Raw genomic sequence first — 69,241 nt, forward strand, 5'->3', positions numbered from 1 at the left:
GTGACCATTGAGATGAATCTAGAACTATGCAAGGGGCCATCCACTGGTGAGTGGAAGTCTACATAACATCTCAGATCCCCCAAGACTGAGTGCCCAGGGACCCCACACTCACATGATATCCATGGCTTATGGGATCAGACCACCCTGTGTCTACCCTGAGAGCACTGGCTGTAGGTGGGGGCTGGAGGCTGGAAAACCCCAAGGCCAGGGGAGACACATGTGGGGCTGCATCTCCGCTAAGCCCCTTGGTACCCTAAGGCTCTGGTTCTTGCTCCCCGACCCCAGGTGGGTGGGGCTTGCTTCTCAGCCTCCATCTCAGCTGGGGCTTATCCCCTCAGCCTCTCTGGGTGACCCTGTGCAGTTACCTCTTCTGCACCCAAGCGGTGCTGTCATTACTAGAGGGAGGGAAGGAGAAAGGGGCTCCTCTCCACAGTAAGAAACTCCTTCCAAGTGCTCACTCTGGGTTGACCCCATCTTGGCCCTCTGGTCTCCTGACCTCCACTCCAGCTCCAGGAGGGCTGAACCCACCCTTCTCTCACTCCACAGGGCCTCAAAAACAGTGACATCACTGAGCAACTGGGCTGGGACTTCCTCCTTCACTCGGCAAGCATCCAATAGGTGCCTACTAAATGCCAGGCACCAAGACTGAACAGTGAATCTCAGGGATAATGTGCCCTGAGTTCATCATACAGGAGAAACCAAGGTCCAGAGAAGGCAGTGATGCTGGGCAACACTGGGTGGACAGGAAGAAGGGGCACCCCAAGACTGCATCCCCCCAGACAGCTGAAGAAGCTGTGGCTCTTCATCCACATGCCAGAGGCAGAGAACCTGTCTGCTCCGTGGGGAGCGTTTGGGAGAGAAGGGATACCTTATACCTTCCCTTCTCCGACTTTAGGCTGACATTCAAGTTAATACTCTCTTGGGGGCTGGGGTCCAGAAGCTGTGTGGGTCCAAAAGACGCCACGTTTAGAAAACGGCGATCCTGGGTATGGATGGCCAATTCTGCCCATCTGGAGAAGCAAAAGGACACCAGCCCTCACACACTGCCACGCCCGAAGCGAGCGGGTGCGCCTCCCAGACACCAGTGCCCAGCGAATCCTAGCCCAGGGCGCCGGCGCCTGTAGAGTTAAGGCGCAGGCGTGGTCCCTTTGGGGTGGTTGTGGGGCCCACAACCGAGTTCTGGCGTCTCCTCCGCATTTGGTCCAAATACCGCGCTGCTCCAGTACTGTCCCGCGGCAGCCCCACCGCCCCTTCCGCTCCCCCTAGCGAGCCGGGCCCGGCCGAGGCGGGTGCGTGGGGCACAAGGTCGCCGCCCCGCGGGGAACTCCTCGGGCGGCGCAGACGCCCAGCGGTTCCGGGGAGGGACTTGGCCTAGGTCTGGCCCTCGCTCATCTGGGAGGAGCCGGGAGGCTGCAGCTGGCGGCGGCCAGCAGGGCGGGCGGAGGTTCTGGGAGCGGCGTCTTGCCCGGAGCGACCCTCGCAGAATCTCCCGCGGAGCCGCGCCGCCCTCTCTCGCGGGGGACCCGCGCCCTCCGGCCCTCCTCGCTGGGTCTGTCCGTCTTCTCTCGGCAAACAACGGGAAGAAGGCGCCCTTTCCTTCGCGGGCCCGGAGCTGCAGAGGCATCGTGGGGCGCGGCCGAGGGGAGGAGAAAGGAGTGGAGTCGGCGGGGCCGGCAGTGACTCGCGGGGCTGCGGCTCCGCCAATCTGTGGGCGCTAACGCGGGGGGCGGCTCCGCGGCGCTCGGATATCTGCCGGCCCGGGGCGCGGAGGCCGGGAGGCTCGGCGCTGCCTGTGCAGTGCTCCGGGGAAGGCCGCTGCACCTGCCCGGGAGCCTCGCCGGCCGCCCCGTGTGCGCCCCCTCCTCAGTTCCCGCAGCCCCGCGCCCAAGTCCCTCCACGTCCCCAGCTCCGGGCCGCAGCGTGAGAGAGCCGAGACCTGCCCCAAGGACGCGCCCCTCCTCCGCCCGGCCCGTCCGGCGCCTAGAGCGGCCCACGGAGCCGAGGAGGGGACTGCGCCTTGCCGCGGGTAGGACTGCGCCGCTCCGTCACCTCCACTACCCCCAGGCCGCCGCGCCCGGCCGGGATGGGCCGCAGCCTAGAGTCCCTGCGCGCCTGATGAGCGCAGCCGCGGCCCCGTTGACCCCAGCAGGCCGCTGCGTGCGCGGAGCTTCATTCAGCAGCGTCCCCAGCTCCACGGACGAGGGCCGCTGGGCTGGGCGGCTCCGGAGAGACGAGAGGGCACGGGCCCGAGATGGCCCGGCGAGCGGGGGCTTTGGCGGTAGGCACCCTACACGTGGTGCAGGCCCGGGGACAGTCCCGGAGCTTGTAGCTGCCCTACGCCGGACGGACCTTGACCCGCGCCAAGGCACCGCGTTCGTACCAAGCTACGACTAGCGGGCCACGCACGGAGCGCGCCCCGGGAGGAGCCCGGAGTCGCAGACCGCCCCGCCCGCGCGGCCATGAAGGCGATCCCGGTGCGCAGGTTCCGCGTGCTCATTCTGATGGCGTTCCTGCTGGCCTGCGCGCTGCACGTTGTGCTGGACCTGCTGCCCAAGCTGGAGAGGAGCGCCGCGCGGCCCGCGGGGGAGCCGGGTTGCTCGTGCGCCCAGCCCGCAACCGGGGCGGCGGCACCCGGCTGGCCCAACAAACACACGCTACGCATCCTACAGGACTTCAGCTCAGACCCTTCCTCCAACCTTACATCCCACTCGCTGGAGAAACTGCCGCCCGCAGCTGAACTGGCCGAGCGTGCCGTGCGGGGGCAGGATCCCCGCGCGCCGCGACTTCGCGACCCAGCGCACCGGCCGCTTCTCCGAGACCCCGGCTCCTGGCGGTCGGTGCCGCCCTCTGGCCCAAGCCGGGATGGCTCCCTCCTGGCCAGGCTGTTTGAACACCCACTCTACCAGCTTCCCACCCCGCCGCTAACGGAGGACGACGTCCTCTTCAATGTGAACAGCGACATCAGGTTCAACCCCAAGGCCGCTGCGGAGAACCCAGACTGGTGAGTGGGTGGGAAGGCCCCCAGGCTGGGTGCTGGCGATTCCTGGCCCCTAAAGCAGCCATGCGCCCCTTGGAGAATAGAGACCAGCCCAAGTACCCTTCCCAGAAATCTCCCTCACACATCCAAGGCCTGTGTGAAGAGGGCGTCTGTGGCTGAGGCCCTGGGAGCTGAGCCTCTTGAGGCGGGGCAGCATGCCTGGGGCACTGCCTTTGTCTCCAGAATGACTGGCTCCTTGTGAAGAGCCCCTGGCTGGTTGGAAGCTGTTCTCTGTGCAGCTGGCCTGGGAGGCAGACTGGGCAGCCCGGAGCTGGGGGCGGGTCAGTGCTGCATTTACAGAAACAAGGCCCTGGTCCCTGACTTGAGAAACTGGCATCTGGCCCCGAATGGGCCTGTTGGCTGGAGAGAGGGAATGGGATCCTGCCCCTCATCTGTTCCTGGGGAGCTGCTGGCTGCAGGCCTGCAGACACTTGGCGACATGGCTCTGGAGGACATGTCAGGGGTCTGGAGAAGCCCAGTGAGCCTAGTAAACCCGTTACTGAAAACAAACTAGCAGAGGGGCCCCAAAGAGACACAACAGAGGGGCTTGCCCAGCCTGGGTGCCTACAGCAGCCACCTGGGAATAGTGGGGGTAGCAAGGGGTGATGGCCTCACGGAGGTGAGGAGCACCCTGGGAACATCTCTTTAAATGGTCCTGGCCTAACCTTCTCCCTAGGTCTCCTCAGCCACACGGACCAAAATAAGCAGATGCTGCAACCCGGATGGTGATACATTAACTAGCGCAAAGCCAGAATAAACAGCCACCTGCAAGGTTACCGCAGCAACAGAGGGGAAAGACCAGGTCTCCAAACCATGTTATAAAAATCCTTTCTCCCCTGAAATCTGACCAGGCCCAGTGCTTTCTGTCTAAACACACCAAGGTCTGCTGGTCAGGTTCAAGGAAATGCTCAGATACTTGAGAATCGGAGTGGTGGCCTGGGCTGGGGCTTTTCACTGGATGCACAGAGCCCAGAGCCAGGGGGTCAGTGGTGCAGCTCACGTGCAGAGGAAAGGGCCTCATTTGCATGTGAATCAGAGCTGAGACGACCTCCACGGTTCCCTCCAGCCCAGCAGCAAACAGGGTCTGTCCTCCACTCTGGCCCCTTCACCCCAGGGATGTAAGGACAGCCAGATGGGCAGCTGGTCCTCATTTTGGGGTCCCATCTGCAGTGAGTGCCTGCCCCCTCCTCTCTCCTCACCAAAGACTGCTTTCATTAAAATCAAATTTAGATTCTTGCATCATTCCTACCCCTGGCTGTGGGAACCAAAGCAGAGTGCCCAGGGAAGGTTTCTAACAGACTGGGCATGGGAGCAATTTGCACAGTCTGTGGTCAAAGATGGGCTCTGACCCCCAGGAAGTATTGATAGCCCCTCATACCCAGGCTGATTTCATGCTTGGTGGCCCCGAGGTGACATGGAGGGGCCTCCTGCTAATGCTGGGTTTGGTCTTGTTAGTCACAGCTGTCCGTGGAGTCTCCCTGTGGTTAGGAAGATATCCCTGGCCTCTGGATATGTTATTAGTTAGCAGAGCAACAGCTACAGGGAAGTTTGAGCAGAGGCACCTTTGGGTAAATCAGCACTAGTATGGACCCCCAGTCAAAAGCTTGGCATCGGCGCCAGCTCTCCCTTCCTGCAGACCTTGTCCCCCTTCTGACTCTGAGACACCTTCACTCCTTTAGGCCACAAGGTGCTGAAGGCGGAGAATTCTTACCCACCGGGGAGGTGGCAGTGGACTTCTATCCCAACTGGCTCAAGTTTCACATTGGCATCAACCGGTACGAGCTGTACTCTAGGCGCAGCCCAGCCATCGAGGCCCTGCTGCGGGACCTCGGTGAGCACAGGATAACCAGCGTCGGTAAGTGCCTCTCCCCGGGGCTGGGCTGCTCAGGCTGGCTGTCCTTGGCAGGAGAGCTGGGATGCCTTCGCTCCCTGCTGGGACAGCTCCTGGTGCCATGTGCCTGGGGGCCTTCCAGGTGGGGGACCTGCTCTTGCAGGAGGACTCATGAGAGATGCCACACCACCCCTTCTGTTACGTGCCTCTCGCCCACCTGAGCAGATCCTCAGGAGGGGCGTGTTCTAGAGCATAGCGTTTCCACAGGTAGGAAGGGGCAACCCTGGTGGCTGTGGCCCTCCCTGAGCACCATGGGGATGCATCTTGTCACTCAGGACTTCGTGAGGTTGTCAGTCAGCTCCGCGTCAGAGCTCAGCTAGGTGCTCCTGCAATCTGGTGGGGAAGGGAGTGACCAGGACCCAACTCTGTCCAGGGTGGAGGCCCATGCACTAAGTAGTTTGGAGGCGGCATCTCTGAGTCTTTGGGATCTGCTGCATCAGATGAAAAAGGGCATCCCATTTCTGACTTCAGAGAAGTGTCAGCGGCAGTTTCTGAGCATGGAGGGTTGGTGCTGTGGTCAGGCCTGTGGGCCGCTGTCTGTGAAGGTTCCCATTAGTCACCCGAAGCTCAGAGAGACAGTGGGGGATGGGCTGAGGCCCTGGGATGGGAAGAACAGTTCCCGGGCTTTGCAGGGAGCTGGCCTGGATGCACATGGGGTGGGGTCGAGGGGCCCTGGGGGATGTGCGTTCAGGTCTGTGGGCTGTGTTATGGAGCAGGCAGTTCCAGGCACAATCTTCCTGGGGTCTCACAAGTAATCCTGATGCTGAAAGCATGCTGGTAACTGGAGTTCTGTCCAGCTGCTGACTGGGGAGCTGCTGACTGGGGGAGTTAGGTGTTACCTATGGGGCTGGCAAGTTCTGGGCTTTCTGGAGTTCTTAAGAGCCTATTTTTGGCTCTTCCCCCAGTACTGAGCTATTTGCTGGGCGCTCACCTGCCATAGAGACAGGACCTGCAACTTTTCCCTGGCTGTGCTTGTTCCCCTAGTGACAGGGAACTGGCCAGAACCAGCTGTGGCCTTCTGTCCTTGCTCACTGCGCACCAAGCCTGGCTCCAGCCCCAGCCCAACCCTCTCCAGGAGAAGCTCAGCTCCCCTGCCCCTGGCCAGCCTGCAGGGGCTTCGGCTGTGCTGGGCACAGTCTGTGAGCACAAAGGGATTTCCCATAGACAGCCACAGCTGGGCATCCCTTTCACTGCTGAGAGCAGAGGGGCCGTTAAAGACGTATCCAGGGCATTGACCACTGTTCACCATTCAGTAAGCTCTTCAGAGCCCCCTTCTGGGTGTGGAGAGTGGAGGATGAATCCAACCTGAACAAGGTGACCTGGGAGTTCCAGGAGGACAGACTGATGAATCACAAATGCTTTAGCCCCATGCAGGTAAGTCTTGGAGCATTTAAAGTCTTGAAACTACATCTGAAAGAAAAGGGATCTGACGCAGGTCTTAAATGAAGCATAGGCTTTCATCCTAGAAAGGGCCAAGAAGCCAGAGCTTTCTGGAAACCAAGAACAACGTTTTAAAATCAGAAGGGATTTTAAGGGAAATTCAGTGTCCCCATTGAATGTGCAACTCTGCTGCCCTCCGCCTGAACATCTCTCCACCTCAGTTTCTCCATCTGTCAAATGGGCTTATGCACACCCAGGAGCATTGCATCTTTTTCTAATAAGGTGGTGAATGTGAACCAGTTTGTGAAGTATTAGTGTTCAGAACGTGCGCTTTATGGCCAGTCCCTCAAGTGCAAATGCAGGGTTGGGGGAAGGTGGAGGATGGAGGGTTCCAACACTGGCCAGGTTTACCACATCCCTCAGGAAGCAGATGGCCTGCCAGCACTCACTGGGAACCTGTACACACACTGGGTAGAGCCCAGGAGCTCAGGGCACAGCTCCAGGGAGCAGATGGGCCCTCTGTGGCTCATAGGCAGCTTTGCCTACCTCAGCATCTGCCTCTCTCCCTTCCCCCAGGGCCCTGGACTTGAGGCCCCCTCCACCCACTCTGGTCTGACTACCATGGGCAGTGGTGCCCAGACTGCCTTACATCACAGTGTGGGTCCAGAGCCTGTGGCCAACTTCCCACCCCAGGGTTCTGGTCTGGGCTGAGCCCTGTCTGCCAGTTATGGGCTGTCCGAGCTGGTCTCCCCCACCTCCTGGACTATGATGGCCTGGCTGGTGTCACCAAGCCTGCTCCTAGTCAGAGCACAGCTGGTCATCCCAGATAAGTGCTGGGAGGTTGACAGATGGGCCCAGGGCCACCACCCACACAGGATAGCCCCCAGAGTGACTAACCTCCCCAGTGCTTCAAGATTCTCACAGGGGACATACGATGGTTCTAACTCAGACCCTGTAATCTCTGCTTCCAAATCTGAAATCCAAACATGACTCATTCAACAGCAAAACCTGACCCAGCCCAAGCTTACATGGGGACACAGCCTGAATCAGTGAGGTGATTTATGAATCCTTGTTGTCCTGCTTGAGGCGAGTACTCACACCCCTGAGGAAACAGAAATGTGCTTGATTAGGGGTTCTGTCCATACCCACTCGGGGTGCTACACAGTGTGTGGAATCATACTGTGCCTACCCTCTCATCTGGAACTTCCCAAATCCTAAGCATTCTGCCCCCGGAGACCTTGAAAGACATGGACACATGAAACCTACTCCAGGGCTGCCGAGGGGCTTTGTGAGTAAATGAGAGAAGGAGGTGGGAAGACGCAAGGCCCCTGCCTGGTGGGCCTTGTGCGGGGCAGCCTTTGGAGGCCGGGCAGTCAGTGCTGGGCACGCCACAGCAGGAAGGGCCCAGCCGGACACTCGGGCCTGGAGATGCTACCGTGTGTTCACTTCTTTGAAAAGGCTCCTTTCCTGAGGAAGCAGGAAATCCTCTCACCTGCCAGCAGAGCCCAGCACTGCAACAGGTGTCAGGCCTGGGCCTTCAGGTGCACTAGGAGCAACCAGGCTTCCCGGAAGGTGTCCGCCCACATCCAGCTGGGCCCTGGCCAGGCCCTCAGCCTGGCAGAGAGGACTGGGCAGGTTGGAGACTGCAGTCCCCCCGTGGGGCTGCCTCCTACTGGTTGCCCCTGCCTCGAGCACTGCTGTGGCTCAGAGGGGGACCCCAGGTGCAGCCACTCGCAGGAGCCCAGAGGCTGCCTGAGTGTCAAGATTCAGCAACACCATCCACTTGATCATGAAAAGAAAGGAAAGAAAGACAGGAGCATCACAGTGACCCCGTTTTGGCCTGAAAGAGAGTCTAAATCTAAGGCACTGGCAACCCAACCCAACTGTGGAAATCAGGCTTCCAAGAGGGAGAGGTGCCCACGGCCAGCACATCCCCTCTGCAGCTCAGCTTCTTGGTGACTCCCAGTTGTCGGCCCCATGGTCACTTCAATGCTGGAGTTGTTCACCTTGCTGTTCACATGATCCTAGAGATGCTGTTGTAAGAGACAACCGTTCCTACGGGCTACCAAGGCTTTCTCCCAGAGCAGCCCCATCAAATCTCTCAATTCAGAACTACTCGGTTCACTTCATGCAGTGTGTGTGGCCTATGGAGACTTATTTATAGCTTCTATCTGCTTGGTGACCACCCTTTCCCACCTTTAAAGAGGCGCCAGACATTATCCACCTCCATTCAGCTTGAAATCAGACCTGCAGTGCCTTTAGTGCACTGGTGGTAATTAAATCACTATTGTGCACAATTATGGATGCAAAGAATAAATGGCACAATTAACTACTTTGTACCTGGGATTACTTACAAGAAGTCACACTGGTGTGAGAGGATTTGGGCCTCTGAAGCACACACTCCAGCATCGCTCCACTGGATGGAGATGAAGCCCTGGCTGGTGCCTGCACACAGGAGGAGTCTGCAGGTCAGGAGTCCTGGGCACCGAGCATCCTCCAGAATCCAGGACTAATTGGCTAGCGAGCTTCCAGGAGCAAAGGCTGGGGCTGCGGCCGCACTCGGGGACGACTGCCTGAGTGCCAGTGCCTCGCAGCTGCTGTCTAATGAATGAGTCAGAGGCAGATGCCTTGGGAAGACAGGCCCAGCCCCAGACAGGCCAGTTCCCCACCCATCCCCACACTGGTGGCAACGGCTACTTCAGGTCCCAGGCTGCAGAGTCCCACTCAGCCAACCTGAGAAAGAAAACTAAAAGGGCCTGGTTAACCAGACCCCAGGTTTGGTGCCAGAGGAAGGATGAGGACCACCCCAAAGGTGGTGAAGGCAGCGAAGGTGGCAAGCCATGCAGCCACCCTCTGCTCTCTTCCCACCTCAGTTGAAGGTCAAGAACAAAGCCCGTGCAGATGCTGACCCAGAGCAGATGGCAGCTACACCCGGGTTGAATGGCCCAGCCCCGCTGTGCTCCTGCTTGGGGGGTGTGGGATCCCACCAGTGGCAGAGCTGCAGTTTCCCTGTGAAGTAAACACAGAAGAGTGTGGTGCAAACAGTAGCCCAGCGGGAGGCACCCTCAAGTATTCCAAGGGTGGGGACTGCAGCTTGAGCTGTGGCCCTGAGGTGGAGGCCCCCAAGGCCCCGGGGTCAGGCAGGAAGACCCAGGCCCCACACATCCCCCTGCAGCCCCTCACGTCAGAGTACCTGGTTCCCATGTTCACTGCCGGCAGAGAGGACATACCATGCCTTCTCCATGAGTCTGCATCCCTTGGTGCCCTAGCAGAGTATAAGGGACTCCATGTGGGCACACAGGGGCCTGGAACATGGTCGGACCTCCTCTGCCTGGAGTTAGGTGCATGGGGTGGGTGGGGAAGAGTAGCTGACCTAGATGCTCCTGGGGCATTCCCCCAAGGGAACCATCCTTGGGCAAGGCCCTCGCTTACTCCGACCCTTCACAGGCCATAGTCGGGGCCACAGAAAGAACCAGAGGCTCCCCAGATGACCAGCCGCAGGCCATGGGTGGTGATGTGCACTGCAGGCAGCACTTCCCATGTGGCTGTGTTTGGATGGCCACAGGCCTCTAATAACTAGGATTCATTCTTTTAAAAGTCAGGAGATGACCCATCAAAGTATGAGTCATGGGTTCTTAGAAAAGGGAGACAGGAGACTGGCCTTGGCTTCCATGAGAAACAGGTGCTGTGCATCTGCTGCCCCCAGCGTGCCTGGACCAGGTCCCTCGCACCCCCGTGAACCTCCAGGTCTGTGACTCAGGGCCCACTCAGGGTCCTGCAATCCCACTTCTTATCCCTCCCTGGGTGTGGGAGCACTGGGACCCCTGGGTGGCACCCCTTTTTCCTTCTTCCCAGGGCTGCCCCTGATTCTGGTTTAACTTGATCCTTCCTTGGGGAAATTCTGAAGAAATTACATCTTTAGGATCCTTCGGGGGAAGCCCTCATTTTAAGTTACCTCCACTCTGTGCTATGTCCTGGGGAAAGACACTGAGCAAAGCCAGTGGTTGGTGTCCAAGTGGTCACAGAATTTATTGCACCGATGAACATTGTGTAATGAAATGTATGGTTCTCTGCTAACACACGTTAACATGTACGACTAATGGTGTAGGTTATCAATGATCATTAGTCAGTGCTAATTAATACCATGTATTAATGAAGGGCTGGGGGGCATGGCCCTTCAGGGTGCCAGGAAGGGCACTGAGCTGACGCTCGAGTCTGAACAGTATAATCTGCCATGGGAGGCAAGACAGGCAGGTGGGCAGGGTCGGGGGAGCACCCTGAGGGTGCGTGGCTCGTGGTGAGGTGTGGGGAAGCCAGCTTGGATGTCAGCTGGACACCCCATGTGTGCTGGTGATTTGATGGTGTCTAGACTGGGTGGGGCTGCGGAGCTGGAGAGAAGCTGGAGACATGAGGGGCTCTCTGTGGTGAGCATGTCCTCTGGGGAATGGCCCTGGAGGTATGCCAGGACGCTGGCCTCAGCCTGGCCCTACACCCATGTGGGCTCACTACCTGTTGGGTCCCTCCCCAGGGCTGAACTGGCTGGGTTCTGGTGGACCCCTGCTTGATGGGAATCATGAAATGCAGCCAGGGGAGGGCACGTCCACCTGCCTATGCATCTTTACCTGCACACCTGGGCTCCTCCTCTTGAGTTTGCTGTCCCAGGACACTTTTCCCCCAAGTGCCAGGGCCAGATTCCCAGAGTCACAACCCTCAGTCTGTCTTCAGGGAGAAGTACCTTCCTTCCCAAGGCCAGGTCTGTGTCCTGGGCCTTGACTGCCTCCTGGGGCCCATTCTGCAGCAGCAGAGTGGGCCGTCCACTGGGGGCACAGGCTCGAGGGTGGGTTTGCCTCTTCCCCACCCCAGGGGAACACCCTCGGCCTTTGCCAGGACTGGCGGCAGTGTGTGTGTGTGGTGGGGGGGGGTTTGCAGGGAGACTGTACCTGATTTTAGAGCAGAATCTCAAATGTCTTTCAGCTGGGTAAGTGAATGCTGGGCTAGGCGGAGAGGAGGCACAGGCCCCCAGCCGCGAGAAAGACAGTGTCCAGGGCAGTCAGCAAGAATCGGGGGTTTCTGGAGTCCTTAGTCACTGGAGATACTAATGCCCTTTCATTTCTAAGTATTGATCAGCTCTGTGGAGAGGCACTGGCAGTGGAGTGGAATGCAGGGGGACAGCAGTGCACACAGGACTTGCTTCCAGAACAAGAATGATTAAGCCAACCAGATTTGCATAATACTTTGTTATTTAGAAAAACAGGATTACACACCTTGCAAATTACTGATGAGCTGCCCCTGACTGGCCCAGGAAGGAATAATGAAATCCAGTGACTCCAGTTAGTAAATGGAAATGGGGACATCAAATGGGGTTTCCACTGGGCCACTAATTTTTTAAATAATCACTTCTGGTTTTCATCTTATTAAAAACATAATAAAATTCATTGTAGAAATTTAGAGAGCACAAAGGGGAAAAAAGGAAATTGAGATAACCTGCAGTTCGATTCTTGGGAAATGGGCCCTGAGCTTCACTGGCCAACTGCGTCCAGATTTGCCCAGGCACTTCAGCACACACCTTTCCAAAAAAAGCAGTTTTTGGCAAGTGAATGCTTCATATGCTCTTTGCTTAATAATAAAACTGTGAGCAGTTGCTGTCCTCCAGAATTCTTTTGTGCCGTGTTGAGGGCTAGCTGGGATCCTGTCATGGGATTACAGCGCCAGGCCAGACATTTTCAGTTATTCCTGGTGTGTTCGAGGGAAGTGGAATTTGTTGCTGGCTCTGTTTCCCTGAGGAGGGTGTAGGCTGGGACAGCTTCACCGGCTGCCCACAGATCACACCGGCTCACCCCTGGTGCCTGGGTGGCAATTGGAGCAGGTGCTTCTCAGGAGGAACTGGCAGGTGGCCGGGCTGGGACCCAGGAGAAAGGGTCTGGGCCATGGCATTCACAGAGGCCACCAGGCCCCCAAAAACGCTCTGGGCACATAGAACTTGGAGCATTCCTTGTGCCTCTCAATGGTCTGTGGCTCTGAACTCACTGTGCGTAGACTGTTCCGGGTGCTTTGCAAGTGTTGCCCCCCACGTTCTCACCCCCACATTACCCCAGGAGCCTGAGGCGCTGACTGGTCAACTAAGATGCTTCCCTCGTTTGTCTTGCGCCTTGCTATGACTGCATGAAGGGTGCTGGGCGGGCATCCCAGGCTCCACCGAGCAGAAGGGCCTGAGAGGCAGGGAAGACTCCTCGTAGACAGCCACTGGAAGCAGGGCAGCCTCTGGACTGCCCCCCAAGCCTTGCAGCGTGCGACGTCCCCTGCTCCCCTCCGCCGGACCATTCCCACGGGCTCATCGGTCCCTCCTCACTGTGGCTCCTTCCCACTCCCTGGATCTGAAATACCCACGTGTCCCCGGCCTTGGTCCTGGGCCCTTGGCTACTGCTCTGCCCCAGGTGACCCCATCCACGGCCTTTACTCGCCTCTGTGGACAGTCCTTTGCACCCAGTGCTGTGTCTAGATCACAGGCACCCTCACCTGGGCCTCCCCAGGGCCTGGGGCCCCTGCATCATCACACCCTCACCCACCTGGATCTTCGCCTCCAGGCCGGCTCCTCCTCTGGCACCCAGCAGCTCCCGCTGGAAGCCAAGGGGCATGCTGCATTCCTCTCCTCCACACCCCACACTAACTCCACCAGGTGGTTCCTTTTGATTTCTTGAATTTTCCCATTTTCCGCACCTCTGTTCTCATTTCCTGCAGTTGCCACAGCCTCCTTACCCTGGCTTCTACCCTCCATCCCCGAGCCAGTCCCTGTGCACAGGTGCAGCATCTAGCACTCTGCTGCCCAGTGCCAGCCATGCCCTCCCTGCCGGCAGGGCCCCTCTGAGATCTGTGCGCAAGCCCAGGCCCCCAGCCCCCGGACCCCCACCCTGAGGGCCCAGCGCTGCAGGTGGGCTTTCTCTGCTGCCCCCAGCATTCAGGGCCAGTGCCTGCCCCTGGGCGACAGTGGCCTACATACATGCCACCTCCCTGAGAGGCCTTCGAGAAGCAGAGCCCCAGGGCCCTTGTGAGGCAGCAGAGGTCTCCGGGTGTTTAGTTTTCAGTTCGCCCCACCCGTTGAACATGGACTTCCCTGGGGGCACCCTGCCACCCTCCTGTTCACGCCTATGACATTAGCACAGCCAGCCGGTGCGGAAGCAGGAGGACTTTGTGAGCACTGGGCAAGGCCCGTGTCCTGTCTCACGTGGCCTGGGGCCCTTGCTGCGTGGATGATAGCCAGCCACCCAACTCCTGGGGCTACTGGCACTCCAACCACTGCGGGAAAGTCCCACATATTTTCCCTCCTTCTGCTCCACCAGCATAAAGGAAAGTCAGGAAAGAGAAGGTATCTGGGGGAATCCTTTGACCTTCTGAGCTGGTGAGGCTGTGAGAGGCCAGAGCAGAGCCTCTGGAGGCTTCCACCCCACAGGGCCCCTGTGAACCCCCTGGAAGCCTTGTTCTGGGGGAGGGAGGTGCTCCCAGCCAAGGGGTCTTCAGAGCCTCCTCAGACTGACCCTGTTCAGGCTTCCTCTAGAACCCCAGGAAGTCAGACTGGGCAACCAGTGGTGTGGGCACACGTGTGTGCCCATGCTGTGTCCAGGGAGGGCCCAACTGGAGGGTGCAGACACTGGGCCGTCCCCTCTGGAGCCAGTCCCTTTGTGTGGCTCAGAGTGTCTGAGAGGCTCTGCTCCCAGTGCCCAGGCCCCAGTATCAGGAGGGAGTGTGTACCAGTGTCACTGCAGGAGACCCAAGCCTCCCAGGTGGGGCCTCAGCACATTCAGGCGCCCAGGCCTGGCTGTGGGGTCAGAGTTGGGAGCTGGCCTCACTCACGGAAGAGGGGGTCTGAGGGCAGCATGTGACCTGCTGTTTTCCCTCCCTGCAGCCATGAAGTCGGGGGGCACACAGCTGAAACTCATCATGACGTTGCAGAATTACGGGCAAGCACTGTTCAAACCCATGAGGTGAGTACAGGGCCGGTGGTGAGGGATGTGTGGGGAGAGGGGTCTGCACTGGAGACTCAGGTGCGTGGGCACTAAATTTCTGGTGGAATATGCAAGGTTTCCTCCCAGAAGTGTTTTGGGGTCAACTAAGGGTGATCTCACTTGACTTCCTCCCCATCGTGACAAATCGGGTGACACAGGGGTCGGCCCCCGCCCCCTCCTCTCCTTGCCTCCCCACTTTTCCCTTCCCAATGGCAAGGAAAAAGTGGTGGAAATGGAGAAGGGACATTTGAAAGGCCACCCCAAGGATTTTGACACACCTGTAGTCGTGATGTCCTCTCTGATGACCTTGGGGCTCCGGGACCCACGTGGTCTAGCACTGTTCTGCCATCTTCTGTTAGTACCAGATGGGGCAGTTTTGCACACGTGAGGAGTCCCCTGTGGTTGAAGCATGGCTTGCACACTCAGATGTCCATGAGGCCACTCAAGTCACGTGAGGCCACTGAGCTGGGTGGGGATGGTGGCTGCAGGGGTGGGCCCGCTGGAAAGGGAAGCTGTCTGTGGGTTTACCAGATGAGACATCTGGCCTGATTTCTAATTTTCAAGTTAAGCTAGAAATACAGATTTCTTTTCTTCTGCTTAATCATCAAGTTTTAAAAAATGGTAATGAAGTTTTAAAAAATTCAGTTAAACTACTTTCCAGGTCAGAGAAAATGTAGGTGCTACTCATGGCTGAAGGCATATTTCTGTGCTCTGCACTGTTTCTGGGCCTCTTGCTCCCATTCCTCTGGACAGATGTCCAGGGTGGACTCCACAGGGGTCCCTGCCCTGGGCTACCCCTGGGATCTGCCTCTCAGGGCTCTGACCCGGGGCTGCCTGGAGCAGGTGGGGCAGAGGAACTGCCACTCACACAGATGAAGGGACAGACCAGGCCGCCGGCTGCTGGGTACACCCTGGCAACGAAGCTGCTGAGTAGGTCAGGGGCCCGCGAGCACCTCCTGGTTCTGTGTGTGAAGGGACGCCCTCATCTCCATACAGAAAAGGGGCTCCAGGGGCCTGGCTGTCTCAGGAAGACAGTGGGACACTACCACCTGTAACTGCCAGGTGGTGGATGTCCCGGCTGGGTCACGTGGCCCCCACCCCTCAGGAGGGATGATCTGGGCAGCTGGGGGGCACGCAGCCTGAGTGGGCTCCTCCTAGAACTCCCCAGCACCTTGACTGCTCTGTGCCCCCAGCCCCACTATGGAGTGAACAGTTCTGAGAGTTGCAGCCCTTCTTGTTGAAGCTTGAGTAGGGGGCTATCCCAGGCCCTTCGATGTCACGACAGTGCAGTGTGGAGCTGCTGAGGGGAGGAGAGGGGGCCGCGGGGTCTGTGCACAGATGCTGTGTGGTGGCTGCCAGGTGACAGATGGGCAGGGGCCCTCCCACTGGCAGTCGCCGGAACTTGGTGTCTTCGTGGCGCTCGGCTGTGCTTCAGGGGCTCAGGCCTTGAGCCCACTTCCCAGATGCATTCGGAGCCCCTCAGGAGGGCTCCCTTCGGCCAGAAATTGTGACCCTTGTCCCTCCATGTCCCTTTGCCATACAGACCAGGGGCCTTCTACAGAAACTGGAAAATCAAGTCACACAGACTCAAGCTGGCCCTGCCACAGAGAGTGGGTGGTTATGGTCCCTGTTCCCTCACAGGTTCCCCATGTGGATCTCGGAAGTCAGAACATCCAGTGGGTGGTGGTGGTGACAGCCACCACCATGGTGACATTTCCCGAGCTGCTATTTGCCGGCACCGTGAGAGCCGGTGCTCCTTGGGCAGGCTCTGTGCAAGGGCTTGTGGGCTGCCATCGTTTAGTACTCGGAACACCTCTGTGAGTTAGAGGAGGTATTATTATTATGCCCCATAGCCCCATAAAGTTGGGAAACTGGAGCTTAGAAAGGTAGACAGCTCACTGCTGAATCTAAACCGTGAGAGCCCGCAAGGCCAGGTGCCTGCCCTCCGCCACATCTCCTGCCCACAGTGGGCATCTTCACCCTTGCAGAGATGCTGAGGCCAGAGGCGACCTGCCTGTGGCCTGGTGGTTCATGGCGGCTCATGGCGGCCTGCAGCAGCCAGGACCCAGAGCCCCCGTGGAAGCTCACATAGCTCACATTTGCCGCCTTCTCCGCTGGTCTCTCAGCTCCCAGCCATTGGATCAGGAAGGAAGTCACTGCCTCTCCAGCATCTGAAGGCTGAGGCCACCAGTGAACAGTCTGGGGTGGGGCTTACACCAGAGCTTGGCAAAGGCCAATGTGACCAGTGTGCTGAGTAGGAAGGCTGAGCTGAGGTTGAAGCCATGGAAACAGAGTTGAGCCTCTCAAAGCACTTGGGGAAACTGAGTCCCAGAAAGGAAAAGGACATGCTCACAGCCTGCCAGCTAGATTGCCAGCCAGAGCAAGGCTGTGGGCATCCTGAGGTCAGCCAAGGCTCCTCCCTGCCCTCAGCGTGCTCCTGGCAGAGGACCCCAGGTGGGCAGGGTGGGCACAGGTGAGCGCTTACACATTGCTGGTGTCATCCCTGCAGCCTGTCCTCTTGCTGCATCCGCTGGATGAGGTCCAGGCGATTCTGGGCACCAGGGCCCTCCTCCCCTGACCAAGCCTGGGCCTGGCACTAACTGTGGTCCTGTTGCCAGCAGCCTCACTCCCTGTTGGCCCAGGATGTGAGGTGCCTGCGTACGTGCTTCTGTGGTCTAAATAAGAAAACAGCTGTGGTTTATGACCATAGCATTTTTAAATTGAAATCCATGATCAATAGATCTCTTTAATAAAAATGTTCTTCTTTTAGCTCAAAATAGCTCCGTAAATTGTCAGTAGAATATTATGAATTAGGGTAGTATTTTTCCTCCCAAATAGTGAAGGATGTAAGAGTTGAGAGGGTCTAGAAGAGGTTGGGGTCTCCCAAAGCAGAATTGATGTGGAATGCGGGTGACCATTTAAAGCTTAACTATATTCTAATAGGTGTTGAAAACATAACTAGCACACAAAAATTCCTGGGTATTCTTTGGGGTTAGAGGAAGAAAGATTTTTTAAACAAGCTTATGAAGGTATAATTCACATATACAGTCTACAATTCAAAAGCTTTTGGTATATTCACAGAATTGTGCATCCATGACCACAGTGAATTATAGGACCTTTTCATGACTCCAGAAGGAGTCCCCTATGATGTCACCAGTCCCCCCTCGCCCTCCCTCTAGCACTGTCTCTATGGACTTATCTATTCTGGAATTTCATAGAAATAGTCATGCAGCGCATCCTTCTTCCACTGAGCAGAACGTCCTTGGGGTTCATCCACGTTGTGGCATGTTGTCAGGGCTTCCTCCCTTTACGGCTGAACATTCCCTCATGTTAATGGATCATGTTTTATTTGTACTTTTTCAGTTGAAGGGCACTTGGCTTATTTCCCCCTTTTGGCTGTTGTAATAATGCTGCTGTGAGCGTTCACATATGAGTTTCTGTGTGGACGTATGTTTTTGTTTCTCTGGGATTTTCATTTCTCTAGGAGTGGAATCACTGGATCACGTAACAGCTAAACTTAACTGTTCGAGGAACTGCCATACTGTTTTCCACAGCGCCTGCCCCACTTTATAATTCCACCAGTAGGGGGTGAGGGTGTCGGCAGCTGCATGGCCTCCCCAGCACGTGGTCCCTCCTGTGGATAACGGCCACCCTAGTGGGCATTAGGTGTGTCTCCTTGCGGTTTGACTTGCTTTTCCTTAACGACTCATGAGGTTGAGCATCTTTTTGTGTCCTTGTTGGCCATTTGTGTATGTTCTTTGGAGAATATTCAGATCCTTGGCCATTGGGGGCTATCTTCTTGTTAAAAGTTGTAAGAGTTCTTTATGTGTTTTGTATACGAGGCCCTTATCACATATGTGGGGTCCTTTGAAGCACAAGCTTTTAGCTTTGAGGACACCAGTTGATCTATTTTGTTCTTGCTTGTGCTTTTGGCATAGTAATTAAGTCTTCATGTTGAAGGAGCACGTGGTAGGTGAGTGCAGGGGATGTGGGGCTGGAGCGTGGGAGCACTGGTGCACCCCAGAGAGAGCAGGCCAGTGTGGCCACTCTCCTGCTCTCCAGAGAGTTCCTACCCCCACCAAGACTCAGTTTACCCATCTGCCAACAAGGGCCTGGCAAGATGAGGTCTTGAGGTCTGAAGTCTTCCAAACTGGTTTAGGAGACAGGCAAGTTTCTTGGAGGAAGCTGCTAACCCCTTGCTGGGTGGTTTAGCAAGAAGGGTGGAGTTGGGCAGACATACCAGAGAGGACAGGCCCTTTGCAGCAAATTTCAAACTGCTTCTTGGAAAGGAACTTCCAGGCATGCCCAAGACACTGGCTGTGACCACCTCCCAGAAGAAATAGTCACTTAGCCATCCCATAGACGCTCACTGAGCCCCTGGACCCGGCCTTGTGCTGGGTGCTGAGAACAGATGTGACTCAGACCCAGCAGTCTCTGTGAGGACCCAGCTCTCCTGCTGCTCAGGGCATGGCCAAAAGCATGGTGTCTGCCCCCCCACTGTGGCCCCAGGAGACTGGCTTGGGGCACAGCAGGAATGAGAGAACAAGCCAGTGGTGGCAGGTGTGGGCACAAAACATCTACCTCACAGAATAGTGGTCCAGGGCTGGCCAGCCCTGTAGGCTGAGGCGGCTGGAAGGTTTCTCAGAAGTGACCCCCAGCTGAGGCCTGGGGGTGAGTGTGAAGGTCCAGAGAAGGTCTGACCACCCCAGGCCTGGGGGCCATCCTGGAGCAGGTGGCGCACTCCAACACAGAATGCTTCCACGGGGCTGTAGGCTGCGCTGTGGTATGTGGGCTGCCACACAGAGGGCACCCCACATGCTGTGTCACTGAAGTGAATTAAAATGAAGCAGCCACAGCACAGTTCCTCCGTGTCACTACGCACACACCTGGCTACACATGGCTGGCGGCACCTGTGAGGCACAGGTGAGAACACACCCATCCTCACAGGCAGTTCTATTGCAACACCCTCAGTTTAAGGGGAAGATGAAGCAAGGTCGCCAGAGGTGGGCAGAGGTGAGGTCATGCCCAAGCACTGTGCCCACTGCCGTGCAGGGGAAGCCAGGGGCTCCACTGGGCATCAGACAAGAGATGGCAGTGGCCATGACCACAGTAGGCATGTGGATGGAGGGAAGGGTGGATTTCAGGGACATTTACGAGAGGCCAGCCCCTGGGCACACAGTGGCTGGGTGTGGGCTTGAGGGGTGAAGGCTTCTGGCCCGGGCCTCAGGCGGAGGGGTGCACGTGGTGGCCTGGACCGTGGAGAGGGCAGCCCACAGGGACAAACCGGGCCGAGGCCCTGTTTCCACATAAGGCCACGTTCTGGGGGTCCAGCGGTCAGGGCTTTAACATGCCCTTTTGGGGACACGATTGAACCTGTCACAGCATGCAAGTGAGACACATATTCCATGCAAACCCAACACCCCTTTTCAGTGCCTGGATGGACAAAGAAAATAAAGGGTTGTCATCTATACTATTAATCAATTCACCATTGGCCCCCAGGACCTCCTTTTCCGTACGTGTATACGAGGAGCGATTGGATTAAATCAAGAACAAGCATTGTAAGTGTAATAATTTACCATTCCTCACCTTTTTAGAATTCAAATTTCTGTTGAATGAAAGAAAGTATTTCTATGGAAACGCCCACAAAGGTAAGTGGGAATCCACAGCTGAGTTCTCAGGCAGCGGCACCAAAATCAGCCCACTGAGTTCCAACCCAGTGCCGCTGGTGCCCGAGTCCCAGGCGCGGCTCCCTAGCTCCCAGGCATGGACCACTCTGGCCCCTTGCAGGGGCCCCACGCCCTCCTTTGTGGGCCTCCCGCGCTCAGGTGGTGCCTGCACTAGGTATCTGGTGGCGGTTCATCCGTCCTCATCACTGAATCATGTTCTGCTGTGGGAACACACCCCTGAGGTATCTGTTCTTTGTTGATGGACATGAGTCATTCCCAGGGTGGAGGTGTTATTAATAAGGCTGCTTTTGGACTCACTTTTGGCGAGTCTTCCCAGAGCTGTCGGTCAGGGTCAGTCAGCGGTCAGCTGCAGGCGGCCCTGCCAGAGCTGTGCAGAGGCCGTCCAGGGCGTCAGACCACAGCAGCTAGGGTGACATTCCCAGGGCAGGGACAGCTGTCTGGGATTGCCACGGGGCTGCACAGGTGAGGTCACAGGCACTGCCTGAGCCCAGGTCTGCCCTGGGTCTTCACACCACTTGGTAGGAGGACAGCAAGCTCCTTCGTGGCCTTGATCTTGGCTCCTTGGTTGGGAAGGCCTGCTGGGTAGCACTGGGTCACCTGCGTCTACACAATGCTGGCCTGGGGCCTGCAGAGAACACGCTCAGCCATGTGCTTCCCAGCCAGTGACAGAAGTTCAGTGCACATCCAGTCATTTGACCTTTCCAACCACAGGGGATGGATTTTATTTTTATTACCACCTCTCCTTCAAGGAGAAGGAAATTAAGGATCAGAAGGGTTTAATATTAAACAGGGAATGAGTGGCGGTCCAGGGTCTCGGAGGCCAGGTCTCAGGCCTTTCAGTGCCATTGGGCTGAGGCAAGGCTTGCCTGGGATCCCTGGGACCTGTCGTGTGGGAGGTGGAGGTGTCTCTGCTAGGGGGCAGCCACACTCCCTACCCTTAGCTGGCAGATTCCCAGAGGCCCCACCCATACCGAAGAGGCTTAAATATTCTGACTCGTCTTCTGTTTGCTGCTCAGCACAGACAGGGGATCAGCGTGGCAGGTCCCACCTGCCCCCATTTGCCGGTTCTCTGCCAGGCCAGGCGCTGTCCCAGGGTGGGGCTGAAGCTCAGCTGTGTCCTAAAGACTGCCCACTGGCCATCTGCTTTCCTTTCCTTTTGCAAATAGAAACGTGGTGTGTGTGTGCGTGTTTGTCTACATCTCCCAGAGAAACTGTCTGAGAACAGATGCTTAGAGGCCCAGGAATTCCTCACAGTGGAGATGGATAAACAGAGGCAGCTGCAAAAAAAATTTGCAGGCAGATGCAGAGTATCTAGATGTGAACCAGAGCTGCCCTCTCTCTCATGGAGTGTGGCCTCCAGGCCGGGTCTCCAGCCCTGAAAAGAGGAATTGCAGGCAGGAAAGCAGGGCCTTCTCCCCTGTGATCATGACTTTGGTCTGAAGACCTGCGCTCCACACCCAGGCACTGCTCCTGGCTGCAGGCCTGCCTCCTCACTAAGCTGAGGGGCTCAAGGGGGTGTGGGGCCGGTTGTGCTCCAGTGGAGTGAGCAGCACAGCTGGGAGTCTTGGGAGCTTAGTGTTGGCTTGGGGGCCAAGCTCTGGGACTGCCAACCATGGCCCCTGCCCCTCCAGCCCTGCCCTGCCTCCCGAAGGACCAGTTCTGACTGGGGGTCACTTTCAGATGGGCACCCTCCTCAGGGCTGTCTTCTTGGTGCCTTTTCCCTGGGTCACTGACCGTGTGGCTCCCTGTGGCCCCGAGCAGGCCCTGCCCCTCAATAGTTGTTATGAGCAGGGGGGGAACAGATACTGGCCCTGGGGAGCCCGAGCTCTCAGCCACTTGGGCTGTTCTGCCTGGACTATCACGGGCCAGAAATTCCTTAGGTAACAGATTTGACTTTGCAAGACCATTATCCCAGGCAGGGAGGTGACTGCTGCTGCTGGCTTTGCTGCGGTGCCTCCTCCCTCCTCCCTCCAGGCCTAGGCAGGGCCGGGGGGCTGTGGTGGGTTCTCCATGGTCCCCACGTCGCCACCGTCAGCCAGCTTAACAGTGACCCAGGGTTCTGTGCCTCGTTATAAAAGGTGAAATCTTGCATGCTCTTCCCACTTACCAGTTCTACGAAGATTTAGAGGCTCTGATGAAACACCCGGCAGAGGAAGGCCCTGGGTTGCATGAGGGAGGGACTGCCTTCCTTAATTTCCTTTTCTGTTAAGATATCATTGACATATAACATCTAAGTTTAAGGGGTAGGACATATTGATCTGATACATTTATATTGTAATGCGATTGCCACTGTAGTGTTAGGTCTGGTGGAAGATCTAGTTTCTTGGCAAGTTTAATGTTCATAGTACAGTTTTGTTGTGTAACCTCTGTGCTGTGTGTTGGAGCTCCAAGACCTATTGATCTTCTAGTTGCAAGTATGTACTTTTAGGCAACATCTCTATTTTAATTTTCTTTTGATGCTCCTGTTCAAGGAGCCCATGGATCCTGTGCAGAGAAGGAGCTGGGAGTGTGGACTCCTGAGCCTCCCTGGGCCTCATACCATTCACACGGAGCACACGAGACGGGACAGGGCGGAGTCCTGTTCTCCTCCGTGAGCTGTTGTAGGATTTGAATGCAGGCGGCACAGCTGGGATGTCCGGTGGGCTTCACCCATGCCTGCGCTCTTTGCCCCAGGTGGCCATTGGCACTGCAATGTCCCCTTCCCGGGCTTTCCCCAGGGAGGCCCCAGCTCCGCCTTGCATGCTCAGCTGCCCAGCACACGCAGTTTGCCCAAGATCTGTTACCGAACTGCGCCCTGGGTGTGGCCTTTGACATTTGTTACCTGGCCGGTCTAATGTCTGCTGTCCCTGGTAAGAGCTGCAGGCTGCACTCCATGCCTGGTCCCTGAGGGAGGGCAGCAGGGGCCTGAGAATGTGCCTGTCAGCAGAGGCTGTGACTCTGCAGCTCTCACCGTTCTGGCCCTCCATGCACCACTGTGTCCCAGCCAAAGCTCAGCACAGACATGGCACTGGTCACTCCTCCATCCCAGGGCCCACTGAGCCAGAGTGCTCACTGACTGACAGCCAGAGATGGAGGCGGGAGAGGGGCCAGGAGTCAGGGGACCTGCCGATTGCCAGGCCCAGCAAGCCCAGGTAGGAGGTGGGTGAGCTGCTTGGAATCACGGGAGTGACGGGCATGGCCAGGACGTAAAGCAAAGGCTCCCCAGTGTTTCCAGCCCATTGCAGCCGGAGGGCCCATGCTTGGCACAATGGACGTCCTACCAGAGATGCAAAGAGCAAATGGGCCACAGGCTTTCTCGGTGAACCTTGCTGTCCTTGCAGGTCCAATGTGAACGGGGGTGGCGTTTGTCAGGCGCCCGAGACACGACCCCCTCAAGCACATTTGGAACCCAGGGGCCTGAGGGTGTGAGGCAGGATGCCTGATAAGGCAGTACAAGGCGTGGTTCTCCCTCAGCACCCAGCCCCCAGGTGGAGGCTGGGGAAGTAAAAGTTTGAGGACCAGTGAGCCAGCAGTAAAGGATTTCCAAGGATTTGCTGCTCTGATAAATAGTTCAAGCTTTCCCTCCACTGGTGCCCACACCAGGTCCCAAAGGCAAGCAGATTGCCCAATAGCCAGTCACCAGGCATGGAGCCAGCAGGGCCTGGGCCTGACCAGAGGTGGACAAGAACCCTTTGTGCCCATGTTTGGCTTGGGCCAGCCTGCAGGCCTTCTCCGCCCACTTCGTTCTGGCTGGAGCAGGACCACCCAGCTTTCAGGAGCTTCAGAATCCTGCCCATGGGGATGCCAGACTGGGATCCTTAGCCTTAGTCAGACCTTGGTCTCAAGGAGAAGCTGAGAAGCTGCCGGGACCCCATGCCCAGCTGGGTAGCCAGTGTGCTTGGGCTCAGGGCTGCCAAGCCCAGGGTGCAGGAGGGCTTCCCAGCTCTGTCTGCTGGGCCCTGGTCAGGCCCTCCTTGCCCTCTCTCCCACACGCCTGGTGCATCACTGAGCTTGCTTCTGGACACCTGCTGTAGGTCAGGTGCTGTGGGAGCAGAGAGCGTTCAGCCGTGAGCAAGATGCAGAAGGTCCCACCTGGCACAGAGCTTAATTAAGTTCTAGTGGGAAGTCATAGACACATAACCAGACATAAACACTTGAGAGGGTAAATCCCTTGCAGAGGGTTCAGGTGGCACTTCAGCTGAGGCTGAAGGCAAGGAGGAAACCAGACACCTGGATGTCTTGAGCAGAACTTCCAGCAGACCCTCTGCTGGCCCCCATCTGAAGCCAGCAGCCTGCACAGGGCAGGGAGGCAGGGGTGGATGTGGCCAACTAAGGGCCCAGCCCAGGCAGGCTCTGCTGCTTCCCTGTGCCAGTAGCCATAGGGCAGCTTCGTGCAGCAGAGGGGCACGGGGCTCCCCCATGGCTCCCAAGTTACCTTCTGACCCTCAAGAGCGCCTTTGATGAGAAGAGAGGCTCTATCGATTGGCTCACTTTCTCAGGGTGCACAATGAGTGCCACACACGGGAGGATCAAGGACAGAACAGCCCACAATGGTGGGGCAAGTGGGCAGCAACAAAACCCCGTGACGTGCAGGGTGGGGAGAGCCTCCTTGGTGGTGCTAAGGGCAGGGTAGGTTTTTAGATCTGAGCCCCAACAGATGGGAGGGACTTAACAGAGAGAGCTGCTGGAAGGGATGATTCAGAGAGTGGCTGGAACCCAGGGTGGTTGGGCCACTGGGGACCTCAGGGGAGCCGTGCAGCAGTGGGGGGCTATGTTTCCAGCTGGTGTGCCTCTGAGGAAGCAATCTGGGCTGGGGTGGTGGGGCGGTGAGCACTAGATGGGAGGAGAATGAAAGCCTGGAGGGGCCAGCGTGGAGGCCACTGCCAAGTCCCCAGAGAGGATGGGGCAGACTAGTCCAGGGTGCTGGAGAGAGGGTGGAGGGAGGCGAGAGTTCTGAGCAGCCCAACACCACCAAACAGCTGCCAAGAGCAGCCAGATGATGCCACCAGCCCCCACCAGGGCCTTAGACTCCCATACACCCTGGAGAAACGGGCTTATGGCCCTGGTGCAGGGACAGATGGCTAGTGGGGAATGGTCTGCACCCTGAGGGCCTGAGTGTCTGACTGAGAAGGGACCACCTCGGCTTCTGCTGAGGCTCTGTCCCTCCCACAGGCACCAAGTCCTGGGGTCTAGCTCCAGGCAGGGGTTCTTTCCTGGCTGGTTGCAGAGGATGAATGGAGGCGGCCCCAGCAGGGTCTCCAAGCGATAGAGAGCAGCCCAGTGAGAGCGCACAGATACTCTGCACCCAGGGGAGCAGCATGCACATGAACATGTTCATGGGTATGTGTATGAGTGCGCATGCACGGGCACATGTTTGCAGGCATGTGGGTGTGCAGGTGTGTGGGTGTGGATGCACATTTATGGGCCTGTGGGTATGTGCACATGCATGCGCATGTTCACAGGTGTGTGTGGGTGTGCACTTGCACATATGGGCATGTGGGAATCAGCACTAGGGTTTGTCCATGGTGCAAAGCTCCAGGAGCCTGGAAACAGGATCCTGTCTGGCCTGAGGCTGGTTTGTTGGGTGGGGTCCTGTGGGGCTGCAGTTCAGGCTGGCTGTACTTTGACCTGATAGGCTCGGCCATCAGACACGAGACCCAGCCAGGGTCTCGGCGTCAGGAGGTGCCCATGGAGCGTTCAACCCTTTCAAGGCCCCACAGACATCTATGTGCTTGTCAGGCCGCAGTGTGGCAACTTGGGGGCTTGACTGCCCCCGCCATGGGACTGTGTGCTTCGAAGGGCAGGTCCAGGGCTGAGTCTCCCTCATCCTGTGTCTGCAGCACCAGCCACATGGCAGGTGACCCAGATCTGTAAGTGGCTTGGGATGAAGAATGCAGGTGGAGCCTGATGGAGTTTCAAGGACACAGTCCCCCAGTGAGCAGCCAGGGGCCCTGAGGACTCAGAGCAGCACTGGCACCTAGGTCACCGGATGGTGGACCCGCTGAATGGGCAGGACCCTCTCAGGCTGAGCTGGCCTCTGTGGTGGGCCAAGCAGACCCTGCCCAGGGATGTGCAGTGTGCAGGGTCCCGCACTGTCCACAGGGATCTGAGCTTGTAGGGGCTACCCAGCTGCCAGCCACTGCCGCTCGGGGCCCATGGTACATCTTTGTGGGGCATGTGGCCTGTGGCTTCCCTGAGCCACAGGGTGAGGCTCAGGTTCCATGTTTCACGTAGCCCTTCAGCTCACAGGCTCCGGTTGTGGGATGCTGAGGTTGTCTCCAGTTTCATTAATTATTTTTATGGTCAGGGAAAAAGGACTTTATTAACTGAAAACTAGTAACTAAGAACCAAAACAGCCTTTGAGAGATACTCCTGAGCCTTCCAGGGTCCCAGACGAGGCCCTGAGGCAGAGCAGCTGGGACCCAGCTCAGCCTGACTGGCCTGCAGCCCTGAGCAGCCTGTCTGCCCTTGGCTCTTTGCTACCCAGCACCAGCAGAAGACACCCTGCAAGTTCTGGTACATGGGCACGCGCTGGAGTTTAATCGGCATAATGGCGGGAGAAGCATCCTTGGGGGCAGAGGATGCCAGCCTGATCCACCAGCGTCTGCTGCCAAGAGCACATTTGGGGCCTTGGAGAAGGGTCTCTGTAGGAGGGTCTTCTCCCTCACCAATCCCTGCTTCACCTCCATGGGCCCATGGGAGGGCTGGCTCCATGCTTGCCCACTCAGGGAATGCTGGCATGTCCCCTGGGGGAGGCTGTAAGGACAGCACGCCACCCCTCATGTGCCCTTGGGAGCTGGTCGGACAAGCACATTACAAGGATTCTCTTAAGTAATCCTCTCGGCAGCCCCAGAAGTAGCTGTGATCACTGTCCACTCACGGATGAGGTCCCAGAGGCTTGGGAAAGGAGCTGCCACCCACAGCCACTCAGCCGCCGGCGTCATGGCATCAAGGGACAGTCCCTCCCATGGCTCTCCGTGGGCCAGCACCTGTGGCAATGCTGGCCTGCTGCTCTCTGTGGGCCCAAGTCAGCCAGGGCTGGTCTCTCTAGCAGCTGAGGTCACCCTGCTTTCCCAAACACCCGTGGATTTACCGTCAGCCCAAACTGGATTAATTCAGGCTGAACACCATCTGCTGCTCCCACTTGGCAGCTGGGAATTCCTTTGCTTAACAGAAAAAAAAGGAAATTATGAACAATTCTATAACAGTCACAGAGAACTTGGCAGGGAAATGAATAAACAGTAAAAAATTAGTAAAACCCTCAGGGAGCATAGTTTTGGGCCTGCACCCTCTTCACACCCATTGTACAGATGGGCAGGTTGAAGCCTGTGCCGGCAGGCACCTGGCAGGCACCTGGCAGGACCCAGGCCTCTGCCGGCCCTAACTGTTTCCTTGGGATTGCTGGAAAATGTTATCCCCTTTGTTCAAAACCACAGCAAGTAAGTCATTTTTTCCAAAAAGTTTCTCCTGAAGAGCAATATCGAGAGTGTCTTTTTGTATTTCTCTCTGGTTCCTACAGTCTCTGGGGTACCTGCTAGTGTGTGGGCTGTCATCTAATTGTCATGAAAGGGAGGGAAGATTAGACGGAGGAGAAAGAAAATGTGTTCATTTCCCTCATTCTGGAGAAGAAAGTGAAAGTCAGGGGATTTCTTTCAAGAGCAGTCTGATTGGCTCTGGTTGGCCCTTATGCCCCAGAAAGAAAGTTTGCAGACAGCATCTCAAACAAGCCTAGTGAGTGAGCCAGAGACTCCAAGCTCCTAACTTGGATTTGGTTTATTTTTCCTTCTGGAGAGGATATGTTATCAAAGAAATTTTGGTGCTAAATATTTAGTCCACAGTTTAGCAGATGAGGAGCACAGTGGCCTCCCCATCTTTTTATCACCTTTAAATAAAACACACTCCAGGGTCGTGGACACAGAAGGGCCTGCCCACCTGTGGTCCTGGTGACTGGAGGAAGTGTGTTCACCTCCAGTCTCATCCCGAGGCGAATCCACAAGGTGACCGAGGCTCCAGGTGAAATTTCCCCCCTTTGTTTTGATATCAAGTCTAAAGCATTGCATTTATTTTTAAATGGAAATGAGTTTAGACTTTCTGTGGTGACACATCTTTGAATTGTTTTCGAATCCGCCTTCGTTAAACTGACCCTGAGGCTTAGGAGTCTCTTATGAGTTAACTTTCCCTCCCAACCAAAGAAATGCTGACTTTCCTCCTGGGTCCCACCTTGAGGTGCTGTCCCTCGAGGGCAGGGGAGGGTTGTGCCATCGACTGAAGGGTGACATGTCACCAACTGGCTCTGCGGCTCTGTCCACAGCTCCTAGGGAGGTTTTGGGGATTGCTCGGATCTGTGCCTGTCACAGAACACCAGGAGGAGAGCCTGCCCTCCAGGTGTGCTCATCATGAGGTACGGCAATCAGAGAAATCCTGCCAAGAAAAAAAAACAGGTTGTCCCACCTTTGCCCTAGACACCGTCTTGGCATAGTGCCTCCTGCTCCACTGGTTCTGGAGAGGAGGTTCAGTGGAAAAGCTCAGAGACACGTGTCCTTGCAGACCTCTGTAGGCTGTTTAATGCCAAGGGGCTCTGTCGGGGGCCAGCCTGTCCAGGGCTTGGACGCCCTCTGCTGGGTCAGGGAGCCCCCAAGGTCTGTGCCACTCGGGAGGTCTCTGCTGCAGCCAAGTCTCAAGAACTCGCTGTTTTGGCTGAAACAGCACCATTCAGGCTGTGGTCCATCATGGGATGGACTGGATGGACAGCCAGGTGCCAGAAGTTTGAATAAGGCAAGTGTGTTTAAGCAGACCAGCTGGTCACCCAACGCCCGCATGGGCAAGGACTGGATGCCAGAGTGAACAGGAAGTCCTGACGTTGTGCTCTGAGACTGGAAGGTCACACTGGGGTAACTGCCAGGGAGAGGCCCTCCCCACTTCCAGAACATCTACCCGCAGAAAGCCTGATATTAAATAGCTTAATATATCTCTCTAATGACAAGGTGGTTGTTTTCTGCTGTGTGAGTGATGAGAAGATTACCCAGGATGGAAATGCTTAGCCTGCCTCCACGCCTTCATGTGGTGAGCCAGGAATCCTGTGTTCAGGAGGAAAAGGAAGCGTCTGCCTTGACCTGGCATTTTGCCTCTGAGGCTGCTCCCAGGATGAGAATCACAGCCTCCTCCCTTCTGTGGCATCTGCCCCAGAGCTACAGGTCCTAATCCCTGGAAGCTATGTCACTTACTTGGAAAAGAGGTCTTTGCAGATGGGACAAAGTTAGAATCTTGAGATGAGGATTCCCGGTGGGTGCCCTGGGTGGGCCCTAAATGTGAGCACGTGTCCATGTCAGAGGGTGTCTGGGGACCCTGGATGAAGAGACTCCAGGGGAGGCCATGTGTTGACAGAGGCAGAGACCAGAGTGATGTGGCCGTGATGCCAGGAGACTCTACTGGAGCCTCTGCACAGAGGGTGACCTGCAACACCTTGATTTTGGACCTCAGGTCTCCAGAACTAGGAGGAGATAAACTCCTGTTGCTTTAAGGCCCTGTTTGGGGCTGTCACCACAGCCACAGGACACTCACATACCTTCTGGGCTCCCAGCACTGTGCATCAAGGAGCCGTCCCATGAGGCCCGTGTGGAAGGTGGTGCAGAGGCGGGTGACAGAGGGGTCTGGGGTCAGCATGTGTGGTAGTGCTGTGCCTAGCCAGTAACCTTGGGTGCATGGTCTAGAGACCACGCCCACCTTCTAAGTCATGATGATTGCATGTGTCAGTGTACAAGGTCTGGGAACAGAGCCGGGCACATGGAGGTTCTAGGCAGGCTTGCTGTTCTCAGGAGCACAGAGGAGGGGGCCAGATGCGGCTGCCAGGCCCACAGGAGGCCCAGGGGGACACAGGAATGTCACTGGCCCACTCCCCCTGCCCCAGCCAGCCATCACCACAGTGGCCAGCCCGTCCCAACCAGGTCCTAGATGAGGCTGTGGACACTCAGCTTCTGCCACCCTCTGCCTTTCCTGGGCCGTGCCCAGGCCCCACACCCAGCAGATACAGTACAGCTAGTGACTGGGAGTCTGGAGTACTGCTGCTTGTTGTAAATTTTGGCTGAGCCTCTTCATCTCTCTGCCTGTTTCCTCACCTGTGAAGGGGGAGAACAACAGTGTCAAGCTCCCAGGCTGCTGAGTGCCAGTGAGGCAGAGTGGGCCTCTCGTGAGCCCCATCACTGGGGTAGCCGTCCCCAGGCTTCAGCGACCTGCTGGAGCCATGCCTCCTAACCCCAGGGGCCCAGCCAGGGCCTCACAGGGCTGATGGGGCCCTGACCGTCCTCAGCCGGGTCCGCTACACTGCGCTGGGGAGGGGGGCTCCTCTGGCTCTCTCAGGACCCGAGGTCCTTCGCAGAACAGTGGGGGGAGGGGAGGCGCCCTTACAGGCCATCTCTCCTTCCTGCCCTTGTCCAGGGAGCACTGGCCCCGGGCCAGCAGACAGGGATGCAGCTTAGTGGTATGTGATTACAGAGGGTGGTCAGGCTAAGAAGGGAAAGCGAGCTGACGCCTTGGGGGTCAACAAACCCCTGTGCAGGGCAGAGGGTGAGCAGTTCTGCTTTGCAGGCCAGTTGGCCTCTGTCATAACCACTCAGCTCTGCCCCATAGCACAAAAGCAGTCATGTGAATGTGTTTCCGGGAAGGTGGTGCTTACACAGTGGCAAGGGGCCTGTGTTAGCAACTGGCACCGCCGTCAGGCTCTGCCTGCTCAAGGCATGATGGACAGTGGTGGGAAATGGCAGAGGGCTGGCCAAGAGGGGCTGCACCCTGGAGAGGGAGACACTGGGGGCAGTGGGAGTCTGAGGGGTGGCGGAGTGGCATGACCTGATAGGGAAGGGCCAGGGCTGGAGGCGCCCCTGGGTGGTGCTTATAGATGTGCCCCAGACAAGTCCCTGAGGCCCGAGGTCCCAAAGGAAGCCACCCAGACAGCCATGCTTTACATCCTCGGGTGGGGAGGGCGTTCAGGGGAGCCCTGGCTGTTAGTTCACCCACCTGCTTAGAGGAGGTTGTTGGCTTGTCCTGCAGGGACCTTGGGGACGCAGGAGCACCCACAGCCAGCTGTATGGCTCTGGGCTCAGTGGGCCGCTCCAATGGCAGCGTGCTGGCTGCTTCTTCCCCAGACTCTGCAGCACTGCAGGGTGGCAGTGCTTTTCAGCGATGCATGAAATGCTCTCTCTGGGCCTCAGTTTCCCATCTGTGCTGAGGGGCCCTGGAGGTCTTAGCTCTGAGAGGACCCAAAATAGCCATATGACAGCAGTCTGTGCCCTGAGCAGCTGCCCAGCTGCCCTTTCCTGGAGTTGGATGCATTTCTGTTTCTACCCTGGGCCCTGTGCCCACCCCAGTGGCCTCAGCTTGGCTGTCCCTGCTCTGTGGGGCCCGCTGACAGGCAGGCATCTGGCTCACTCACATGGGGCTGCATGCCTCTGCTCTCCACACAGGCCTGGTGGGCAGCCAGCAGCAGGGCAAAGACAGGTCTTTACTGGTCCTGGAGGTGTCCCCTGAGCTGCCCTCCTGCTACACTTCTCAGAGGGCCCTACTGGCACCCCTGCTCCCTGAAGCCTGGGTGGGTGGGATTAGGGTGGGCTATGTGGCAGGTCCTTCCCCACCAGTGACTTTCCCCAGGTGTCCAGCGGAGAGAATACAGCCCACCCACTCCCCAGCGCAACCTCCTATCTCAGACCCCCGAGCAGCCTCAGACCTGAGCCCAGGGCCCTCATTCGTGGGCAGAGACCTCTGCCTGGCTGCGTCCTTGTCTCCAGGACGGGGACACTTCCAGGTGTCATGAGGATTCAGGGGTGCTCAGCCCATAGTAAGAACCATATAAATGTTGGCTTTTATCATTTCATAAGTTTGGTAATATGTTACCCATTTTCTCTGATTTTACCCAAAGTTTTCCCACAAATTAAGCACATTGAGATGTTAACAGTAACAGTGGGAACCATGGAGGGTGCTGCACTCCACAGAGGAGGCAGGTGGTTGTGACAGTTGTCAAAGGGTTAAGGCGGCCCCAGTGATGGTGGCAGAGGGGTGGCGGCAGTGTACACGGCAGGGCTGGGAAGAGCACCTTGCAGGATGGGGCATGCTAATGGCCACTGCCTCCCATGGAAATGGAAGTCATGGTGGGTGCAGGAATCATGCACCAGAGCCACGACCTGTCTCAGGGAAGAGGGAATGTTTCCTGCAGCCAGACCTCTGGGCCTGTGGCACAGCCTTTCTGGGTCCTCATGGGAACCTGAATGCCTGACCTGGTGGTGCATCTCTCGCCTTGCTGTGCCCAGCTCCAGGCCCATGGAGGTCCAGCACCCAGAGGTGGTGCTGATCTGGGAGGAAACACTTTAAGGACGTATAGCTGTAGCCATGTCTGACTTTAGAGGCCCTGAGGAAAGCACAGAATTTGGGTCAGAGGCACCAGGCTTCTGACCCAGGGCCTTCCAGTTCTAGCTGTGTCCCCTTTCCTGACCTCACACTTTCTTGTCCTTGTAATGGTGACAAAGATGGGAGATCAGGGGGCTCCCCAAGGGCTAATTGTGCAGGACACAGGATATACTTACTACATTGTACTTCTCTTTGGCTTCTGTGAAAACAGAGGCACCTTCTCCCAAAACATTCTGTCATTTCTTAAAAATGTAGGAAGTTTTGGCAGTGATGGCATGACCAGATCTGGAGGAAACAGACCAATTTCACAACCTTTTCAAGGTTGCTAAATCACTGTGTCCTTTGTGTGGCTTTGTGTTGCCAAAGATTCTATATTAGTTTACAGAATTCCTGGGAGAGGTCAGCATAGTAGTCACCCTCACTTCAGTATGAATAACTACAATCAGTTCATACTGTGCTTCCTTAAGAGCTAAGGGAAGCCCCTCTTAAGAAAGGAGGCTTGGGTGTGGTGAGGTCTGGGTCTGGAGAAGAAGGAGAAGAAATGTGGAAGTGCAGGAGTCCCCAAGACCTGGTCCTGAGTGGCCCTTCACTGGAGTTTAGCAGACCTAGGATTTGAGGGTCTCAGGGCTGCTGGGCATACCCCGGAGGCTGCTTTCCAGGGCCTGCCTTCTAGTGACCTGTGGGGCTCAGTGTGACGTGTCCAGGGCTTCCTGAGAAAGCAAGGGCAGACAGAGCCTTCCCCGGGATCCAGGCGGCCCTCCCGAACTCCACCAGGCTCTGCCTTGCTTCCTCCTTCACCCAGTCAGGCCCACTGCCGGCGTCTTTCACTGAAACGGTCGCTTTGGCCATGGCTGAGCCTGACTCCTCAGCTGCTGATTTATGAGGGTTTTCATGTTCCCCAAGGCCAGAGCCAGTGCAGGCCACTCCCTGTGGGCACAGTGGCCCCCAGAAGGGCCCGGCCAGACAAGGAGGCTCTCCCATCCCTGTTGGTCCCAGGGGAGAGGCCGCCCGCCCCCTCCCTCCTGGTCAGCAGGAGAAGGCTGTGGCTCCTGGGTGCTGCACCCCAGCCATGAGGTCTCCCAGCCCCTCACCTGGGCAGGCCAACCTATGGGTGCTCAGCCAGCCCCAATGCCCAATAGCGTCTGCTCCTCACATTTCCACACCCTTGTCCCAGGAAGAGCCTAGAGCCTGGTGGGCCTCACCCTCCACCTGCCGTCCTGCCCACACACAACCCTGCCTGGACACCGGGAGGAAGGGGTGGTTACCACGTGGCCTGGTCAGCAGAGTGCAGTCCCCTGCCTGGTGTGGTGGGCTCAGTACTTTTCCAAAGTGTTTTGCCTGGCTGGCTGGGTCAGGGGCAGCACCTTCTGCCCCTGGTGCGGCTCAGCAAGTGGAGGACGTGGCCGACTTCCCTGCAGGGGGAGCAGGTGCCCTCTACTCTCCCTGCCTTGCACTGCTGGTCCCCAGCCCCCCAAGTGCCCCATGCTGTTCCCCTGCCAGGCAGCCCAGCCCCAAAAATGTCCAGCGTGCCCCTCCAGCAAACATACACAGCTCTAAAACCCCTGCACCCTCCCCTCAGGAGTGGACTGGCTGGTGAGGACCTACCAGGAGGGAAGCAGATGGCTGTTGGAGGTTGTCATGTCACCAGACCATTTGTGTGGGTGGCAGCATGGTGGCCCTGAGCCTCACCCTTCCATCACTGGCGGTATCCCACCAGCAGACTATCCCTACCCTTGTTTGTTTTGGTGCAAAGCCTTAGCAGAAGGACCAACAGGGAACCAGCCCTATACTTCTTTACACACATAAATTAGCCCAGGATTCTTGTCATTCTTCCCACTGAGAGCTCTCCATGCGTGTGCACACTGACCCGCTCAGATGATAGCAGAGCTCTGATTATCCCCGTTTTATAGCTGGGACTGAGGATTGGGAAGTTCAGCATGCTCCCCCGGGCCTCCCAGCTGGAGCGCCTGCCCACTGCCAGCCCGGGCACCTGTGGAGGCCCATTCCAGAGCCACCTTCCAAGCTGCACCCTCCCTCCATCCCTTTGGTCTTCCCTGAGTCCCAGCTCAGCCCAGGGAGTTAACCTGGGCATCCATCCCAAGGAACTCACAGCCTCAAGGGCCTGACAACCACTCACAAGTGCCCCACCTGTCTGTAGGCGTGCCCAAAGAACTGAGGCCCCAAGGGCACCCCATGGTCCCTTGGAGAGCCTCTGGGCACACAGGCAAATGCACATTCTATGACCACATCTCTCCACTTGTGGGCTGTTCTGGGAAAGAGGCATCCGGGATCTGAGACAGCTGGGCAGGAGTCCGGTCTGGCCTTGGGGCTAGGAACAGAGCTGCCTCTTCCTCTGAACAGCCTGAGGGTGGAGGTCACCAAGCCCCAGGTGGGAACCAGGAACTGTTCTGGGACCTGATCCCAGAGCCTCCAGGAAGTGGCTGCACTCTTCCAAGAGTAACAGGGCTCAGAGCCACCTGCATTCCAGGCATGGGACTGCTCAGACGTGAGTGCACAGGGGAGGATGAGGGTAACAAGAGTCACAGCACTATCAGACACGCTAACTTCTGTGCGAATGCCACAAGCATCGCCAGTGCACATCAGGCACTAGAGGTTAGGGACAATGAGGTAGGGGTAATGGCCATGGAGGTGGTGGTGATAGTAGTGGCGATGGAGATGATGATGGCCATGGTGGTGGTCATGGTGGTCATTGTGATGGAAATTGAAGAAATGAGGGTGGGAAAAGCTTGAGGCTGCAGGTAGATTTATGCCCCTTCTCTGGGCTTCCATCAATTCCTCACCTCTTCTTTAGCTTCTTAAGCACATGCTTTAAAGCAGGCCCTTGGCTAGGCGCTCTTGCCCCCAGGGCCTGCAAACAAGGATCTAGTGTAGCAGGGCCAGGCTCCCCATGGGGCGCCTTCATCTGTGCTTCCAGGAAGGCCATGGGGCCGGGGAAAGGCAGAGGAAGGCAGAGGGCACAGCACAGCACAAGTGCAGAGATGGGCGAAGCCCAGGACTGGGTGGACCGGGAGTTTTAGTGCTGAGCATCAGGAGTGAGGCGTGGGGGATGGCAGGACTGGAGGGGCGGGGTGGGAGGTTTCTGATAGCAGTCACCCTGGGTCGGGCGCAGGCTCCAAGGAGATGGGGTGGGGAGGGCTAAGTCTGGGGAGCTGAGATGGGCCTGCACCCTGTGGCTTTGAAGGGTGGCTGCATGTCAGCCACCTACCTCACATGCCACAGGGAGGCACCCTCCAGGGAGATGGGAGCTCCTGGCCACCCCAGCAAAGACACCCTCTGATCCCCTATCAGGTTGTCTGCAAGTGTGCGTGTGTGCGCATGAGCACTCGTGTGTGCTGGTGGCCCATGGTGGTCAGAGACCATCCGAACATCCTGGCCCAGCTTTGCTCTGCCCCCGGGCTCTCTCACCAGTCTGCCCCCTGCTGCTGCCCACTGTGGAGACAAGGGTTGGGCCCACCACTCCCTGCCCAGTCAGGCCTGGAGAGCTATGGGCATCCGTGTGCACTGCAAGTGCAGCCCACCACGCGTTGAGCACCTGCAGTACACCTCGTCCGTCTTCGGTCCCTAGAGGAGGGGTTCTCACTGCCCACACACTGGCTGGTGGCAGAGCTAGGACCTGGGGACATGTGATCTGTTGTGGGGGTGGGCCTGACAGATGGTCTCAGAATGGGGGTTGGTGGGGCAAGGGGGTGAGGCAGAGTCCCCGTGCATACAGGTGGTCCTCAGTGCCCTGTCGTTGATGTGTGCTGTGTCTGGGGGGTTATCTCGGCAAGGGAGAGAGAGGCCCCCAAGGGACAAAGTGATCCCAGAGGGGTTTCCTGGAGGGGTGGCCAGGGCAAGGCCCGGCCCAGAGGGTGTAGGGAGAAAGGTCCTGCCGCGAGGGCAGGCAGAGCCGCATAAGGCAGGGCAGCATGGAGTTGGCTAAGGGCACTGGAACTGGAGAGGTGAGTGAGGGAGAAGGACCCAGGCCACCACCCCACCCATGTAAGGAAAGGCAGGCCAACGGAGGGACAGTGATAGGACAGAGGCCTCAGTAAAGCTCCGCCTGCCAGAGCTGCAGCATCTCGCACAGCCCCCTCAAGCCCCGTGAGCCTGTTTGTCTAAATGGATTAGAATAAGGCCTGAAGACCAGCTCTCCACTGCACCAGTGCATTCCAAGTACCTGAAGCTGCATGTGCCAGTGTGTTACAACGTGTCTCTCCCAGCAGGAAGTGTGTGCGCTGCTGGGCAGCCGAGGGGGAGCAGGTCAGGGTGCCAGGCCCACACCAAGAAGCAGACTAGAGACTTGGAGCCCATCCAGGGGAGTGGCCCCCAAGAAAATAGGAGATCTAAATGCACGGCAAGACAAGGGGTGGCCCCAGGCTTCTTGGGGCTGACAGCTTCATCACAGAGAGGTATGGGCAGGGTCATGTGTGAGGCCCTGGGCTCTCGCCTGTTATGCGTTCTCCGGCAGTGTTTGGTAAACTCTTAGGGGCTTGAGGTTTGGCTTGCCCACTGGGCCCGGCCTGGAAGGTGACCCCAGAAGCTATTCCTGAAGGTGGAGGCAAGGCACAGAACTGACCTCAGTTTCACACAGGGAGCCCGTTTGCTGACACAATTTTGGACGATGATGGGCAAGTACCCCCACATTTTCAGGTCACATGTTTGCAGCTGCCATGTGTCCTTGTCCCTGTTAAGTGCTGATGGCACAGAATGACACTCTCTCTTCAAGAGAGCCCAGTGTGTGGCTTCCCTTCCTGTGGCCGTCCCCGTGGACAGGATGGAGGGGCAAGCTTTCCAGCTCGCCGTGGGACACAGGACATCCAAACCAGGGGGTCCTGGGTTCCTTAGTGTGCCCTTCCCCTGGGGGAGCTGAGGCCCTGCAGGGTTGGACCAGGGCTGCACACAGCCAGCCCCAGGGAGGTGCCACGGGGCTCAGCTCAGCACACACGAGCTGTGGGGAACAGCCAGCACAGCACAGGAGCAGCCAGAGGCCCAGCTCTGGCATCGTGGTGGCCCTTGTGGGGTGGCGCACAGCACTGCTCATGAGGGTCAGGGGTGAGCACCAGCTCATTTTCACTGTGGCACTGGGGACTGCGCCTGTGAGTGGAGGTTGGAAGTGACATGCACTGAAAGCTTAACCAGCAGTTCTCAAGAGTGCAGAGTATGACAATGCACTCTGAACAGAATGGGTTCCATAGTGGCTGTAGGGCTAAGAGTCAGAGTGGCCACAGGCCTTGTCAGAGCCTTTATGGTGCTAATGTACACTGTGGACACCCCGGAGGGCACTCTGGTAGGTGCTGCTACCCAAACTCCAGACTCCTTTGAGTAAGAAGTCCTTTTGTGCCGAAAGCTCCTGGGCTAGCTGGGTGGGCATGCCAGCTTGGCCATTGGGGGACAGGAAAGGAAAGTCTTCCCAGAAGATGGAATGATGTGGACAGACAGCAGAGTGCAGACCAGGGCACGCATGTGGGAAACAGGTGGTCTCTCCTCGGGCTCAGGGAGGAGAGTGGAGAGCAGAGGGCCCTGGCAGGGTCGGGGCAGGAGGCAGAGGGCCCAGTCTAACCTCACATAGATTTCAGAAAGGGGTCCCACAGGTGGTCCCCAAGGCTCCCAGCCTCCCTCGTGACCCGAGGGAAGAACTCTGTCCAGGAAGCTGATGGGAGGCCGAGAGCAGCTTGAGGGACAGTTTCTGGCTCATACTTCCGGTTCTGCTTAGGGGTGGTTCCTCTGCTACCCGGGCACCTCAGTCGTCCTCGAGCTCCCTGTTCACGTGCCGCCCCATCCGGCTCAGAGGCAAGGGGCTGCCTTTTGCTGTCAGCCTTTCTGGAGCATCTGTCTGGTGGTGGCATGGCTCCCCAAGATTCAGTAAGCAGCTCCCTGCAGGGGAGAAGCCAGATTCACAGGGTTTGCCAGTTTCCACAGTGTGAGTACCCCCCATGGCAGACTGGACACCCACCACAGGGTCACTCAAGGTCGAGGTGTGAAGACAAGCACCAGCTGGAATACAGGGTCTGCAGCTGCCTCCAGAGGGCACAGTGAAATGTCGTGGGAAGTCTGGGAAGCAGTGAGAGCTAAATGTTTATTATTTAATTGTACGTTTATATAACTCAATTTCTAATGAGGATTATACTTAACAACTGGCTCCCAGCGTTCTCGGAAATCTGAGTCTGCTCACCGGCTGGTGCAGGCCACACACGCCCTTCCACTGGGCGACGTCCTCAGTGATAAGCCCTTCCTGCCTCGTCTGCTTTCTCCAGGCAAACGAGGGAGCAGGAGACGCCACCTGACTTCTTTTACTTCTCTGACTATGAAAGGCACAATGCGGAGATCGCTGCCTTCCACCTGGACAGGTGAGCTTTCCCAGCTGTCCCCTGGAGCCTGAGCCCTCTGTTCAGTTCAGTCCCCTGCCCTCCCCCTGCACCCTGCCAGTCGCCCCATCACCGTCCCCATCATATAGATGAGAAAAACGAGGCCCATGCTCACAAGCACTTCGACCTCTCCAACACAGAGACAGCCCCACCGGCGTTATAACCCAGGTGGACACATCCTGCTGTGTGTCCCACACCAGACAGTGCCCGGCCATGGACCCTCAGACACAGCTGGTGACACGGGTAGGTGGGTGGGCTGCTGGGAATGAAGGAAACGGAAGAGCAGGAGGGAGTACTGAGCGGTGTGAGTCAACACAGAGGAAGTCAGTCAGGGTGCACTGTGTCACCTTTCTCCTGGAGCCACTCCGCCTGCCACAGTGGGAATTCCTTTCTGGGTTCACTGGCCCCTTACTGCTCAGCGAAGACAGGTGGCCACCGTGTGACTGTGTGGGGCAACTGCTCAGCCACCCCTGGGCTCATGCAGCATTCTGCACCCTCTGGGGCGGCGTTTCAGGACCTGGCTTCGGGGGTAGCTCCAAGGACCCAGAGGATTGGGAGACCCCCACCTCAGCTCTGCAGAGCTCACACCCACAGTGCAGGGCTCTGACCGGGGAGCGGCTCCAAGCTTCGGGCATCTGTGTCACCTGGGCTGCACCCCAGCCCTGCAGACCAGGGCCTGAGCTGTAACAGGACCCCTGGTGCTTCATGTGCACACTGAAGTTTGCAAGACCTGGGTTTTCTCAAAGATCAAAATATTATGTGGTAGCTATAGGAATCCCCAAGTCAGGTTTTCAACAATTTCCATCATCTAGAACAGCCTGAGCCCAGAAAACGGCTTTTCTGTGAAAGGAACAGGCGCAACAAAGCCAGTGAGGGCTGCTCACTGGGAAAGGCGCCCTGGTCTGTAATGGGCCCAGGCATGCCTGCTGGGGAGGGGTGGGAGGCAGGAGGCAGCAGCCTCTGTGGACAGCATGCACCCTCCCCAGAGGGTGCGGCAGGACCCCTGGACGTCCAGGCTCAGCAAGAAGCTCACAGGGCATCTGCACCCAACCAAGCGAGCAGGGAGGCCAAAGAAAGGGTTCCACTGACTAAACTTAATTCTGTTTTAAATTCATCCCTGAAATGGGGCATGTTTCCATTGCCCAGGCACTTCACAGGGCCAATATCAGATAAGTGCCAGTCCTTGTGGGTCCTTGTGGGCCCCCTTATCTGGTCCTTGTGGGCCAGTTCTGAGAGCCCCTGTCCAGCAGGCAGAGCCACAGGCCCCAAAGCTGGGCCTACAGGAATGGACAGTGGTGGAACCGGCTGAGCTCAGAGCCGCTCCAGAAGGGCACAGAAGTGAAGGCCCTCTCCCTGCCCCTTCCCTCAGGATCCTGGACTTTCGCCGCGTCCCTCCTGTGGCCGGCAGGATGATCAACATGACCAAGGAGATCCGAGACGTCACACGGGACAAGAAGCTGTGGAGGACCTTCTTCATCTCCCCAGGTACCTGCCCCTGGCCTACAGCCCCCCGCACCCTGCTGGCTGTTCTGCAAAAGAGCTTCACTGCCATGATCCTGCCCCTCACCCTATGCCACACCCTCCCTGGGGGCACAGTCCCCGCCATGACTTAGAGTTCTGGAAAATGGTCCTGCACGTGGACTCCATCCCCTGGGCTGGGCACATGGTTTATTCCTACCATTTGTTTGTATTAAAAGGCAAAGTGAATTCATTCAGGAAACTGGGGTGCCTCTTGCAGTGGGGCAGCCAGAACAGACCCCTACTCTCCGAATGAAGCCCTAGGTTTGAAAATGCCCAGCAACACCCTACCCATGGCAGAGCTGTGTACCTCCTCCTGTCCTCGTCCCAGCAGCTGGTCAGGGAGTGTGGGCCCCTGGTCCCTTAAGGGGCAACCTGGTGCCCTGTGTACACAGAGCCCTTTGCCCATGAGTGCCGCCCCCCCATTCCCCAGGCCTCTCCTCCTTGTGTGTCCCCCATGGTCTGCTGTCCGCTTCTGTCTCTACAGGAGTTTGCTTTGCCACAGTGCTGCACAAGGCAGTGGCATGTAGGGCACTAATCCTTGTCTCTTTCATCAATGCCACCATTCTGAGATTTGCCCATGTTGCTGCCCAGCCCCCCTCGTGCTGCTGTGTTGGAGATCTGAGCCACGGAGGGCCAGCTACATATTGTTGCCCATCTCCCTATTGAGGTGCAGACCCTGGAATTTGAAATCTCAAGAAAGGGAGACAAATCAAGAGATTTCTATTTTCAGTTGTGCTTCCCTCAGTGCAGAGGGCCTTCCACCGAGCTGGAGGGAAAAAGACAGCCTTAGCCTGGGTTCCCAAGGGAGGAGCCCTGGAGCCACGTGTCCAGAGTCCCAGCACTGATGTCTGGTCATACAGGACTACTGTTCCTTTACAAATGAAAGACAAGTCACTCCTTGGTACGCAGACACATCAAGACATGTCCCTCCCCAGTTTGACTGAGGTTTCATGTTCTACCCCGACCTCATCTCGTGTTGGAACTGTCAGTCACCTGGTCTGTGCACACTATTGAAACCTCTCCTCCAGCAGGTGCTGCCAGGGTCTGCTCTACCTGCAGCTTCTGACATGTAGCTTCTCTAGCCAGACTGTTGCTGCTCCCACCACCCCTGCTGCCAGCCAGATTTCTTCCTGAAAGCCTTTGGAAATATTAGGTTTTCTCTAAAGCAGGATGGGAGCCAGCTTTAATCTCATTTAGAAAAAGTGATATTGGGATTCATTTGTGAATCTGTGCTTTGCTTGCACTTCTAGACCCATCCACCCCCAAAACTGCCATAGATGCAAGCTTCCGGGGGAGCCAGGCCCGTGTGCAGCCTTTAATGCACACAGACATCCCTCTGCCATCAGGCTCTGAGTAGCTCTCCTCTGAGGCAGTCAGAAAAGGGGTAAATTTGTGCATCCAGCAGGTGGATGGGTGCCAGGTGGGGGCCAGCGGCTGGCAGGGAACGTGGACGTGCACAAGCAAACTGAAGCTGCTAGAGGCAGGCTGGCTCAGAGCCCAGGTTTTCTCATTCCCAGAACATGTTTTCTGAACCTTTTGGGTAAATGTCTATCACCATGTGTCATGTACCCTGAGAGGTGTACCATCACCAGGGCACAGCTCTGCAGGTTTCTACAAGGGGGGCCACCTGTGTAAGCCCCTGCAGGACAAGACGCATTATACGCTCCAGGATCCCCTCCTGTCCCCTCCCAGCCACTCAGCCCCTGCGTCTTGAAATTGGCTCTTTTTCCTGCCATGTCTGACTGAGTGGCCACAGGGACTCTGTCCACACAGAGTGGACCCTGTGTCCAGTCTATGGACATGGAGGGCAGGGGTTCCCAGGCCTCAGCTGGTGTGTTCAGGCCACTCCCTGGAGGGCCAGCCCCACGCTGCATGGCTGCTGCCTCCTGAGCTGTCCGAGTGGGGCAAGCATGGCTCATTCTCGCTTTTTCAGACTCAGCTTCCTTCTGGGCAGACCCCTGAGGCCTTGAGAAGGAGGGGTCTGGTTTCAACCCTGAGGACACACAGGGAGGGACCTTCTCAGTCCTTGTAGAAAGCCATGTTTGCCAACTCCCTGCCTCCGGGAAGCCCCCCTTCACCCAAGTTCTCAGGTAGAGGAGGGGACCCCAGAGTGTGGGGAAGGCAGGCTCTCCAGGTCAGCTCTGGCCCTGGCCTTCTCCCATCTATCTGATCATTATTACTAAGATAAAGGAGGGTTTGCCCCCTTCCTCCCCAAGCCCACCCCAAGCACTGGGGTGATCTAAATACTGCTCACCTTGACCAGCCCCCCTGCCGGTGTCAGAAGCCCTCTGCTCACCCTGTTAGTCCTCGGCCCATGTCAGGTGCAGCTATGGCTGAGGTGAAGGCCCAAGGGCCCAGCTAGGAAGGAGGGGGACCATGGACCCGGAGCTCACCTGGATTTGGGTCCGTGGAGGAAGAGGCTGTGGCTGTGAAATGCCCTCCTGTTCCAACATGAGTCTCTCTAAAGCCAGTTTAGCCTGTTAGATTGGCGAGTTCCAGGCTCTGGCCAGTGAGATTGGTTCAAGATTTCCTTCTGGAAACGGAGCAGCCAGGGTTGAGGCTGTGCTGTTCACCTTTGATGGTTCTCAGAGTAATTATCTAGGCTGGCTCCTGGTCTCGAGGGGAGGGGAGGAGGGGACAGGGAGGAGGGGGGAGTGCAGACCAGGGCCTGCTGTGTGCCAGGTGTGTGGGGGCCCCCTGCAGGCTCCCCTCCCCTCTGGACTGCAGGCTGGTGCTCCTGTGTGCACGGTTTAGGAGAGCCCTGCCAGCTTGCACTCTGGCTCCAATGGCGGGTGAGTATGCCTGTGGGCATTTGCACAGGTGGGAAGGGGCTGGACCATGGCCCTCAGGGCTCCAGCCTCCATATTTCTTTATGCCACAGGCTCTTGAGGGTTTCTCCACAGACAGAAAAATTAAACATGAGAATGTGGATCCATCAGTAAACGCACAAGCATAGAACCACCCTGATCGCAGGAGATAACCAGCCAGGGCCTCCAGCCATAAAGCCGTGAACATGGCAAGCTGGCAGGCCTGGGAGAAGTGGTACCCATGTTTTAAAATTACTTTTTATTGAGATATAATTTACTATTTTGAAGTGTACAACTCAGTGGATTTTAGCACATTTTACCCTGCTGTACAACTCACCACTCTCAAGTTCCTGAACACTTTCCTCAACCCAAAAGAACCCTATCCCTACTAGCAGTCACCCCTGATTCTCTCCCACCTATTCTTGTCCCCCCAGCCCCCTGCTCCCAGTGGCCACCAATTTTTCTGTGTGGACTTGCCTGCTCTGGACATGTCCTTAAATAGAATCCAACAGCACATATCCTTGGGGCAAGTGGCTGCTTTTACTGAGAGCAATGTTCCCCTGGTTTAACTGTCTAGCAGGTGCCAGAGCTTCATTCCTTTTACAGTTAAATATGTTACATTTCACCGGTACATTGTTTATCCTTTTACCACCCATGAACATTCACGTTCTCCACTCTTTGGCTTTAGTGAATAGTGTTGCTGTGACCATCTATGGACAAGCTTTTGTGTATGTTCTCATTTCTCTCGGGCACTGCCCAGGAGCAGAATTGCTGGCCACACGGTAATTCTAACTTCTCGAGGAACCACCAAACTGTTTCCCTCAGTGGCTGCAGCATTGCACATCCTGCCAGCAGTGCACTAGGGCTTCACTTTCTTCTCTATATCCTCAACAAGTTGTTACTATCTGTTGTTTTTTAAATTAAAACCATCCTAGTGGATGTGAGTGATGAATTTGATTTGCATTTCTCTGATGGCTAATGGTGTTGAGCGTCTTTCTGTATCCTTGTTGAGCATTTATTTTCTTTGGAAAAATATCTATTGAAGTCCTGTGCCCATTTGTTAATGGGGTCATTTATCTTTTTATTACCGAGTTGGAAGAGTTCTTTATATATATGCTAAATTTAAGATTCTGACCAAATACAGGATTTGCAAACATGTTCTCCCACTCTAGATGCCTCTTCACCTTCTTTGTGGTGTGAATGCCTTTTTGAGCCATTGAACGTTGACTCTAGAATATCCCTCAATCCAGTCCCTTAGTTCTGAGGCTGACCGGAAAGAACCTGAGTTCAGGCCCTAACTAATTCCCACTGCTGGTGGCCTGGTGAGGCCAGCTCCCTTTGCTGGGCCTCCACCTCCTGTGACAGGGTGGGAGCTGTCGGTCGGCTGAGACCCAGATTCAGGTGGGGCAGGCACGGCTTGGAGAGTGTTCGCTGACTGGTGGGGATGGCCTGAGAGGATGTGGCCCTGTAACCGCTGTGTCCCGTCCGGCAGCCAACAACATCTGCTTCTACGGCGAGTGCTCCTATTACTGCTCCACGGAGCACGCCCTGTGTGGGAGGCCAGACCAGATAGAGGGCTCACTGGCAGCCTTCCTGCCGGACCTGGCCCTGGCCAAGAGGAAGACGTGGCGGAACCCCTGGCGCCGGTCCTACCACAAGCGCAAGAAGGCAGAGTGAGTGAGCAGGGCCCTAGGGCCCTGGGGGTGCTGGTTTCTGTCCATTTTACAGCAAGAAAACAAGTTCCAGAGGCCACACAGGTGGAAGTGCCAGCAGAGGAGGAGGAGGCAGACCCAGCCTGCCTGACCCACGTGGTTGGAATGGGGGTGGGGGGCCCTGGACGAAAGAGCTGAAAGGTGGGAAGAAAGGACTGCACGCTCAGAATCAAGAAGAGCCCTGCAGTGGGCTGGGCCGCCCACCAGGGTCTCTGGAAATCACCTGTCAGTGTTGGATGCAACTTTCTGTCCCTTGTGCAAGAGAGACACCCCCTGCTTTTCCAGCTGCAGAGCTGTCCTTGCAGGTGTGATGCTGGGCCCTGCTTCCTAACAGTGACCCTCCAAAACCCTGAAAGCCTCCAGGCTGGTCATTCTGGGACACATGGTGTGGCTTGACCACCTCCCCACCCCATACTCCTGTTAATGCAGCCTCAGCTCGAGGCTTGCACAAGTCCACCTCCAGACACTGTTCTGCAGTGACATCTTTCTCAATCACAGTCTTTCTTGCTGCCGTGTAAATCCTGCTGTGCTGATCTGGGTGGCCCACAGCTGGTTTGGCCCTCCCTGTACATACAGAGGAGGGGCCTGGATTCTCATACTGCTCCCCCACAGATGGGAGGTGGACCCCGACTACTGTGAAGAGGTGCAGCAGATGCCCCCCTATGACAGCAGCCACCGCATCCTGGATGTCATGGACATGACCATCTTTGACTTCCTCATGGGTACGTTGGGTGGGCCGGCCGCCTGCACTGGGAGCACCTGCAGGCACTGACCCGCGGGGGAGGTTGAAGAAGGGCTGGAGCGCCTGCCTTTACTGTGCTCCCTGTGCAGGTGGACATGAGGTGGGAGGGAGGACACTCTCAGCAGCTGCGGCTGGCTCTGCTTCTCTCTGCAGGCAACATGGACCGCCATCACTACGAGACTTTCGAAAAGTTTGGGAACAAGACGTTCATCATCCACTTGGACAACGGGCGAGGGTGAGCCCTGTTCTCGCTCTTCCAGACACAGTAAGGGCCTGACCCGCCTTCCGGTTCCCAAGAGGAACAGGCTCCCAGTGAAAGGGACATGGCCGTCCCCAGAGGCCTCCTCTGTGTGTGGCCAGGACGCTGGCCCCCAGCTCCGATTGGGCGGAAAATAGGGCTCTGGTGTTTATGCCTTTGTTTCTCCTCATTCTCCCAGTAACCCTGTGAGCGGAATCCTGTTCTAACTTAGTGTTGTCTTGGGGAGCCTGAGGCCCAGAGAGGCTGCTGGCTGAGAAAAGCAGGGCTGTGAGGAGCAGTCAGAGGCAGTCTACCCCACACGTGGGAGTCTGGGACCAGCTGCCTGGGACAGATGGCCCTCCCTGCCCCATCAGCTGGACCTGTGGCTAATGGGCTGGCCGCTGGTTCCACATCCCAGTGGTTCAAGCTGCAAGCACTCAGATGCCTCAGAGACACTGGCTCTCAGGTCCCAGACAGTTTATGTGTGGGTCACACATTCCAGCTGTGAAAGATGCTACTATGGCCTGACTGTAGGCTGACCTGCCCAGGACACTTCATCCATGAGCTTCTGCTCAGCCCAGGGGCTAGAACGCCAGGCACCCTTCTCACCCCCAGCCCTGCATCTGAGGCTGGGGACCAAGGGGCCAGGCCACACTGCCCACCCCCACAAGACCCTGCGCTGTGGCCTCTCACACAGGTCCTGCTGCATGTGCCCCAGGACAACTCTGCTTTTCTTCTGCAGGTTTGGAAAATATTCCCATGATGAGCTCTCCATTCTGGCGCCTTTACAGCAGTGCTGCAGGTACGGTGTTCACCCCACCCAGCCAGGGAGCTGGCCTGTCACTGTCACCATTGCTGCAGCCGAGACCACAAGCCTTCCAACCCCACCCTGCCATGGCACAGAGAGGGGAAAGGCATTCATGCCCTGAGCTGCATGCCGCATCCCGCCTAGAACCCCAGCCCTGGTAACCCAGAGCCCTTCCCCAGGTGCAGTGTCTCCTCAGCCCTAACAGCTCATCTTACAGGTGAGGACACTGAGGCCCAGATGCCAGTCTGCTCTCCAGAGCCATGGCTACCAGATTCTGCCACTCTGCCACCCCGCGGGGCCCCAACCCAGGTCCTCCTTTTCTGGCTGGGGAGGCAGCCGCAGGCACTGCCCAGTGCCTTCTCCAGGGATGCACCTCAGGGCTGCCCACCCCAGACAGACTCCTGAGTGAGCAGGCTGTCCCTCCCCACTGAGTCTGCCTGGAGGAATGCAGTCACCCTTCCTTCAAGGTGGGAACCCTTACCATGTGCCCCTGAGCAGCAGGCCCAGACCCAGACCCTCCCAGGTCCACCCCACTCCTGTAGGCCTCTGCCCTCGGGCCAGGCCTCACCTCTCTTTCCCCTGCAGGATCAGGAGGTCCACCTACCTGCGGCTGCAGCTCCTGGCCAAGGAGGAGTACAAGCTGAGCCTGCTGATGGCAGAGTCCCTGCAGAAGGATCGGGTGGCCCCCATCCTGTACCAGCCGCACTTGGAGGCTCTGGACCGGCGGCTCCGCATTATACTCCAGGCTGTCAGGGACTGCGTGGAGAGCGACGGGCTCCATAGCGTGGTACAGGACGACCTGGACCCCGAGCACAGAGTCCCCACTGGGAGGTAGTGACCGCAAGCCGCCGGCTGCCACTGGGAAGACACATGCACCCCTCCACGAGCCCAGAGAAGCTGGAGTGGACAGGGCTGCCTCCCAGAGTCCATGAGCCTCTGGAGTGTGAGCTCCTCGGCGTTGGGTCCCACAGGACACATCTTACTCATTCAAGACCAGGAGAGGCAGGGGAAGGGGTGTTCAGTGCTCCTGGACAGCTGCAGCCTGGCGGCGGGGGCCACCGCCCTTTTGTATGGGAAGGAGGCCTTCATTTATTACTTTGTATTTATACATGGCGTATGTGTGCACAAACAGGTGCCTATAAGCCCAACCACCTCCCAGGCCCACATAAGGGGCTGCCCCCTGAGTTCTCCGGCGCTCTCACACCCTGACCTGACCTAAAATTAAATCGTCCTTGCCCTTCCGGGAGCCCCGCACTTAGAGGACTGAGTCTCGTCTGAGGCCACTAAACTCCTGGCAGCTGTCCTGGACTTGGGCAGACAGACGAACACTCGAGTGTGGTTTCAGAGATACATAAGGGGCCACTTTTTCTGCTCATCAGCACACCCAACAGCTCCTGGGATGTCCTCGGCTTGCTTGGGGTAGAGGCTCTGTGGGCTGAAGCAGCATTTTTGTGGAATAGTTCACAATGTGGTGAAAGTGCAATAAAGATACAGCCAGTGTGTGTGGAGGGCCTCCCTGGGGTCTGGGTCCCCATACTGATGCCCTGCTGCCTGCCCACCCTCCACACTGGCAAGTCATGGAATTGCACGTGGCTGAGGCTGCAGCTTTCAAGGTACCTCAGGCTGGCCCAGTGCCTGAGGCTGGAAGGAGGGGTCTGGAGCTTGCCTGAGCTCTGCGAGGGTCAGGGTTAGGGCTAGGGCTAGGGATGGGGCTAGGGCTAGAGTGGCTCCTGAGGCAAGGTCACTGGCTCTGAGAAAGATTGGAGGTCCCTGCAGACAAGGTGGCCCCGGAGGGCAGCATGGAGCCTACACAACCCTGGCATCTTATGCGCAGTGAGGGGACAGCGGTGTCTGCCTGGCCTGGGGATCGACTGGCACTGGGCTTTTCTGGCTAAGGTGGTCTCAGGAGACCCAGCCCCTGCAGCCAAGGGCTTGCCCCGCTGCCAGTCTGGGCCATGGGCTTCCTCTGGTGAGCCCACCTGGAACCCTGGACTACTTCCCACTGTTGCCAAGAGCTCTGCCAGCATGTGACAGTGGGCCAGCCAGGGCTTCTGGGGTCACACAACCCATGTTCTGGAAACAGCAGGGTGGAGAGAGCTGGCAGTCACCGCCCCCACACCCCCCGGGCCCTGAGGCTCCACCTTTCATTAGGTGCTCCCTCACCTGTGGCCCCTTGGACTCCCATCCCTGCCACTGTCACGGTGACACCTTTCCCTGCTTCCTGCCCCTCGGAAAACAGGCAACACAAATTGTCACTGCCTCAGAAATAGAGCTGCTTGGCAGCTTTAATTTCCTTCTTTTACAAATGGGTAATCATTCTGCCCAAAAGTCGTCTTAGGTTCCTGAATGACTGAACCAGCACCACAAACCAGATGAGCCCAGAATCCCTCCCATGCTGAGCTTGCCTGCACACTCTGCCTGACACAAGGATGTCAGATGTGACGGCGTGGCCTCAAAAAGCCCCCTGGCCTGTGGTCCTGCCCTCTGTTCCAACCCACCAGCTCCAGGACATGCCCACAATCATCCCTGGCCTGGTCTCCCTGTCTGTCTAGCCCTGCAGAGGAGGGTAGGGGGTGAGTGTGGGAGAGGGCCTGGAGGTTTTGTCCCCACTGTCCCCCAGCACCGAGGGGGCAGCCTGGAGATGGCATACCTGTGTTCCCCTTCCAGGCTGCTGGGGGCCTAGCACCACCACCACCCAGGGCCACAGCCCCTGAGTCAAGGAATCTGAGCTTCAGGGTCCAGGTGCTGATTCGCAGGGCACCTGGGGCATGCCAGGCCTCAGGACGCGGTGCTGACCCAGGTGGGCATCACCAGAGGCTTGCAGGGTGTGAAGGAGACGCGCAGCCATCTCTTACATAAATCAGGAACAGCAAGGAGGATGGCAAGGCAGGAAGTAGCTAGGAGACATTCGGGCAGGGCGTTGGGGCGGGAGGTGCGGCAGAGGAAACCACAGCCCCCAGACTCACAGGCCGAGGCCCTGGCCCTGTGCCACTGCATTTGGAGGTGGCTGCTAGGAGTGGTGCCTGCCCCCACAGGACTGGTGACCTCAAAAAAGGGAGCGACACTACAGACCTGTCTCTGCAAATGCAGGAAAGGCATGCAGGGGAAAATACCGCGGGAGCAGGACTGCCACTGTTAGCGCATCCCTGTCTACGCTCTGATAGGGCAGCCTGTGGTGTAATAGGAAATATATGTTTGGTCTTTGTCCCTGGTTTCTGATGGGTCTCCTATATACCCTGGAATTTCCTGAGCTAAAGACAAAACAAATGTGTGGAGGGGGCTGGTCGTGGGCAACCACAAAAAGCCCCGCGTAGGAAGTGTCCGTGCCTGCCTCCTACCTGGGTAAGAGTCTCCTGTCACCTGGAGTCACCTCCTTGGGGTCTGGAGTGGGGACAGTTCAGCTGATGGAGGCCTCCTTTGCCTGGATGAATGTCCTCACAACAGGTAAATTTCTACTCTGTTTCAGACCACCTCCCGGGCCTGCTGTTTGTCAAAAAAATCAGCCCAAAAGAATCCTTATGCCAAGAAGCACGTTTTGGGGTGGCCTATTCTGCCACCCTTCAAAAGCCAAGCAGAGTCGCTATGGGTGTTTAGAACCCTGCGGTGTGCTGGAGGGTACCCAGAGCTGGACAGAAGCTCACACAGTGAAAGCTGGTCTTGTTCAAGGTGTTGTGCTCGAACACAATGAGGTGTAGACAATGTCTAGGTGCAGAAGACAGCATGGAAAGTGAGGCCTGCAGCTCAGGACTGGGTCAGCAGGCAGAGACATACCAAGGGGAAACATCAGCGGTCCAGGGTCCTGCCTAACTGGCCTCTCAGGATCTTGGTGAAGGCAGGCCAGGGTGCTCAGGCCACCTGGGGGGGAGGGACAAGGCAACTGATCAGACATTAAGGATGGGGGGTTCACATTAAACCTATATAACAGGACTCCTGCTAAAGCGAGACAAAGATGCAAGGCCAGACACAGATGTCCAAAGTCAAGGCCCAGCTCTGAGGAGGGTTCGGAGAGCCGGGCAAAGGCTTAGTCAGGGACAGACTGTGAGGTGGAAATGCAATGTGGTCCCTTCAGAACACAGGCTGGAGAACGTACACTGGCAGCTGCAAGGTGGTGAGTGATTCCTTCCAAGGGCCAGGCCAGATAGCCGCCTGCCTGGAGATGCATTGAGTCCAGGTGAGGGCGCAGACTCGCACAGCAGGCTCGTGGTGACACCATGGAGGACATATGTTCCAGGCCAGAAAGAAAGCAGAAGATAAAACACCTCATAGCAGGGGCCCACCATTTTCATGATTAGATCCCCTGTGTTATTTAAGAGGTTTTAAACTGTGTTCATCTATACTCTGATACAAGCGCAAGATGTAGGGAAAGCCGCTGAGTGGGAGGAGAGATGGGGTCAGTCTGAGCCGTGCCCAGGCGAGGGTGGGTCGGCCATACCCACGACTGCCACCCGTGGGAGGCACCATCCCACCAACTCTTCTTCACAGGTCCCTGAACCCAGGACCAACAGGAAATGACACCCTGACCTTGACATGGAGTGACTTGGACCCAGATCTCAGGGCAACATCCCCACACCAGACCCCCATTTCTGTCCTCAAAATCAAGATACACGGAAACACAGAACAGCCCTCTGCCAGGCGCTCCAGCAAATCCCTGTGAGGTGAGGAGCAACCCAAGAATGGGGGCTTTCTGTTCATGCCTCTTGGTGAAAGTCTGCTGCCCCATGGGAGTTAAGCCCTGATTTGCCCACAAATAGGATAGTATTTTGGGGCCAAGGAGACAGTGGGTAAGAAGTCAAGCATGATTTTTAAAAAATCATCTGGGGAAAAACACAAAAGCCACCAGTGGCCCGAGGCTTCATCCTGGAAAATCAAGAGGCAGAAAATCCCCACACTGATGCCCTGTTGCCTGCCCACCCTCCACACCAGCAGGTCATGGAATTGGGCATGGCTGAGGCTGCAGCTTTCAAGGTACCCCAGGCTGGCCCAGTGCCTGAGGCTGGAAGAGGGGTCTGGAGCTTGCCTGAGCTCTGCTAGCCCAGGCCCCAGGGCACCTCTGATGGCCGAGACCACTACTGCATTAGAATAAGTAAATGAATGAAAACTCAAGATATAAATGGGGACGAGTGCATCCCTGCCCCTGTGGGCAAGGGGACAAAGCACATGAGCTGGGGCTTCGGGAATGCTGTTGGGGCACACACCTTCCCAGTCCCCCATCCAGGAGTCTGAAATGGACGGACGACCAAGGGCACCCACTGTGGCCTAAAGAGGGTGACATCCCAGCCCTCCTGAGTGACTCTCCAAATCTCCTGCCTCATGGTCACTTGGGGGCAGGTTAAATAGACAGATTCCTGGGCCAGATCCCCAAAGGCCAAGCCACTTCAAAGTGGGAACAGTGTCCACCTGTCTCCAAGAGGCGGGGACACCTCTGGGCCTTGGGGCTGACATGGAATAAGCGGGGAGAGCTGCTGGAGAGGCCCTGAGGATGAGTCAGCTGCCAGGGGATTGGGTAGGGTGCACACCGGCACCTCGGCCCCAGTCGGGCAGTAGCCAGGCTGCTGCAGGGGTTTGGGTCAGCCAGCCCTGCCATGGCACTTGTTCCGCCCTGTCTCTGTGGGTCCCAGAGGGGAGCTTGGGAAAGCAAGACCCTGCCCACGGGCAGAGATGACCAGGGCCATACCTCCAGAGCCCTGCCGGTGCTCAGGACCAGCACCCAGGGCCGAAGCCGAGGGGATGCAAAGACCCTCAGCTGCCCAGCAGATGGGACTCCCAACTAGATAAGCCACCAGCAAAGCCATCAGCACCCGAGCTCTGGCCAGGCCAGCCTGTCCTTTCAGTGTCCAGGGCTCGGGGATCACCTCATCCCATCCAGGCCCTGCTCTCTGCCCTCCCGCTGGGGCCCCATGCAGCACCAGGTCCCCTAAAATGCTTGCTGAATGGTGGGTTATTCCCCCAGGAGTAGAGAGTACATGTTCTGCTCTCCAGTAAAACCTGCAGGAGCTCCCTTCCCAACACAGAAGAGGGAGATTGGGGCTCATCCAGAAGGATGTGGGAGTCACTGAAGCTGGCCTTCTGGAAGCTTCTAGAAGCAGCACCTTGTGGTGCCACAGAGTCTCTCCAGACCCCCAAGCTCTGCCCCACACCAGCCTCTTCTCTGGAGCACTGCTTGCACATTCTGTCACAGAGGACTGGCTCATAGCAGGCCCTCACCAAGCACTGCTGAACAGCTGCTCCACATGGACTGGTCCCTACTGGCCTCTCCTGCTTGTCTCCTGCTGCTGAGCTTGTTAGGTGACACCAAGGCACCACCATCTCCAGGCCCTGAGCCTGTGCCAGTGGAGCCCCCCCACATGCTGACCTCCATGCCCCATGCAGCCCCCCAAGTGCTGATCCCCATGCCCATTGCAGCACCCCCCATTGGAGCTGAGGGCACTACTTCCCCATGTGTGGCTGCAGCTCCCATGGTCCACACTTCATGGTATTCATGCCCTTGTGAGCCCCACAACGTTGTGCCCAGAGGGCAGTGAGACTAATAGGAAACATGTAAATGATGTGTGCATCTCACTGCCAAAACCAGGTTACAGCAGACCTGGACTGCCTATAGCTCTTGTGTCCCTGTAGAGGAAGCTGGCACCCTCTGTAGTGCCATGCTGTGAACAGCTCCACGGGGAGTCCATGTGTGAATGGAGGCCCCCTCCTGCTGCCAGTGCCAGCACAAGGAGCCTTCTTGGAGAGGGAGCCTCCCACCCTGTTGAGCCTTCAGAGGACACAGCCCTGCTGACACCCTGACTGCAGCCTCCTGAGCTGGACCCAGCCAACAAAGCCACACCCAGGTTCCTGACTCTCAGAATCTCTGTGAGACAGGAGTGCTTGTTTGCTGTTAGTTTGAGCTGCTAAGTTTGGAGTGGTTTGTTATGCAGCATAGATACAAAATACACTGTGCCAAGATTTCTATATTAACTGCAAAGTCTTCTCCATCCATTCACAGTTTCTTAAAGCTCCCTTGTGAGGAGCAGAGGATCACCTGGCTGCATTCCTATATCTTAGGTATCCCTGTTTCTACTGAGCTACTGCACAAATCCATGCAATGAGCATAACAAGACAGTTTGTTATTCACTGCACACTCTGCAATATGCCAGCTAGTAGGCAGTCCTAAGATCTCCTGATAGAGGCTTTTTAATAGACCCTTGGCTCCTCTGAGGGGAGTCACTCCCTTGCCAGCCTGTCTTATGGCTTGAGCAGGGCTGACCTTGCCTCCAGGCACCAGACCTGGTGCTTCCAGTGAGAGAACTGTAATCCCCTGGCTGCAATGATTGACTGAGGGACAGAGGTGACCATAGCCATGCCAGTGGGAAGTGACACGAGGTACTTCCTTTGCTATTGGAAATGGGGTCTCAGTGGGGTGCAGGCATGTGAGGTGCTGAATGTCAGAATGGCAGCCCACCCACCCCATTTTGAGGGCAGGGTTTGTACAATCACCTGTTTTCTTTCTCTGCCTCCACTAAAATACAGCATTCTGGAAATAATTTTTTAAATCTTAGGCTCCGTAAATGCTACATTTTGCTTCTGATCTTAAAGCAGCAATGATTACTTGTCAAGAAGGAGTCCCAGGTTGCTAATTGCCTCTGTCTGTGTTGGCTGCCAAGAACACATGCTCAGCCATGGTGATCAGGGAATTATTTCAATGTCTGCTGTGTGGGTTTGGGAAATTGACGTGAATGCAATTTTTATATTTCTTTATTTTCTCCATGCATCATCCATTGGGTGTTTGGGAGCAGGAGAGCCAGATCTCCCCTCATTTGCAATGATATCTGTACTCCAAAATTGGAAGAATCTATCCCAGTATGTGAACAGTGGCTGGTTCAAATGATGGAATTATTTTTATACCTTTCTCTATTTTATACATTTTCTGTAACAAACACAACTTTTAATTAAAAACGACAGCCATGTGAGAGTACGCTGTGGCAAGAAGCCGAGATCCTCTGACATCTTGGGTTCCTACCACGTTCCCATTCTTGTTTCCTCCTCTGCACCAGATACACGTATGAATTGGGTGTTATCAAGACCATAAGTTCACATATATGCCACATATGTATGTGTAATAAATGGTATGAGTCACGGTTCCATTTTGATATCCAGCAACAGCACCATCTTGTTACTCCGGAGCTTAGCCATGTCACAGGAGATGTGAGGACTTCCAGGTTCCTTAATTTAACTGCCAAAGTCTGAGAATATTCCCAAGCCGCAAATCCTACTGGCTGGTGCTCCAGTTGTCCCTGAATTTCCACATTTCATGTCTCCCAGGGCCTCTCGGTGGATGTGTGAGCGTCCCCAGCCCGTCCCATGTCTGGAATCGTGTGAACTACCACCTCATACACTCCAGCCGCACGAGGGCGTCACTGTGGTGAGCTGCCTGCCAAATGGGAGTGAACATGGGAATGTCCTGAGAAATAAAGAAGTTAGCATATGTTAAAACACCCTTACAGCCCTGCTGGCCTGCTGTTGATCCCCCAACCCGGCCTCCCAGCCCCCACACCCTCTCTCAGGATTGCCAAATGAAAGGAAAATAGGCTGAGAGGGCGGAGGGCCCCAGCTGGCTCTCAACTTTGCTGGGTGGATTCAAACTGCATTCCCGCAGGGAATTGGGGAAGCAGGATCAGGAGGGGTGCAGCTGCAGCTGTTCTGCAGGCCTGACAGCAGGGGCCTTTCCCAACTACACTGCTGCCACTCTGTCCCGCAGTCCCGGGGGGCCCTTGCAGAAGAGCCTGCCCTGGAAACCCCATGGCTTTGCCTCTCCTGGGGTCCACACGCCCCTCTGGCCCTCTCCTGACCTTCAGAAAGGCCTCAACGGTGCTTCCTCGAACCCCCTCGCCAGCAGGTGAGGAGGTGTGGCCCATCTCTCCTTGGACCTCCCTGTGTCCCTGCCACCTCAGTCTCTGTTGGGTTCCAGAAAAGTCATGATGGTGCAGATTTCTGGTTTTATTGCTGGCTGGTTGTCATGCTCTTCACAGCGCCTGACTTCTGACTACAGGACTGTGAGCTGTGGGTGGCAGGTAAAGCCACAGCAGTAGAGAATGTAACTCATAAGCTACTTTTATTACACAAGAAATGCGCTGTCCTGTAAAACTTGATAGCTAGTTCTCTCCCCTGAGGTCACCAGTCTGACTAATTTAGGACAACTTCTTGCACATCCGTTTTAAGAGGCTGAAGGCAGTGTGACTTTCAAGTGCCGCAGGGTGAGTCCAGGCAGTCTGTTCACCTGGAGCTGCTGGGGGACTGAGTTGGACCATACACAGGACTCAGCCAGGCTGGTGCAGATCACCACTCAGAACACACACCAGGTAGGTGCTGATCATTTACACGGACCCACACAAAATGTGCAGCAGCATTCAGTATTATTTTTCATGAGTGGCATCAGACTGAAGGCAAGTTCAGCCACTTGGTCTGAGTACTTGGCTATCCTCTGTGGTGGCTTCTGTCTCTTGCTGACCTCAAATAAACTGCTTTCACATTGGTGGGTTTGAAAGCAGCTGGCAGGTGACCCAAAGGTGTCCCATACCTGGAGTCCTAGGGCCAAAGGGAGTTCCCAGGGGTCAGCCAGAACCAGATGGGGACCGTGTGTACTGGGCATGTGCCTCAGACCTACAGAAGTGAGGGGCGCAGTCTGGCTCATGCCCACAAACACAGACTCCAGCAGAACCAGCAGAACCAGCCATCTCGTCAAATATGTCCACTGATTTTATACAGGTAGCAGGGTTCCACCAGGGGTGTCACAAAGCGCATTGTGGGATTTGAGAACCAATTCCCATCCCAAAGAAAGGAGCCCAGACTGCAGCTAGGAAGAAACGCCTTCCTCCAATGCCACACTGCTTTGACTTCAGTGTTTTCTATTAGCCCATGAACTGGCACAGGGAGAGCATGGTTTTGGTAATGAGAGCTTTAAGTTAGAGCTGGTTTCAAACTTGGCTCTGATCTTCACTGGCTGTGGGGTGCAGGGCCTGAATTACTGCCATCTGTCCCTCTTCAGGGTTAGGGTGTGGCCTTCACAAGGGAAGGGACGGTCTCAGAAGATGGCTCGGCACATGTGGGAGATGTGCTGCACCTGCCAGAACGGTCCAGGCCTCAGGGAGGTGGTGTCACCTGGAGAGGTAAGGTAGAAACAGGACAGGTGGCTCTGGGCTTGCAAACTCAGAATTCCCCTCCCCACAAGGCTTGGATTTGGGTTGAACACAGGAGGCATTTCCCAGGATTTGGAAGACTGGAGTGAAGTAGCAGCCACACTTCATGTTTGTGAATCATACATCTGACCAGGAGTCAATATCCTTATTTTAAGCCATCAAGCATGCATGGTCAAAGATGCTGGCTGACCTTGCTGGCTGGGACAGGGACAGGCCTGGAACTCTACCACATCTCGCTCTGCTTTGGCCTGACCATAGGATTCCCAGCAAGGCAAGTTCCAGAACCCAGGCTCTCGAAAGCTTATTGGAAACTTGATGGAAGGAGCAGGAAAGAAAGGAGGAGGACAAGAATCGGGGCTAGTGGGTGAGCATGTGTGGGAATCACAGTTCAGCAAAGCCCAGACTGAAGAGGATCATGGGATTCTCTCTCGGGCTGTGACCAGGGACCCAGTGCCCACAGGTCATCCTCACAGCATAGCACTGTTGGGTTTCAGTTCCTGTAACCATAATAAGAAGGAGTGGGTAAGAGAGACTCCAAGGCCACTATAGGATTTTTTCACTAAACTTTTAATTTTGAGATGAATGTGCCCTCCACACAGCTGTAAGAGGTAGCACAGCAATCCAGTGTACTCTTTGTCCAGTTGCCTCCAGTGGTGCCTGCATAGCTTTAGTGCAACGCCACAGCCAGGATCTTGACATCAACATGGTCAAGATGCAGAGCATTTCAAGACTACAAGGACCCTTCATGCCCTCTTATAGCCACAGCCACGCCCCCCTGCCCCTCTCCTTCTAACCCCAGAAACCTGTTCTCCACTTTATCATTTTATCATGTCAAGAATGTCATACAAATGGCACCAGGTTGTACACAACCTTTCAAGGCAGCTTTTTGCACTCAGTTGGAGGTCTGTCTAGGCTGCTGTATCAGAGGTGGGGTCCTTTGCCCTCTAATGCGTGTCCCATGGTGAAGAACCACAGCTTGTTCAACCACTTCCCTGTCGAAGGACACCTGCGCTGGCTGCAGTTTGGGGACAGGACAAAAAAGCTGCTGTGAACATGTGTGCACAGGTGTTCATGTAAGTGTTCCCACTTCTCTGGGACAAATGCCAAGAGTGCAACTGTTGGGCCATATGGTAGTTGCATGTCTTGTTTTTTAAGAAATTGCCAAAATGTTTTCCAGAGAGGATGTGCCATATTATGTTCCCACATTCCTGCATTTTCAACTTTGACATCTCATAGGACAATATGTCTGAGGCCAAGTGTGCCTCTGATGCCGAGTGAAGCCAGGCAGCCACTGACCAAAGCAGAAGGGGCAACTGCACAGCCACCCCCAGTGGTGCCAGGGACCTGGGAGTGCCCACCGAGGCAGGCCTGCCCAAGGGCAGTGGGGGCTGACTGGGTGGACTGTACACAGGCCATCCCAAAGCTAAAGGCACTGCTTCAAAGGGAGGATTTTCTGAAGAAGACTCCTGGGCTTCTGGCCTCAGATCCACTGACTTGATTCAGGGCAGAATTCTGCAGATTATTTGTGGGAACGCCTTTAGTGTCCTGTACACTGTGAAACAAAGGCTCCCCACTTAAGATGCCATCTGACTTTTCCCTAAAGTTCCCATTCCTTGCCTTCTGTTGTCCCATATGCACTTATCCAGATAAAGAATTGTGGCTTTAGAGTTGAAAGGGACCAGAAAGTAGGGGCTGGCTGGTGAGAAGTGGACTCCCAGGACTCCCAGCTCTGTGCTCCACACACACAGGGGCTTGGTTACAGAGCAGGCTGGGCCCTGGGCTGGGAACCAGGTGCTGCACCTGGGGAGGTGGCAGCCTCCTGGGGAGCAAGAGGCAGTGCAGCCAGGACACAGGGCACTGAGGGAAGGTTGAACCCTGTGTCTCTGCCCTCCCTCGGCTCTGATCTGGCTCCAGCAGGAACGCACTGGTTAAGTCCCACCCAGCCAGCCTGTGCCCCACTACTCTGGGCGGGAAGAGGTCAGGGTGCTGCAGTGGAGGGGGCCATAACCCTGGGCCTCTCTGTGGCGGGGCTCTCAGCTGTGTTCTGGCAGCCAAGAGTCCACCTCAGGGATCCCTGCGCCCAAGAAGACCCACCTGTGTGCCCCGGCGCACCCAGGGCGCACGGAAGGGGAGCTTCAAGGAGAGATCCACAGCGCAGGGAGCCCGCGAGGAGCCCCAGCTCTGGCTTTGCCGGGCGCTGTCGGACGCGCAGGGAGCGCGACAGGCACCGCGTGAGCGGGAGGCGGCGGGCGGTCGTCCCGCCCGTCGGACCACCCAGCGCGTGGGTCCCTCCTCCGTCCTCCGTCCTCCATCCTCGCGCTCGGGTCAGAGGGTCACCGAGAACCCCGCGTGGCTCCCCTCGGCCGCTGCGCCTTGGCTGGGGCCTCCCCCGCGCCGGGATTGGATGCAAGCGAGCGGGGTGGGGGCTGGGGCGGGGGTCTCCAGAAGCCCAGGTCGCCAGCTCAGGAGGGGGCTAGCCTGCAGTGCAGACCCTGCTGGCCCGCGCCCGAAGGAGCTCGGCAGGACCTGGCGGGCAGGCGGGCAGCGCGGGGGAGGCGCGCCGCGATGTTTGACAGCTCGCAGTATCCCTACAACTGCTTCAATTACGACGCCGACGACTACCCGAGCGGCAGCGCCGACGGGGAGAAGCGGCTCACGCGGCCCGCATACAGGTGACCGCGGGGTCGGTGGTGGGGACCTCCCTCCGCAAGGGTAGCCAGGACCTGCCCATGACGGAGTGGGGGCTCTCTTCTCTCGGGTGGGGCTCAGAGAAGGGGCACATTTGTGCACACGGTCAGAGGTAGCCAGAGGTTTCTCCACCCCCCTGAGGAAACCAAGTGCGACGCAAAGTTTCTGGGGTCCGGGCAGAAGCAGGGGGCTCCAAGGGTCCCTTAACCAAGCAACCCTTCCTGCCCTCCACCTCCCAAGCCCAGGGCGCCTCTGGAGAGCCCGGGGTGCCCACGCAGGGCTGGCGGGCGGGGGGCTCCAGAAGCGCGCGGCGCATCCAGCGTCCCCGGCCTGACGCGCCCCGTCTGCAGCTACATCGCGCTGATCGCCATGGCCATTCAGCAGAGCCCCGCGGGCAGGGTGACCCTGTCCGGCATCTACGACTTTATCATGCGCAAGTTCCCCTATTACCGCGCCAACCAGCGCGCCTGGCAGAACTCCATCCGCCACAACCTGTCCCTCAACAGCTGCTTCGTCAGGGTGAGCCCCGCTGCGCCGCGCGCCCCACGCGGGAGACTTCTCGGCCCTGACCCTGGGAGGGGGGTGAGGCAGCAGCCGCCGCTAAGTTCGTTCCCAGTCAGTGGGGCGGCCTCCACCTGCGCCGGGAGCGGCGCCGCCACCCGGGGACCGCGCGTGTGCCTCCCGGGCCTGCGGGCGCTCACCCCGCCCAAAGGGAGACCCACGGCGGACGCGGCGCGCTCGGGAGCCAGCCGGGCCCCGGGCCCCTGTCTCTCCGCGCAGGTGCCGAGGCCCGAGGGCCACGGGAAGGGCAAGGGTAGCTACTGGACGTTCGCCGGCGGCTGCGAGTCGCTGAGGGACCTCTTCGAGAACGGCAACTTCCGGCGCCGGCGCCGGCGCGGCTCCCCGCGCCCGGGGCCCCCAGCCCCTCCCGAGCCGGCCGACGCGCAGGGGTCCCCGACTCCGCGCCGCGCGCCGGCGCCGCCCGCCAGCTCCGCCGCCCCGGGGAAGGAGGAGCACAAGGACATCAAGTTCAGCATCGACTATATCCTCTCCGCCCCCGACCCCTTGCCGGGGCTCAAGTCGCCCCAGCGCGCGCAGGAGGGCAGATACCCCCGGCTGGAAGCCCAGCAAATGAGCCTCCACTTGTGGACCATGTGAGGGGAATGGAGGCTGTGTGTCCCTGTCCCGCAGGCTGGCAGCCGGCCGCTCTAGGGTCTCCTGGGTGATTTCAGCCCCAGCTGGAGCCAAGAAATTAGGTTTTCCTGCATCCTACACACCAGCAGACAAACTGGGTGAGGAAACAGCCAGGGTGCAGGGAGCCAAGAAGTCGACCTGAAAGGTACCTTTCGGCTTTATCCCCCCAGAAAAGCTCCCTGGCCTCCCGGCTGGGTTCCTGTTGACTTAGGGTCTGCTTTAGATTCCCAAGTCATCCTGCCAGAGGGATAAAAACATAGGCTCAGGGTCACACTCACTCAGAGTCAAGGTTGCATTTCATTCCTTGGTCATTTGAGAGTTTGCTTCACAGATGACCACGCCCCGGAAGCTGCTCAGTGTTTTACTGAGATCTGCCCCATGCTTCCCTAGAGCTAAAAGTAATAATAACAATAAAGTGCAAATGGTGAAGTCAGATAGCCATGATCCCATGAATTTTGCCCCAAGGCCTTTGTCTGTGTCCTGCTGTGGATGATGTGCTTGGAAGTGACACGTGTGTTGTGGGCAGAATATCTGATGATTGTTTAAGAAATTCCATGCAGTATTTTATACAGGAAAGAAGAAAGGGAGGGAGGAGAGCATCCAAATTTGGGAAAACACGGGGGCAAAGCACACTCTTCCTGAATTCCAAGAAGGGAATAAGCCCTATTCCATCAGCTGGTTTCCTGGGAAAGCAGACATTCCACAGCAGACGGCTGGTAAATCCCTGCCGCACTGTGCGGCGTACGATTAGGAAGTGCACACTACAGGCATGGGAGGTGGGCATACTCTATTTGAAATGTAAATGATTTAATTACTGTGTAGAGACGGGCATTTAAAAAAACACAATTATGCACAGTGAAACTATTTGACCAACCTTATCATTTTTCACCAGCCCATTTTTGCAGAGTTAATTGCTTTCCATGACTTAATTTGAACATTAGTATGGATTACACCTAATCTGATTCACTAGGTGACAATGGTTGGCTAATTTTGTAAATAACAAAAGCACGCCCAAGCCGGCTGGCCATCTCGACAGGGACTAAAGAGCCGTGCTTCATTGGACTCTGAGAGGCTGGGCTGGGACTTAAGTAAAGGCAGGCAGGCAGCTGAGACAGTATCATGCAAAACTGGCTCAGACTTGGCTTCATTGTGATTCAGAAGCTTGATATGTCATTAAACCCCAATATGCCTTCCTTTACCTACCCTGTAAAGAGAAGCTCCATGTGTTCCATTAATTGTTTTGGGAAGAGGAAAGCCATTTCACAAGTGTCATGAGATCCTGGCCCCAACTCGAGAGACGAACATGGGTGGTGGTATGCCCTCTCGGCTCTGCCAGACCCCGCCAATGGGACCATGTGTCAGAATTGCTGGAGGAGCGGAGCCTTGCCTCCAACAGCCACCACTGAAAGCAGTACTAAGGCCTATAGCATGGAGGACACCTCTCTCTCCCCCACAAAGGCAGCTGTGCAGAACTCTGCTGGGACGGCTTCCAGCATGTGGCAGCTTCCACCAGGCATGGTGCCGAGCCCCAGCAGCCTGTCTCCTTCGCTAGCTTCCAGCCCTGGGAAATGGGTGCTGTCACTTTTCATCCCCATTTTACAGATAGGCACCTGCATGCAGACAGGCTCAGGGCCCAGGTGTAGGTGTGTGACTTCAGGGTTGGATGGTTAATGCTTCCTCCTTGCAGTGGCTTGTCCAGGCTCAGCATGGTTGTGTCTTTGTGAGCACATGTGTGTGTGTGTGTGTGTGTGTGTGTTGTGTGTCCCTCTGTGCCAAAAGCATCGTTTTAAATTATCCTAGATATAATTTAGATGTAACACAATGCAGGTGGTACTTATACATAAGCTTATGGCATACAGAGCATCTGAAGATACATTTTTTTTGCTACCCACTGAGCAAATAAAATTTGCATTTTATCTTTCGGGTTCTTGCTCTATTCCTGCATTTGGTTCTGGTAAGCAAAGCCCGATTGAGAACAGAAAAATCCTTTGCTTTAAAATAGAACAATCTCTGGAGGCCCCAGTTGCAGAGAGGGAGAGGAGGCCTTGGAACAAATGAGTTTTTAGGAGGCAGGGCCTCTCTGTACACTTGTTCCCAGTCACGCCCACTGGGCTGCTGGCAAGCAAAGGGCTGGCACCAGGCCGGCAGGATCAGTGTACTATGAGGTGTAACGTTTGTTTTGCAAAGGATATCAATCATGTTTTTAAAAGCGAAGGGACATTTTCAATTTGCCAGCAAGTGATATCCTGCGACTTGGGAAAGACCCCCAGCCCTTAGAGTGAATGGCATTTAATACCAAACAGCACAGCAGGGGTGAGGGCTGGCTCTGACCTATTCAAATGTCGCCCACCACGCAGACTTGCCCAACGCAATTATAATTAAATACTTTATGCCTCTCTTGCAAATCGTTGATTGATCACCGATATGTACATTACCCCGGAGCAGATGTCTGCCTCTCACGTCATGGATCACCAGGTTTCCATTAAGAAAGTTGGGAGGCGCTGCTGTGTGGGAGTTCATGAGAGGTATGTGCAAATTGCCTCAGTGCAGAGCAAAGTTTCCAGGCTGGGCGGCATCCGGCCTGAGTGCTTTCTCCCCAGCCACCCAAAGACTCTGAGGTGTCCCCTCTAGAGAAGCTGCCCCAAGAGATGTGCCTCCACTAGAGCCAGGAGCCACAGGAGTGAGGGAGTGGCTGGAGGAAGGATGGAGAACAGCCTCCCCACAGTGGGGAGGAGGGGGCCACAGGCCTGCAGCAGGAGCAGGTCTGGAGTGAGCTGGCCTCACATGATGCCACCTTCCCCACTGCTGACTGTGGGGTCTAGCATCGTGTGACCCCCACAGAGGCCTCCCTTAGCTGACAGTGCCCACAGTCAGACACTTCCCTCCATGCTAAGCAGAAGCAGGACTCCTGGACATGACAGTCCATTGCCCTGGTCTGCCTTGGGGCATCAGAGAAAAGGCTTCATTTCTCTTCACCTTCCTTCCTTCCTTTATTGGGCAACTCTGGGGGTATTTGTTCATTCACTCAACAAACATGCATGAGCCCAATACTAGGTGCTGGGCTGCAGCTATGAACCAGAGGAGCAGGCTATGTTCCAGCAGCATGCATGGAAAATAGCCCTGAGTTCCTCACCTCCATGTGGTTGAGGAGGCAGCCCTGCATCTGGGGTGCTGAGACAGCAGATAACTCAGCAGCGGGAATGCGCAGCTACTCAGAGTGTGGTCATCCAGGCCCTCCCAGGAGGCCACCTTCCAGCTGAGGCCTGGAGGATGCGCAGAAACGAAAACGTTCTGGGTGGGTGGGCAGGAGCTGAAGCTCTGCCTGGGTAAGGAGGCAGGGCTGGGGCTTGTAGAACAGACTGGCAGGGTGGCTGAAGGGATGAGCGGGACAGGAGAAAATGCAGAAGTCTGTGCTCCCAGGCCCAAATCCAGGCCAAACGCCCATTTCTTTAGCCTTTGAGATGCATCTCCTGCATTTGCGACCACTTGTCACTGTTCTTTTTGGTACGTGGAAAATCCTACAGGACAGTCACCTCCCAGGTTCTGCGCCCTGATTAATGCGGCCTTGATACTGGCTGACTTGCATACTGTATGGGTGAGCACACACACCACCTGATCCTGCTCCTTTTCCCTAAGCTGTCCATCCTGTGTTCATGAAATTTCAGGATCTCAAGACCCAGATGTAGGTGGGTGATGCTGGTAAGGGCACAAATAGTGCACAAATAGTAGGAGGGGTCTTCTGGAGTCCCCCCTCAGCACTTGCCCTCCTTGGCATCATCCAGACCACAGCCAGCTTCCTGAGAGCAACCTCACGGGTCCATGGTGGCCCTCCACACGGGTCACATTCCTGGTCTCCCAGGGTGCAGGGCGGGGAGGAGCTCCAGGCTGAGTGGGAGTCTTGCCACTGTGTATCTTCAGAGAGGTTCTCAGCCACTGGAGCCTGGGATCCTCATCTGCATGGCTCCTCCCTGGGGCATAGCTGAGACACCACAGACTGGACCAGTGGGCCAGGTGCCAGTAGTCTCCTGTCTCGTGTCCCCATGTACCCTGGTCCCCTGCTTAGCCCCAGCCCCTGATCCAGCATGGGAGGCAAGGAAGGGCCTGGCTCCTGGGCTACAGGGAGGCCCATGGACCACAGCTCTCCAGCCTTCAGGTGCCTCCCTGCCCCCCAGGTCCCTGCTCCTCCCCTGGGACCCTGTCACCTTGGGCACCAGCTTCCTTCCCTCCCAAAAGGCAGTCCAGGGGATGGGGCCACCCAGAAGTGCCAGAGCTAGAGGCACAGCAGGGCTGCCTAGGGGCCTTCAACTTGCCAGCTTGCCCTGCTTCTTCAGGGAATCTACTGGGAGTGGCCCTCCTGCCCTGGGAGTCCTGGGGGTCAGCAGCCACTCCCTCTGTACCTCAGCTCCTCACTTGGGAACAGAGGCGCTTGGTGTTAGGCTGGGCGTGGGAGCCCAGAGGCCCTGGTCCCCCACCTTGGGCAGGAATTCCTCTGGTTCCAGCCTTCCCCAGGACCAGACCCCAGGATGTGTGGGCAGAGACCCAACAAGAGTGAGTTTACCTTGATGCCCAGGACCCTGGAACCCTCTGCATAAATGCTCCAAATTAGGAACCAAAACAGGCCCGTTTCTCACCAAAAGCATGAAGTTGAAAATAACCATCACAGGATCCCAGGCTAGAGTTTGCCTGGTACTTCAGGAAGCAGGAACTCTCTCTCCTCCCACCCGATGCACCCAGACCTTCATGCATCTACCTGGCCACTCTAGGCCCCTCCTGACCCTACCTGACCCCTCCTGGCCCCTCCTGCCCCCACCTAGCCCCTCCTGGCCCCTCCTGGGCCCTCCTGACCCCACTGGCCCCACCTGGCTCCTCTGTCTGCACCTTCTGTCCTCTGGCTCACGGCATCTCCATGGCGGCTTTCTGACTTGGTGGGTGTTTAATACTTCCCGTTCTAGCCTTCAGCCTGCCCTATTGGAATCCCCTCCTGCACCCCAAAGACAGATTTCGGAGTTTGTGGTCACTCTTAGATCTAAGAGGTCTCATCCAGGCAGAATTCCAACACTGGCCTGCAGACTTTGAGGTGTTCTTAGGGAAGCCCACCCACACATCTAGCCTGGTTTGCAGAGGGGGAGCCCAGCATCCCCTCGGCATGCTGACGGTGGGAGAGGAGGCCGCCTGCCACATCAAGCAGGGAAGGGCCCACAGGGGTCCCCAAAGGGTGGAGAAGATGGTAAGTGCTCACCTGGAGATGGGGGGGAGGGCAGGGACGCAGAGGCTGGGGGGCTGAGGGCCTGGCCCCTTTGGGGTGGGAGGCCGTCTGCTGTCACCACATGGTGCCCCCCAACAGGGGCTTCCCCAAGAATGGCCTGGGTGTGACCCCCATAGTGAAGAAGCCCACCCACAGAGAGGGGGGACCTCGAGGGGTGGCACCTTCAACTCCTGAGTTAATGAAGAAAGATCAAGGAGCAAAGTAAGCCCTCCACCCCACCAGGGTCTGGGGGCCGCTGGGGTAGGGAGGGGCTGTCCCATCAGAAGAGAGAGGAGCTCTTTACATCAAGGCCACTGGACTTCGCACAATGGCAGGTGTGGTGGGCCGGCTGCCCTTGTCCCTGACCGTGTGAAAGCCAGGGAAGAGTCGCCATTTGACAAAAGCATGTGAAGACAAAAGCTGCACGGAGAGGGTTTCAGGACCCACTGACCAGACTGAGGCCACAGCCAATGACCACAGAGGACGTAGCCTAGGATGTGTGTGACGATGGGTTCAGGGCCTCCAGGGCACGAGCCCCCCCGACGGGAGGGTGGGAGCCGCACGGGCGCAGTGGTTGTTCTCTGTGGGCCGGCCCCCCAGGCATGGCTGGCTCCCTCCTCCATGTGGCCAGCACCCTGCACGCAAAGGGAGAGCTGAGTGTGTGCCTCCGCAGGTTCTTCTGGGGAGCAGACAGGGGCTGTACAGCTGTGCTGCCCATCCACCCCTCCCCGGAGGAGATCCAGCCCAGGTGTCATCCTCCTGATAACAGAGCGAGCACTGGTCTTTACATGCCTGGCGCTGTTCTGGGGATTCTCAGCCCTCGAGGCCTTATTAGTGAGTAATTTGATGCCCTCTGTTTCTGGGGAGGCCCAGAGAGGTGTGCTGTGGCATGGGAACTTGGGCGTCCAAGCACACCTGTCAGCAACTTATCACAGGGCCCAGGGTCTCCACACCCCCCAAGATGTCCCTGGCCACGCCTCCACCCCACAGGCGGCCTCCAGCTCTATTGGAATCCCCTCCCTGCAGACGCAGGGATAATGTGACCACATCCACGAAGAGGGCAGGGAGTTGTCTTCTCCACTCCAGATGCCTGGATGCGCAGCTGAGGGTTGAACTGCACCCTCTGGCCTGGACTGATCAGACCCCACGCAGCTCCCTTCACCAGCTGCAGCCACCACTGGACCCCTGAGCAAGGGTCTGCAACTTCAAATCCAGGAGTATGACACTGCTTGGGCCCATGGGCTGCCCAACCTTCCTGGCTCCCTGCCGTTTGGTAGGGCAGGGGACTCAACACTGCCACCTCCTTCCCCCGGGGGAGGTACCCTTACAGCAATTACTTCAAGAGGAGCCCAGGAAGAGGAGGTGGTCTATTACCTGTAATTTGATTTTGTATCCAGCCAAATTAACAATCCATAAACATTTGCAAAATTATGTGTTTTCATCCTATTAAAAATACCAAGTGCATCTTATGTAAATGAGTCTTCTCTGTGGGCTGTGCTGTTTAGAGAATCAGTTCCTGGGAACCAAAGGCACAGCCTGTCAAGCCACACCATGGCAGACTGCAAATTAACCATCCTTGTATGCTTTTGTGCAATTATTTTCCTACCAGCTTTAGGCGACTTCAGACCCAGAGTCCAAATAAGATGTGAGTTCACTCAACTGAAACTTATGGTATTAGATCCATAATAAAGAGAGGTCACATGGCAGTGCCATTCTCAAAAAGAAAAGGAAATTGAGTGGGAACATTTGAACTTGGCTCGGCTTCTCCTGCTCTCTGCACCAAGGGGAGCCAGCTAGCCATCCCTGGGCGCTTGGTCCATCACCACCTCACCTGTCAGGTAATCTGAGCAGCCGTGGTGGCACCCATCCTGCTCACCAGGGGTGCCTCGCCCACAAGTCCTTACTGGGGGAAGAAAACAGACGGTCTCCAGGTGGCAGGTGCCGGCACCATCCCCATGATCAGCTGTGGGATATCTGTCTCCATCTGTAAAATGTGAATGAGGTGAAATGGAGACATGGGCCTGGCATGCGCTTCTGAGCGCTGATGACCTGCATGAGAAAGCAGACTCGGCCCAAGGCCCAGCCCCTGCTGGCAACTCACCTGTCACCCCCACCCCCTCCCACAGGCCACCCGCAGCAGGGGTCCTGGGAGGCAGGGGCTGGGGCTTGAACAATAAAGGAGAGGGCCAGCAGCTGCAGGGGGGCAGGAGCCAGGGTCTCTCCACACACAGGGAGCTGCTGTTTTAGCACAGCAGAAAGGCCTGGGACTTTTGGGGGGCACTACATGTTGCCCCCTCAGGGACATAGTACCTGGCTGCAGGCACCTGGGAAATGCTGGGAAAGCCCGTGAGAAGCCCATTGTGGGCCAGAGCAGGTGCCTCAAGTGATGAAGCCAGAACCACTGGGCCTGGAGAGCTCAGGGAATTTCTGGTGCTGGCAAGGCACTGTTGGCCAGGTGCGCCCACTGACCAAGCCCAGGAGTGTTCCCCACATCAGACTCTGCGGGAGGGTCTTTCTTTGGTGACCTATGACAGCCACCCTCTTATGCCCCTGGGAGGTATGGGGCAGAGCACACCCTCAGCTGATACAGGGGGAGACTGTGGCATGGGGAGAGGCCCTAGCTTCAAGGGGGCCAAAGCCAGGTACAAATCTGGGCCTCAGGTTCCCAGCCCAGCCATTTCAGATGGAGGCAGAAAGGGCTGTCATACACAGACACTCACACCCTTGCACATGCAGCATGTGAAATGCATGTCTGTATGAGAACCTGCTTCTCACCACCTACAGGCTCAGAGGAAGTAGGCATCCTACCGGCTGGACCAGCCACCGTCACACGTGCACGCCCTGCGCTTGACCTCCCACTCTCTGAAAAGTCTCCCTTCTTCTTGGCTGTGTCAGTATCTATTGGGCTTTCAAGTGGTGCAAAATACCCGCTCCATCCAGGCCAGTGCCCAAGGGCAGAGCAGAGCTATGTGGGCATGCACTCTCAGACAGGGTGGGGACAGCAGCCAGCATTTCACAGCCCCTCACCTCTCCCGTGACACAGAGGAGGACATGGGCCTGAGACAGGCCAGGGCCACGCAGCCTAGGTTAGGGAGGATCTGCTCAAGCATGCCGGCTGTGGGGCCCCTGGCTTTGCCCACCCCAGGGAGGCAAGGACGCTACTGGCTCTCCTGCATGGCTTCCCCCAGCTCTACCTCCAGGAGGTGCCAGGCTTCCCAGGCCCACAGCTGACCCTACACACAGTAGGTACACAGCGAGTGTCTCTTGGATGCGTCCCGTCTCATAGGAACCTGGGCCCATGGAGCAGGGTGTTCCAGATGCAACGACCAAGCATGTCTGCAGCTGCTGGAAAGCTGGGAGCAGTTTTCCCACTGTAATC

At 56.8% G+C, this 69,241-nt stretch overlaps 2 protein-coding genes across 3 annotated transcripts; both read left to right on the forward strand.

Moving 5' to 3' along the window:
• The first annotated feature begins 1,272 nt into the window (after positions 1-1,272).
• On the forward strand, positions 1,273-48,063 carry FAM20C (FAM20C golgi associated secretory pathway kinase). The gene is made up of 10 exons (XM_017653468.3): positions 1,273-3,001; positions 4,717-4,892; positions 14,209-14,287; positions 38,625-38,717; positions 40,105-40,220; positions 44,556-44,736; positions 45,388-45,497; positions 45,671-45,752; positions 46,498-46,557; positions 47,149-48,063. The coding sequence occupies exons 1-10, from the start codon at positions 2,460-2,462 to the stop codon at positions 47,396-47,398; spliced, it is 1,689 nt and encodes a 562-aa protein (XP_017508957.3). The 5' UTR covers positions 1,273-2,459; the 3' UTR covers positions 47,399-48,063.
• Positions 48,064-56,369: 8,306 nt separating this feature from the next.
• FOXL3 (forkhead box L3) lies at positions 56,370-61,054 on the forward strand. 2 transcript variants are annotated; one of them, XM_037009025.2, is made up of 3 exons: positions 56,370-59,407; positions 59,774-59,942; positions 60,204-61,054. In XM_037009025.2, the coding sequence occupies exons 1-3, from the start codon at positions 59,301-59,303 to the stop codon at positions 60,579-60,581; spliced, it is 654 nt and encodes a 217-aa protein (XP_036864920.1). In that variant the 5' UTR covers positions 56,370-59,300; the 3' UTR covers positions 60,582-61,054. The 2 variants fall into 2 exon arrangements, with proteins under 2 accessions (XP_036864920.1, XP_036864912.1); XM_037009017.2 differs by having other exon boundaries at positions 59,774-61,054.
• The last annotated feature ends 8,187 nt before the right edge of the window (positions 61,055-69,241 follow it).

This window comes from Manis javanica, chromosome 10, assembly GCF_040802235.1.
Source record: "Manis javanica isolate MJ-LG chromosome 10, MJ_LKY, whole genome shotgun sequence".
Taxonomy (NCBI): domain Eukaryota; kingdom Metazoa; phylum Chordata; class Mammalia; order Pholidota; family Manidae; genus Manis; species Manis javanica.

Excerpts from the sequence above, each read along its gene's own strand:
- FAM20C (XM_017653468.3), top strand. The coding sequence starts at position 2,460 with ATGAAGGCGATCCCGGTGCGCAGGTTCCGCGTGCTCATTCTGATGGCG. Across the intron at positions 45,498-45,670 it reads CATCTTTGACTTCCTCATGG|GCAACATGGACCGCCATCAC; the intron begins GTACGTTGGGTG and ends TTCTCTCTGCAG. Across the intron at positions 46,558-47,148 it reads CCTTTACAGCAGTGCTGCAG|GATCAGGAGGTCCACCTACC; the intron begins GTACGGTGTTCA and ends TTTCCCCTGCAG.
- FOXL3 (XM_037009017.2), top strand. The coding sequence starts at position 59,301 with ATGTTTGACAGCTCGCAGTATCCCTACAACTGCTTCAATTACGACGCC. Across the intron at positions 59,408-59,773 it reads CTCACGCGGCCCGCATACAG|CTACATCGCGCTGATCGCCA; the intron begins GTGACCGCGGGG and ends CCCCGTCTGCAG.